At 44.5% G+C, this 72,089-nt stretch overlaps 1 protein-coding gene across 3 annotated transcripts; it reads left to right on the top strand.

Annotated features, from left to right (window-relative positions):
• Positions 1–10,592: 10,592 nt before the first annotated feature.
• On the top strand, positions 10,593–38,113 carry OSGIN1 (oxidative stress induced growth inhibitor 1). 3 transcript variants are annotated; one of them, XM_069740384.1, is made up of 6 exons: positions 10,593–10,863; positions 24,923–25,018; positions 27,758–27,894; positions 30,749–30,940; positions 31,156–31,247; positions 35,873–38,113. In XM_069740384.1, exons 1-6 carry the CDS (start codon positions 10,815–10,817, stop codon positions 36,858–36,860), a joined length of 1,554 nt encoding a protein of 517 aa, XP_069596485.1. In that variant the 5' UTR covers positions 10,593–10,814; the 3' UTR covers positions 36,861–38,113. The 3 variants fall into 3 exon arrangements, with proteins under 3 accessions (XP_069596485.1, XP_069596487.1, XP_069596486.1); XM_069740386.1 differs by having other exon boundaries at positions 10,714–10,863; positions 30,869–30,940; XM_069740385.1 differs by lacking the exon at positions 10,593–10,863 and adding an exon at positions 14,284–14,477.
• The last annotated feature ends 33,976 nt before the right edge of the window (positions 38,114–72,089 follow it).

The following is a 72,089-nucleotide window of genomic DNA, read 5'->3' on the forward strand; positions in this document are numbered from 1 at the left end:
TTGCACATTGATTTTTTTGCATCAAAATATGATTGGGTTGATTTTTATATGATGTTACTACTTCTTGGGGCTCATATCTGGGTTGCCCGCTTATTCCTGTGCTTTGGTGTATTCCCACTGTATTTTATATGTATATTTTACTTTTGTTCGGTTAATAAAGTTACTTTTGTTTTACTGACCTTGTGTGAAGGTAGATTTTTGGTGGTATACTTTTTTGCAATTAGTGCAGCCTGCTGCACATTTTTTTAAAATTTATCCTATTAGTGGCTTTCCCTCCGTATCCTGCTAGATTGTGGAAAAACACTATATAGGATTACATAGAGGAGCTTTTTTTGGTCTTGTGGTGCTAATCACGGCTGTCTGCACAGTCTGTGTGTGAGCGCAGCTCACTCTGTAGTCTGTTCTGCCCCCACAGCCGGTTGTAGTCAGCTCAGGGTGCGTCACTGCCTCATACCGTTCTATTGTCCGTTTTTTCAATTAGTGCAGCCTGCTGCACATTTTTTCAAATTTATCCTATTAGTGGCTTTCCCTCCGTATCCTGCTAGATTGTGGAAAAACGCTATATAGGATTACATAGAGGAGCTTGTTTTGGCCTTGCAGCGCTGTTCACGGCTGTCTGCACGGTCTCTGTGTGAGTGCAGATCACTCTGTAGTGTCTGTTCTGCGAAACAAACCAAAAGTTTATAAAGTTCACCAAACACTCCACTTTACAGTTGTGTAGGCCACATTAGCTCATATTAAAGTGTAGTCCACACTTTATAAAATTAGTGTTTCTTATACCTGTTAGCAGCTGTTCAGGAATAAGCACAATAAGCCCTTAGTACTTTTCTGCCTATCTTTATCAGTCTACCAAGATGAAGAAGGCAGGGAGTAAGGCACGTGGTCGTGGGCGTGGAGCAGGGAGAGGACATGGTGATTCTGTGCCTGCTGCGGGCACCGGTGACTCATCATCACCCAGTTTTAGCAGGGAACAGACCTTCATGCGCAGCTGAATAGGAGCTCGCCGTACCCCGCCGCTGCGGGACGAAAAATTGAAGCCGTTGTCGGATGGATGGCAGCTAACACCTCGACTTCAATTAGTGCCACATCCTCTCAGGAACAGAGCACTGAAGAGCAACCATCTGTCTCTTCACCACCTGCCAAATTGCCCAGGCAGTCAGAGAGCCCAGGACAGGAGCCATCTCTACTTCTGTTCTCTGAATCTCTTGGCTTGGAAATAGGGGGCCAGCCAAGCAGCATTCTAGAATGTGAAGAAGAGGCAGTATGCAGTGATTCCCAACAACTTTGTCTCTCTGAATCTGAACAGGTGGGTGGGACAGTGCCTCCGGTCAGCACACCTCAGTACGCATCTGATGATGAGACTCAGGTGCCACTTTCTGGTGCATTCTCTGCTGCCGAGACTACCCAGGAGAAGCAGTTGGTGGAAAAGGTTAGCATAGATGATGAGGTCCTTGACCCATCAAGGCATGAGGTACAGGAAGGTGGTGGGAGCAGCTCTGAGGAAGAGATTCCCCGAACGGTCCAAAGAGGGAGAGGGTGGGGGAAGACTGTGCTGCCTGTAGCCTCCACTTCGGCACCCATTAGGAGCATGCCTCTTCTGAAAGCCAAAATGGGCGCTCCCAAGACTTGCAGTGCCTGGTCCTTTTTTGACAGAGTTGCAGCTGACATTTACTTTGTCAAATGCGAGCTGTGTTATCAGAAAATCAAACGAGGGAAAAGTGTCAGCAACCTCAAAACCACAAATATGTGGAAACATGTGCGGACCAAGCACGCGGTGGAGTTACAAAAACAACTGAAGACCTAGGCCAACCTACAGCGGCACCTACCACCTCTTCAGTTTGTGTTGTAGCCTCTTCCTCCAGCTCACACACAGCTGGTTCGGCTTTCTCACAGGGTCACCATGGAAGAACCTCTGGCACCGTTGTCCAGAGACTCAGTGTAATTCCACCCACAGCACCACATTCCCAGTCATCTTCACACTCCCAGCCCACTCTACAGCCATCGGTAGCACAGGCATGGGAGAAAAGGCTGCCATTCTCGGCAAACCACCCACGAGCACAGACTCTGAATGCAGGCATTGCAAAACTACTGTCCCTTGAAATACTCTCATTCAGGCTGGTGGAGACTGACAGCTTCCGTAACTTGATGGCATTGGCAGTCCCACAATACAATGTTCCAACAGCTTTTATTTCAGCAGGCAAGCTGTCCCTGCCTTGCAAAAGCATGTGGAGGGAAACATTAAACATGCGCTACTAAACGCCTTCAGTAGCAAGGTCCACCTCACCACCGATGCGTGGACCAGTCACCATGGACAGGGACGATACCTTTCCCTCACCGCCCATTGGGTTAATGTTGTGGAGCCGGGTACAGATCGTGAGAGTAGCACTCTACGTGTTCTGCCAACTCCTAGGATTGCAGGAATCCAGTCTGTGCACATTGACTCCTGCTCATACTCCAGTTCCTCAGAATCATCGCTGCAGGAGCCATCACGGTCCACCTCCACATGGACCCGTGAATGCTTACCTGATCTGACCGATATGAGCACAGCCGTGGCCAAACGTCAACAGGCCGTATTGAAATTAATTTCTTTGGGGAATCGAAGCCACACAGCGCAGGAGCTCTGGAATGCCATCAAGCAGGAGAGCGACGTGTGGTTTGTGCCAGCGAATCTCCAGCCAGGCATGGTAGTGTGTGGCAATGGCCGAAATCTGGTGGCAGCTCTGGGCCTAGACAACCTCACTCACAACCCATATCTGGCACATGTGCTCAACTTGGTCGTGCAGAGTTTTTTGAGGGACTATCGGGATCTTGATGCACTGCTGCACAAGGTCCGCCTAGAGTGTGCTCACTTGCGGCGTTCCAGCATGGCAAGATCGGGCATTGCGGCTCTGCAGTGCCGATTCTGCCTTCTGGAACATCGCATCATAAGTGACCTACCCACCAGGTGGAATTCAACGTTACATATGTTGGAGCGGTTGTGTGAGCAGCAGCCAGCAGTAATGGAGTACCAGCTGCATCAGGCACAAAAAGTCGCACTGCGCGCCTTTCAGACTTCACAACCACTGAGTAGGCCACTATGAAGGACATCTGCCAGGTATTTCGTGCCTTCGATGATTCCACGTGGATGGCGAGTGCAGATGATGCCCTAATACTATCTTTAGTCTGTGTTCTGCGCATTGTTCGTGGAATAACAGAAGATACATAGGACAGAATAGCGTTAAATTAGATTCTACAACAAGCCAGGAAACTTAAAGCGTGCACTGGTTGGATGTGTCACACCCGAGAGTCTGGCTTTATGGGTGGGAGAAGGAGTTTTTATGAAACAGCAGGTCCTGAATAAGAACTGTAGAATTTAGGAGAAGTGGAAATGCATTAATAGGCTATCAACCTTGTCCCTAATAAATTCGGCCTTTGGTGTAATGTATTGGTGATATGGATATGTATGGGCTTTAATTGTGCTTGCACTGCTTTGCACTTCAGGTTACATACAAAATAGAAGTAGACTCTGTGCAGGACCCATCTGACAGGCTTGACTGTAAAACGAAAGTAGAAAGTTAACCACAACACTCAATAAGGACTTCCTGGAACCAAGTCATCATACCCACACAGATGCAGAGTCTCCATCTCCACTGGGATAAATGAATCATCAGTAGATTAGCAGGACAGCATCCAAACTTGACTACGTATGCTTAATAAAGACTGATATTGTCGAAACGTTGCACTATCTTTGGCAAAATAAAAAGATTTTAAGCTTCACTCAAGTTTGGAAGTTGTCCTTCTATTCTAGTGAAGCTTGACTGTAAAAGTCACCCTGATATTCATTCACACATCGAGTACTGTTCAGTGTCAGCAACTGCATATTTACGGTATATTGTGTTGTAACAAAAACTTAATAAAAATCTTATATGATAAATAAAATATTGAATATTTTTTGAGAAAGCCCCCTGGGGTATGTAAAATTATTCTACTTGGGCGCATTTTCTCACTAAGTTAGCATCAGCTGTCATATATAATATGCATTATGCTAGCGCCTAGTTTATACGTTTAGCTTTAAGTGTGATGTCTGCTGTGGTGCACTTTAACGTAAAATGTTATGGCATATTTTTCATCAACATTGTGGTGTTTGGCACAAGGTGTCTTTTCCTCTCTGAAGTTCGGGATGCTTAGGGCTCTAGGCATCCTGAATGGTGACAAGGGGAGTCAGATTTGGGCACTATGTCCATAGGAAGGGAAGGTATTATAGTAAAGGGCATTAACCATGTGGCAGCCCCGCAACCAAGGTATGAGTATACTGCATTATGGTGTTCATATACAGTACAGACCAAAAGTTTGGACACACCTTCTCATTTAAAGAATTTTCTGTATTTTCATGACTATGAAAATTGTAAATTCACACTGATGGCATCAAAACTATGAATTAACACATGTGGAACTATATACTTAACAAAAAAGTGTGAAACAACTGAAAATATGTCTTATATTCTAGGTTCTTCAAAGTAGCCACTTTTGCTTTGATGACTGCTTTGCACACTCTTGGCGTTCTCTTGATGAGCCTCAAGAGGTAGTCACCGGAAATGGTTTTCCAACAATTTTGAAGGCGTTCCCAGAGATGCTTAGCACTTGTTGGCCCTTTTGCCTTCACTCTGCGGTCCAGCTCACCCCAAACCATCATGTCACCCCATCACTCTCCTTCTGGGTCAGATAGCCCTTACACAGCTTGGAGGTGTGTTTGGGGTCATTGTCCTTTTGAAAAATAAATGATGGTCCAACTAAACACAAACCGGATGGAATAGCATGCTGCTGCAAGATGCTGTGGTAGCCATGCTGGTTCAGTATGCCTTCAATTTTAAATATATCCCCAACAGTGTCACCAGCAAAGCACCCCCCCACACCATCACACCTCCTCCTTCATGCTTCACGGTGGGAAACAGGCATGTAGAGTCAATCCGTTCACTTTTTCTGCGTCGCACAAAGACACTGTGGTTGGAACCAAAGATCTCAAATTTGGACTCATCAGACCAAAGCACAGATTTCCACTGGTCTATTGTCCATTCCTTGTGTTCTTTAGCCCAAAAAAGTCTCTTCTGCTTGTTGCCTGTCCTTAGCAGTGGTTTCCTAGCAGCTGTTTTACCATGAAGGCCTGCTGCACAAAGTCTTCTCTTAACAGTTGTTGTAGAGATGTGTCTGCTGCTAGAACTCTGTGTGGCAATGACCTGGTCTCTAATCTGAGCTGCTGTTAACCTGCGATTTCTGAGGCTGGTGACTCGGATAAACTTATCCTCAGAAGCAGAGGTGACATTTGGTCTTCCTTTCCTCATGTGAGCCAGGTTCTTTGTAGCGCTTGATGGTTTTTACAACTGCACTTGGGGACACTTTCAAAGTTTTTCCAATTTTTTGGACTGACTGACCTTCATTTCTTAAAGTAATGATGGCCACTCGATTTTCTTTACTTAGCTGCTTTTTTCTTGCCATAATACAAATTCTAACAGTCTATTCAGAAGGACTATCAGGTGTGTATCCACCAGACTTCTGCTCAACACAACTGATGGTCCCAACACCATTTATAAGGCAAGAAATCCCACTTATTGAACCTGACAGGGCACACCTGTGAAGTGAAAACCATTTCCGGTGACTACCTCTTGAAGCTCATCAAGAGAATGCCAAGAGTGTGCAAAGCAGTCATCAAAGCAAAAGGTGGCTACTTTGAAGAACCTAGAAAATAAGACATATTTTCAGTTGTTTCATACTTTTCTTGTTAAGTATATAATTCCACATGTGTTAATTCATAGTTTTGATGCCTTTAGTGTGAATTTACAATTTTTATAGTCATGAAAATACGGAAAAATCTTTAAATGAGAATGTGTGTCCAAACTTTTGGTCTGTACTGTATATATATATACACAAATGGCCAAAAGTGTTGGCACCCTTGAAATCTTTCCAGAAAATGAAGTATTTCTCCCAGAAAATTATTGCAATTACAAGTGATTTGCTATACACATGTTTATTTCCCTTATGTGTATTGGAACACAAAAAAAGAAGAAAAAAAGGCAAATTGGACATCATTTCACACAAAACCCCAAAATGGTCCAGACAAAATTGGTGGCACTTTTCTAAAATTGTGGGTAAACAACTTTGTTTCAAGCATGCGATGCTCGTTCAAACTTACCTGTCAGTGGACTTGAGAACCAAAATTCTTGAAAAGTATCAACAATCTCAAGGCTACAAGGCCATCTCCAGAGATCCTGATGTTCCTTTGTCCACGGTGCGCAACATAATCAAGAAGTTTACAACCCACAGTAGCTAATCTCCCTGCACCTGGACGGCAGAGAAACATTGATGAAAGGTTGCAAAGCAGGATAGTCCGGATGGTGGATAAGCAGCCCCAATCAAGTTCCCATGAAATTCAAGCTGACTTGCAAGCTCAGAGAGCATTAGTGTCAGCACGAACTATCCATTGACATTTGAATGCAACGCTATGGCAGGAGACCCAACTGGACCCCACAGCTGACACAGAGACATTATAAAGATAGACTGTAATTTGCCAAAATGTATGTGAGTAAGCAAAAATACTTCTGGGAAAGCATCTTGTGGTCAGATGAGACCAAGATGAAGCTTTTTGGTAAACCACATGATATTACTGTTTACTGAAAAAGGAATGTGGCCTACAAAGAGAAGAACACAGTAACTACAGTCAAATATGGTGGAAGTTCAAAAATATTTTGGAGTTGCTTTGCTGACCCTGGCACTGTGTGCCTTTACTTTGTTCAAGGCATCATGGTATCTGAAGACTAGTAAAGGATTTTGGGTTGCAAAGTAGTGCCTAGTGTCAGGAAGCTGAGTTTGCTTTCTAGGTCATAGGTGAGCTGGATAATGACCTAAAATATAGTTCAAGAAGCACCAGAAGTGGGTGGAAACAAAGCGCTTGAGAGTTCTGAAGTGGCCGGCAATGAGTCCGGATCTAAAACCCATTGAACACCTGTGGAGAGATCTTATAATTGCTGTTGGGAGAAGGCAGCCTTCAAATATAAGAGACCTGGAGGAGTCTGGAAAAGAAGAATGCTCCAAAATTCCTACTGAGAGATGTAAGAAGCTTGTTGATGGTTATAGGCAGCGAACTATTGCAGTTATTTATTCCAAAGGGTATGCAACCAAATTTAAAGGTGCCAACACTTTCAGCCTTGACTGCAATACATATTATTGGCAATAAACTACTTTATATGTGTCTGACAGAGAGGAATACTCTTTTGGCGTCTGCCAAGCCCATAAACCTACATGAAAGTATTATTTGGATACCTTTGCCACGTAGCAGCATAAATGTCACAAATATCTGATAAGTACAGGTTTCATCTGGTTCCACTGTCGCACACATTTATTACTCAAAGTGGTGCAAAAAAAGAGGATAATATAATAGTACAATTACAGAAAAATGTAGGATAATAGAGCAAATGTATAAAAGTCTACAGACGAACCTGCCCCTAGCAGCTCAGTAATGAAGGGGCAGGGGTCATGTAGGGCATTAAAATATTTTATGTAGTTTGAAAAAATAATTGGTTGAAGAAGCACTCCCATTCCCATTTTTTTTGGTCCAGATCACATTGTCTTCTATATATGTGCCAGAAACGGGCTTTACAATGTGAGCCTATGGAATGTTGGAACAAATCTCCATACACTTTCATTATAAAAGTGATTTCCAACACTAACATAGGCCCCAGTGTAAGTCGATATAGTCATCACTAGCTATTGAACTCGTTCTATGCCCGGGTGGCGAGCATTTATATTGGTATATGGTCTCCATCCTGGTATGTGTTGCTTCCATCTTGCACCCCCATCCTGTCATGTGCTGCTCCCATCCTGCGCCACCGTTCTGTAATTTGCTGCTCCCATCCATATGCCCCATACGCTGCTCCATAAAGGCTGATGGCCCTCATAAGATGCTCCATAGTATATGCCTCATATGCTGCTCCATTATGGTTGATGGCCCCCATAAGATGCTCCATAGTATATGCCCCGTACACTGCTCCATAAAGGCTGATGGCCCTCATAAGATGCTCCATAGTATATGCCTCATATGCTGCTCCATTATGGTTGATGGCCCCCATAAGATGCTCCATAGTATATGCCTCATTTGCTGCTGCATTATGGTTGATGGCCTCCATAAGATGCTCCATAGTATATGCCCCGTATGCTGCACCATTATGGGTGATGGCCCCCATAAGATGCTCCATAGTATATGCCCCGTATGCTGCTGCATTATGGTTGATGGCCCCCATAAGATACTCCATAGTATATGCCTCATATGCTGCTCCATTATGATTGATGGCCCCCATAAGATGCTACATAGTATATGCCCCGTATGCTGCTCCATTATGGTTGATGGCCCCCATAAGATGCTCCATAGTATATGCCCCGTATACTGCTCCATTATGGTTGATGGCCCCCATAAGATACTCCATAGTATATGCCTCATATGCTGCTCCATTATGATTGATGGCCCCCATAAGATGCTCCATAGTATATGCCCCGTATACTGCTTCATTATGGTTGATGGCCCCTATAAGATGCTCCATAGTATATGCCTCATATGCTGCTCCATTATGGTTGATGGCCCCCATAAGATGCTCCATAGTATATGCCCCGTACACTGCTCCATAAAGGTTTATGGCCCCAATAAGATGCTCCATAGTATATGCCCCGTACACTGCTCCATAAAGGTTTATGGCCCCCATAAGATGCTCCATAGTATATGCCCCATACACTGCTCCATAAATGTTGATGACCCCCATAAGATCCTTCATAGTATTATATGCCCCGTACACTGCTCCATAAAGGTTTATGGCCCCCATAAGATGCTCCATAGTATATGCCCCCGTACACTGCTCCATAAAGGTTTATGGCCCCTATAACATGCTCCATGATATTATATGACCCGTATGCTGCTGCGATATATATAAAAAAAATAACATACTCACCTATCGTCGCTGGGCGCCGAGTGCTGGGGGGCCTGAGCAGGCGGGGACACCGGTGCGCTGTGGGGGTCAGGTGCCGGAGTCGACGCTAGCTCAGGCCCCCGACACTTGCTATAGTCACCTGGCCCTGATCCAGCGCTGCGTGCCGCTTCTTCCGGGTCCTCTGCCTGTGACTGTTCAGTCAGAGGGCGGCGTGCATTAAGCGCGTCATCGCGCCCACTGAACTGAACGTCACAGACAGAGGACCCGGGAGACAGAGCCGCACGCAGCGCTGGATCAAGGCCAGGTGAATATATCATACTTACCCTCCTGGCACGTCCCTTCTTCTCCGTTGGAGATCGCGGTGTGCGTTCAGTGTTTACGCATACTGCGATCTCCTGGGCTGCGTCACTCTGTGGGGTCCAGATTGCGCCGGCGCTTGCGCAGTCTATAAAGGCTTCGGACAGAGTGACGCTCCCAGCGTTATATTATAGATGTGAGTGAGAAGAGGAGCGGAGCGGGGCTGGAAACTGGGGAAGATGGCGATCGGGGACTATATTAACATACTTACACTACATACACAAAAGGTTTAGCCAATAAAGGATATTAGACTGTAAGTGTTCAATCGTGGCTCAAGAGACTGGAATCGGGTAGGGAAACAATTTCTTGTAAAGTGCTCTTTCTCACCCAGAGCACTTCACACCTCATTTGCTTATAAATTAAAAATCTTTTTTTGGGGGGAAAGCAGCAACAGAGAGAAGATATAACGGTGCCGGTGGATTTAGCTTTGACAGAACTCCATACTCAAATGTGAAGGTTTGGGGAGGATAGGGATTGATTTTACTAACAGATTCTCTTCAATATATCTCCAAAATACTGTATGATGACAATAATTTCCAGTATATTGCTAGTTTTGAGGTCCAGGTTCTGTCTCACAGCAGACTTTCATAGCTCATCCCATTTATGTCTAATAGATGCAGTAAGTGTCTGCCATGAGAAAACCCATTTAACCAAGAAATGGCTGAACAGTATAGTAAAATATCTCCGAATACCCAAGGGGCTACTTGTTCCAGGGAGTGAAGACAGGGGCATATAAAGACAGGGGGGCTTACAGGCAGGGCCGTCTCTCCCACAGTTCCTGTCTTCTGTACTTATGATCTGTATATATATATATATATATATATATATATATTAATGTTTGCAAATAACATAACAAAAATGTATTTAAAAATGGACACAAGCACTGAGCTGAGATTCTGTCAATTGGTCAAAGACTAGTTTAACCCTACGCAGTCCACCTTTACAGTATACGATCTGCATCTAACAGTCCGCGCTCCATTTAGCGACACATTCGCAGCTGTATCTCGCGTCCTTCGACAGAGCTGCGTTTTTCCTTTTATTCTTTGGTTCCACATTTTTGTTCGCACGCTTCTGAAAATATAATGCATTTACCGGCAGTCCTATGTAAAAATAGGATGAGGATTACATAACAACTGTGTCGTATGACCGAGACGGCTCTGCTGCATCTGCTATTTGTGCAGAACTTCCTCCTACAGAACGACTTTGCACGACAAGCGAAAAGGAAAATAATGACGCGAACCCTACTGCGAGAAGCCTGCTCATTTCCAGAATGTTCTTTTCCTCATTGGGTCGGGCTTGTCAGCCCACATGGCCGCGTTATCTGCCAGCCACATCACTGTCATGTAGTTATGTCACTGAGGCTGAGCCCATTCATAAGCTCAGTAACATGAGCCATGCTGACTCATGCTTATCCCATGAAATGTGCAAGTCCTCCTCCAAGTCCTGCTCCACCTCCCACCACAGCTACCTGCTCCCTCTATATAGAGCAGGCAGAGCGCTCTGCTGCCCATGGATAGACCTGAGCACTGCCATAGGACTGACCACCTGACTACTGCAGGTAAGAAACTGATGGAACTGAGCACCATGTTCCTTATTTATGGACTTCTCACAGGGTTCTGCAATGGAACTGCATGGAAATACTGAAGAAATCAATGAGTGCTGGAAGTTCTATGGCAAAGTGTGGTCCTCAGGTGCTGAGGTTGGCTCTCCGCCTGCATTAATGTCCATACAGACCAGTTATCACTAAGACTACTGTTCCCAGCATGTTCTGGCCGCCAATGCATGGTAGGAGTTATAGTTGTCCAAAATGTGAAAAAACGCCACTGATAAGACACAGGCGTATATTTCTGCGATATTCGCGATACGGACAAGCTATTCAATTCATTGTGTGCCATAATTGTAGAAAATAATAATGCTGGATGACTGTAATTATGGAATCGCAAAACACGACGTCGCACCTGCAAATGCAGCATCATAGAGAACATGCGGAGATCGCACGATAGCAAAAACTGATCATTGTACGTTAAAATTGGCCTCTGCGACGATTGAAAGGTACTTTTGGTGCACACACTTGTATATCGTGTCAGGAAACTGTCCAGATTCTCCTGCTCTGTTCTTCGTCAACATTCTGCCAGCACTATAGGTGCAGGAATTCACTTTATCCTAATTGACAGCAAATTTTATGTCTGCTATTAACCTGAACAAGTTTGCCTCTCTGCTATATAATTTTGCAGTTTGACACATGAAAGCAAACTGTTCATAACCAGACTCTGCTTCTCTGCTGCTAGAGATGGATTACACTTGACAACAGGCAGACAGAAGGGAGACATCTTTAGTGATTTTTGGGGGGGTGAAAAAGTCATGCTGGATCACTAGTGGACTGGGACAGTAAAGGGCCCTTGTGCCAGCACAATATACGGACACTTTGCAGTCCCATAGCTCGTCATAATGCACAATTCCACCTACTTTGGAAGTGGAAAGGGCCCTCTGAACTCTTGGGCCACTGTGCTGCCGCGCAGGTTGTAACTATTGTATGTCAATCTCTGTGTTGGATAAGTGAAGTATTTTGTATTTGTCATTGCAATGAACATCAACTGAGCAGATTTTTACTGACATGACAGTGACATTTGAATGATATAATGGTGATTGCCATTTTCACTCTTAGATTTTTTAGCAATTCTGAAATCCTGAGTAATGTGAGAAATACAGGTTGCTATGGCCTGGCAGCCACTATAAAAGCTCTTGCAATGAAGCAGTGCACACCCAGCAACCAGATTGTCTTTGACCAGTTAACATTACCAGAAAAATGTAGCTTGCTAGCAGTCAAAAAAGAGACTTTTGGGTAAGACTTGCTGGCAAGAATAGCCACAGTAGAATGCAGGATTAGGAATGTGTGTGTATAATATCATCTCACTAGTCTGGAATGTTCACATTCTGTCTCAGCGCCATGAATGCTCTGGTGAGAGCACATTACAGTGATAATAGAAGACCATGAACCGCACTGTAAAGCTGCACATCATATCTATAGTCACTGAGTAAAAAACATTGTACCAAGTAGATGCGATAACACAATCGGACAGAACAGAAGCCCAGTCCTGTGGTGACATATCACACAGTTAATATATGACCAGCACCTCAGACAAGCTGTGCACTGAATAGAAAACTATAAGAAATATATATATATATATATATATATATATATATATATATATATATATTTATTTACTTATTTATAAAGTTCCTTAAAGGGAATATGTCAACAGCTTTTTGCTACCTCATTTGAAAGCAGTGTAATGTAGGCAAAGAGAAGCTGAATCCAAGGATGTATCACTTAGATTACTGGGTGCAGCCGTTCTGATACAATCAGAGCTTATAGATATAGACTGAAGCAGAGCTGTGAAAGTTAACCCTGCCCACACCAGGCTCTCTGAGTACAAAGTCCACAGACAGTGAGCTGCTTATCACAGAATGGGGGTGACGGACAAGTCCGCCAATGTTAATCTCTTAGTGATAAAACCTTCACTGTTAGTAAACAAAAGCACGCACTTTGACAAGCGACACATCCCTGAAATCTGTGTTTCAGCCTCTTTCTCTTGCTGTCTTCAGATTACATAAAAAAAAACCTTCTGACAGATTCTCCACGTTTTGGAGCAATGCTTATTTGATCTAGCATGTGTTTTGGGCTATAAATTATTTTTGCAATTGGTATTCATTAAAAATATTGCGCCATTTGGCTTTTACGTGATCTTTGTTTTGCTGCACATTTAATGTTGATGCGGTCTGTAGTCATGAATCAGCTGAGAGGAGCTCAGAAGAAGACACATAAGTTAAAGAGGCAAACGGCGTAAAAAATGTATAACATTTTTGGCTGACAACATAGCAAAATGCATGCATTTAAATAAAAAATGAATTAAAATTGTCCTGAACCCCTCTAGTCCCCTGTCATAAGGTCCGAAGTGCCCCATTCTGCTCTTGTTTTACTCTTGCTGATTCCGTGACTTTTTTTTTTTTTTTATCTGTCATGCGAATCCAAAGATAGAGCTTTTTATTTAGTGACCACCGACCCCCCTTGAGGCTGTAAAAATGTTATGAAATAAAAATATGGAACTGTATGAAAAAACAACAACAAAACAGAATACTCAGAAGATCTCAGTCACCATTGAGAATGAAGTGGATAAAAAGTTCTCCATTCTGTTTTCAGACCCCAACCATTCAATAAGATATCCTCTCTCCGCAGGATGCAACAGGTGGATAGGTGATAAAGGGCTTTTCTGGTGAAAATAACTTAACAGTACCCTCTTTCATATGTGTTAGTTGAAGAATGGTTAGATCTGTAATTATTATATCTAGCTCTGACGCTGAGTCACTTCTCAAGGCCAAGCCATGACACTTGATAGTCAAGGAGTCAGAAGTCAAAAGCCAGGAGGGTACATCATAACTTAAAAGAAGAAAAAAAGGCTTAGGCGGGTAATGTTCCGAGGTCAGAATACCAGGAGAATAGTGGATCAGAGCAGAAGGGGTTAAACAGACGGACAGTCAAAATGAGGTCCAGGTCAGGCAAAGAAAGATCTACAAACAGAATGCAATGCACAGGGAGACAGTAACTGAATGTACATCTGGTGGAGGTCTGGGAGTAACAGCTCAGTTAAATAGCCTGAAAATCACATGGGACAATGAACACCTGGAGACAGCCAGCACCTCTCAGTCTCAGATTGGATGGCACAGCTGTCAATCAACACACTAACAGCTCAGCATGCCCCTGCACCAAACTGAATAACTGAGCTGTCAAACTCCTGACAGCTTCAGCACGCTCCTATACTAAATTGGACGGCTGAGCTGTCAGTAACTGTTTCCAAGACACACTGACACTAGCTACTTTCAGAGGACCTCGCACCATGTCATAACAGCCTAGTTTTTGCTCTAATTTTATTCTTTCTGCTTTCCTGAGTATTCTAATACTCTGTGTGTTGTTCACAAGGTAATTATGAGAGCAGCCTAAAGACATGCCCCCGAAGATCCTGTGAGTAATGCTGCCTTGTAAAGACCCTAAAATAAGCACTAAATATCGAAATATCTTCGGATGGTCATTACCGTCAGAGTCCGTGTCCCGCACTTTTTTCTACATTGTTGTGCATTTTGCGGTGTTCTTTATTCATCATCACTGAAGCAAAGGTCAGTAGCTGACAGAACACAGTTCTACAAGCATTTCCAAAAAATTGTTTTGTATTCACCCTACACCGGTCTATCACTGGGTTTCTGCCACTGCCCTGGTCTCAGTTACATGAACGTCACTGCAGCCAATCGCTGAGCTCAGCAGCACTGCCCATTTAGTAGGCATGGTCTGCTCAGAGCAGCTGAACTCAGTGATTGGCTGCAGCAATGCTGACGTGACATCACCACTTTGGCCAAGTCACAGAGAACGGTGCAGCCGCACATTTTCTTTTTTTACAACAAACTGTACAATTTATTAATAAAAAAAAGGTTTCTGAAAGGGGACGACCCCTTTAATGCATTTATTCTACCGTATGCTATTTCTACAATGTGATTGTATTAAATTTCATTTATTTCAAGTAAAAATGCATATCACAGGTCTATTGGTCAGATGAAGCGCAAGTGACGGCGAAACGGCTGTTACCCCATCCGACACCAAATAACTGTCGCCCGTGATATGCACTTATTTTGTAAATAAAGGAAATTTATTTACGCAGTGGGGTGAATGCCATAAGTTCATCTCTCATTATTACATTTTTTTGTACATCATCTGTATCTGTTTTGTAACTGAGAATAATATAATGTAATACTCATAAATAATAATAGGCATTTATTTACCGACATGGCTGCTTAATAGTCTTGGTAGGTGTGACCTCCAGAGATTAGGCAGAGTCTTTGTGATACAATTCAATAAGCATTCTGCAGAGTCACTGTTGCTAAGATTGCTAAAGCCATTATATATATATATATATATATATATATATATATATATATATATATATATATATACAGTGGGGCAAAAAAGTATTTAGTCAGTCAGCAATAGTGCAAGTTCCACCACTTAAAAAGATGAGAGGCGTCTGTAAATTACATCATAGGTAGACCTCAACTATGGGAGACAAACTGAGAAAAAAAAATCCAGAAAATCACATTGTCTGTTTTTTTAACATTTTATTTGCATATTATGGTGGAAAATAAGTATTTGGTCAGAAACAAAATTTCATCTCAATACTTTGTAATATATCCTTTGTTGGCAATGACAGAGGTCAAACGTTTTCTGTAAGTCTTCACAAGGTTGCCACACACTGTTGTTGGTATGTTGGCCCATTCCTCCATGCAGATCTCCTCTAGAGCAGTGATGTTTTTGGCTTTTCGCTTGGCAACACGGACTTTCAACTCCCTCCAAAGGTTTTCTATAGGGTTGAGATCTGGAGACTGGCTAGGCCACTCCAGGACCTTGAAATGCTTCTTACGAAGCCACTCCTTCGTTGCCCTGGCAGTGTGCTTTGGATCATTGTCATGTTGAAAGACCCAGCCACGTTTCATCTTCAATGCCCTTGCTGATGGAAGGAGGTTTGCACTCAAAATCTCACGATACATGGCACCATTCATTCTTTCATGTACCCGGATCAGTCATCCTGGCCCCTTTGCAGAGAAACAGCCCCAAAGCATGATGTTTCCACCACCATGCTTTACAGTAGGTATTGTGTTTGATGGATGCAACTCAGTATTCTTTTTCCTCCAAACACGACAAGTTGTGTTTCTACCAAACAGTTCCAGTTTGGTTTCATCAGACCATAGGACATTCTCCCAAAACTCCTCTGGATCATCCAAATGCTCTCTAGCAAACTTCAGACGGGCCCGGACATGTACTGGCTTAAGCAGTGGGACACGTCTGTCACTGCAGGATCTGAGTCCATGGTGGCGTAGTGTGTTACTTATGGTAGGCCTTGTTACATTGCTCCCAGCTCTCTGCAGTTCATTCACTAGGTCCCCCCGCGTGGTTCTGGGATTTTTGCTCACCGTTCTTGTGATCATTCTGACCCCATGGGGTGGGATTTTGCGTGGAGCCCCAGATCGAGGGAGATTATCAGTGGTCTTGTATGTCTTCCATTTTCTAATTATTGCTCCCACTGTTGATTTCTTCACTTCAAGCTGGTTGGCTATTGCAGATTCAGTCTTCCCAGCCTGGTACAGGGCTACAATTTTGTTTCTGGTGTCCTTTGACAGCTCTTTGGTCTTCACCATAGTGGAGTTTGGAGTCAGACTGTTTGAGGGTGTGCACAGGTGTCTTTTTATACTGATAACAAGTTTAAACAGGTGCCATTACTACAGGTAATGAGTGGAGGAATGAGGAGACTCTTAAAGAAGAAGTTACAGGTCTGTGAGAGCCAGAAATCTTGATTGTTTGTTTCTGACCAAATACTTATTTTCCACCATAATATGCAAAAAAAATGCTAAAAAAACAGACAATGTGATTTTCTGGATTTTTTTTTTCTCCGTATGTCTCCCATAGTTGAGGTCTACCTATGATGTAAATTACAGACGCCTCTCATCTTTTTAAGTGGTGGAACTTGCACTATTGCTGACTGACTAAATACTTTTTTGCCCCACTGTATATATATATATATATATATATATATATATACATACAGTGGGGGAAATAAGTATTTGATTCCCTGTTGATTTTGTAAGTTTGACCGCTGACAAAGACATGAACAGTCTATCATTTTAAGGGTAGATTAATTTTAACATTGAGAGATAGAATATCAAAAATAGAATCCAGAAAACCACATTGTGTAAATTATATAAATGTATTTGCATTTTGCTGTGAGAAATAAGTATTTGATCCCTCTGGCAAACAAGACTTAATACTTGGTGGAAAACCCTTGTTGGCAAGCACAGCAGTCAGACTTTTTTGTAGTTGATGATGAGGTTTGCGCACATGTCAGGAGGAATTTTGGTCCTCTCCTCTTTGCAGATCATCTCTAAATCACTAAGATTTTGAGGCTGACACTTGGCAATTTGGAGCTTCAACTCCGTCCATAAGATGTCTATGGTATTAAGGTCTGGAGACTGGCTAGGCCACTCCATGACCTTAATGTGCTTCTTTTTGAGCCACTCCTTTGTTGCCTTGGCTGTATGTTTTGGGTCATTGTCTTGCTGGAAGACCCAGCCACGACCCATTTTTAATGTCCTTGCGGATGGAAGGAGGTTGTCACTCAGGATTTTATGATACATGGCTCCATCCATTCTTCCACTGATGCAGTGAAGAAGTCCTGTGCCCTTAGCACAGAAACACCCCCAAAACATAATGTTTCCACCTTCATGCTTGACAGTGGGGATGGTGTTCTTTGGATCATAGGCAGCATTTCTCTTCCTCCAATCACGGCGAGTTGAGTTAATGCCAAAGAGATCAATTTTTGTCTCATCTGATCACAGCACCTTCTCCCAATCTCTCACAGAATCATCCAGGTGTTCATTGGCAAACTTCAGATGGGCCTGCAAATGTGCCTTCTTGAGCAGGGGGACCTTGCAGGCACTGCAGGATTTTAAACCTTTACAGCATAATGTGTTGCCAATAGTTTTCTTGGTGACTGTGGTCCCAGCTGCCTTGAGATCATTAACAAGTTCCCCCAGGAAGTTTTAGGCTGATCTCTCACCTTCTTCATGATTAAGGATACCCCACGAGATGAGATTTTGCATGGTGCCCCAGATCAATGTTGACTGACAGTAATTTTGTATTTCTTACTATTTTCTTATTATTGCACCAACAGTTGTCTCCTTCTCACCCAGCATCTTACTTATGATTTTTTAGTCCATTTCAGCTTTGTGCAGGTCTATGATCTTGTCCCTGACATCCTTATACTTCTCTGGCAAAAATTAAGAGACCACTGCAAAATGTTTAGTTTGTCTGAGTTTTCTCTTTATAGGTATATTTTTGAGTAAAGTGTAAATTGTTCTTTTATTCTATAAACAACATGTCCCCGAAACTCCAAGCAATAAATTTTATATTTTTTTTCGGAAAGAAAAAGTGCTTTCAGACCTCAAATAATGCAAAGAAAACAAGTTCATAATTATTTAGAAACAGCAATACTAATGTTTTAACTCGGGAAGAGTTCAGAAATCAATAGTTTGTGGTATAACCATGATTTTTAATCACAGCTTTCATGCGTCTTGGCATGCTTTCCACCAGTCTTTCACACTGCTTCTGGCGCAAAAATTTGAGCACTTCTTCTTTGTTTGATGGCTTGTGACTAACCATCATCCTTTTGATTACATTCCAGAGGTTTTCAATGGGGTTCAGGTCTGGAGATTGAGCTGCCCATGACAGGGTTTCGATGTGGTGGTCTCTTAATTTTTGCCAGAGCTGTATATATACAGTGGGGCAAAAAAGTATTTAGTCAGTCAGCAATAGTGCAAGTTCCACCACTTAAAAAGATGAGAGGCGTCTGTAATTTACATCATAGGTAGACCTCAACTATGGGAGACAAACTGAGAAAAAAAAATCCAGAAAATCACATTGTCTGTTTTTTTAACAATTTATTTGCATATTATGGTGGAAAATAAGTATTTGGTCAGAAACAAACAATCAAGATTTCTGGCTCTCACAGACCTGTAACTTCTTCTTTAAGAGTCTCCTCTTTCCTCCACTCATTACCTGTAGTAATGGCACCTGTTTAAACTTGTTATCAGTATAAAAAGACACCTGTGCACACCCTCAAACAGTCTGACTCCAAACTCCACTATGGTGAAGACCAAAGAGCTGTCAAAGGACACCAGAAACAAAATTGTAGCCCTGCACCAGGCTGGGAAGGCTGAATCTGCAATAGCCAACCAGCTTGGAGTGAAGAAATCAACAGTGGGAGCAATAATTAGAAAATGGAAGACATACAAGACCACTGATAATCTCCCTCGATCTGGGGCTCCACGCAAAATCCCACCCCGTGGGGTCAGAATGATCACAAGAACGGTGAGCAAAAATCCCAGAACCATGCGGGGGGACCTAGTGAATGAACTGCAGAGAGCTGGGACCAATGTAACAAGGCCTACCATAAGTAACACACTACGCCACCATGGACTCAGATCCTGCAGTGCCAGACGTGTCCCACTGCTTAAGCCAGTACATGTCCGGGCCCGTCTGAAGTTTGCTAGAGAGCATTTGGATGATCCAGAGGAGTTTTGGGAGAATGTCCTATGGTCTGATGAAACCAAACTGGAACTGTTTGGTAGAAACACAACTTTGTTTGGAGGAAAAAGAATACTGAGTTGCATCCATCAAACACCATACCTACTGTAAAGCATGGTGGTGGAAACATCATGCTTTGGGGCTGTTTCTCTGCAAAGGGGCCAGGACGACTGATCCGGGTACATGAAAGAATGAATGGGGCCATGTATCGTGAGATTTTGAGTGCAAACCTCCTTCCATCAGCAAGGGCATTGAAGATGAAACGTGGCTGGGTCTTTCAACATGACAATGATCCAAAGCACATCGCCAGGGCAACGAAGGAGTGGCTTCGTAAGAAGCATTTCAAGGTCCTGGAGTGGCCTAGCCAGTCTCCAGATCTCAACCCTATAGAAAACCTTTGGAGGGAGTTGAAAGTCCGTGTTGCCAAGCGAAAAGCCAGAAACATCACTGCTCTAGAGGAGATCTGCATGGAGGAATGGGCCAACATACCAACAACAGTGTGTGGCAACCTTGTGAAGACTTACAGAAAACGTTTGAACTCTGTCATTGCCAACAAAGGATATATTACAAAGTATTGAGATGAAATTTTGTTTCTGACCAAATACTTATTTTCCACCATAATATGCAAATACATTGTTAAAAAAACAGACAATGTGATTTTCTGGATTTTTTTTTCTCAGTTTGTCTCCCATAGTTGAGGTCTACCTATGATGTAAATTACAGACGCCTCTCATCTTTTTAAGTGGTGGAACTTGCACTATTGCTGACTGACTAATTACTTTTTTGCCCCACTGTATATATAGCCAATGGAATGTGTATTAATGCACAGGCCCTGCACTTTGGCCAACCAAGAATGCAGAAGTATAAATTCTCATTTCCTTAAACATTTGTTGACAGAGCCTTACTCTCACGTATGAATATTTGCATCTCACATGTCACATGTAGGACCTCCACGTACGGCGGTGCCTGAGCGGGGCCTGCGCTCCTTTTCTCCACGTAGCCTTTATTTACAAACTCACGGTTGTATGAAGAACCACGTGCCAGAACGGTCACATGGTTAGGTGTGGTTACGCATTTCTGTATGCAGAGTAATGATTAATGAGGGCAGAACAGTTGAGCTGTAAGGATCCAGGAGGAGAGTGTAAGTGATATCGGGCTGATAATAACTATCTAAAAAGTCATGTAGCCTTTAGAACTTTATTGCCACCAACTAAAAGTACACCAGCAGTCTCATAACATTGATACTGCAATGATGAGCTCACCCTTCGGTCAGAGTCCTTATCACTCTTTGGTCAGAGTCCTAGTAAGGTTGCAGTCAGTTGGCCATACTACACGCGCAAGAATGGCATCACAATTCTTGGACTGGCCATCGGCTCTCCTAACCTGAACATGTATTTCTATGCAGCTGTCACGATCTGGTCAGAAGAGCCGACAGCCAGTCCAAGGATTGCAATGTGATCCTCGCACAAGTAATATGGTCAATTGACTACTTCCTTACATTGAGGTACAGGTGGGAGAGTTTTCACATCATGACTATGAAAAATTGTTATTCCGAACTCTAGGAAAGCTAGATAACAAATGAGCACAGCCAGCATTACATCCCATGCTGGTGAATAACTAGGCAGTTTTCTATTTAGGCCGCTCGGAAAAGGAAAATCCTCCTAAAAGGTGCATCTATGACCATAATGGTAACCAAGTTTAAGATATAATTAAGAAATAATGGAGTAAAATTCATTACGTGATGAAACTTACCATCAGGGTTCCTCTCAATATCCAATAAATTATCTAGTTAAAAACCCCTCATGGTGGGCGCACACAACGTCTTTTCCAGGCGAGTGAATCTGGCAAGTTTTTCAAAAGGAAGATCTGGCATTTTTTACCTGAACTATCTTAAAACCATTAGTTTGGTTGTTTGCTTTTTCAATGTTTTAACCGCCTGTTGTATTTTTAAGCAATTCTACAATGTTTTTTATGTGTTTACTGGTGTTTTCCAGAAGTATTTTTTAAGTCTTTTGAAGAAAAAACACTGGAAAAATGCTGAAAAATATATCTGAGCGTCTTCTGAGCATCGTTTCACCCCTCTCCTTGCCTTATATTCTAAAGTCCTGAAAAATCCTGAAAAACGATATGCTCACATCTTTTAATCTCTTGGTGTCTTTCGAAACCTGAGGTTAAAAAATGCAAAAAAAAGTCTGAACATATGAACAGCAAGTCATTTTTACATAGAAATGTACATGCTCATTATTTTGAGCTTTTAGTTAGAGCTTTTTCAGGTGGGTTTCAGAGCAGATTTACCACAGACTCCGACGTTACGTGGGTGAAGACTGCAAGGAGGTTAATGGTAAAATCTGTGGAAAATCGGCAATATTAAATTACAAAATCGGTAACATTTTTTACCATCAGATTTTGGGAGCATCTAGTAAGGTTTCATCTACACAAAACTCGGAAAGCTCGTTCAGACATTCCAGGATGCCTCGGTAAAGGCTTAGCACTATAGTAGAGGGTGTGAGTTTGGTTACATGAAATAATCGCCTCGGGCATTCTGCGCAGGGACTTTATGGAAAGATAATTTGTACACGTTTATCAGATGCAAAAGGAATGTTCTTCATTATATAACCAGCCTTATGATCAAGTAGCAACATCTTTCTAATACCTGAGATCACCTTAGAAATATTCTTTCATGTGCCAAGTAACATCCAAAGTTGACTCTGCTGCCATGAATTGTGTAATCATTCCGTAAGACAGGCAAAGTTCACTCCATATATCGAACATTACAGTGTACTCCCTTTTTTTTGTTAAATATTAATAAATAGCAAGTTACAGAGACGGAGGAGATGTGTTAACGACACAAAGATAATTTTATCTTTCTTGCATAATGCCATAAATACTATATCTAACTGTCGAGTAAATGTCTAACTGAACGCTCTTTATAATACACCAGTGATAGTACATGCAAACGTTACGTAAAACGCGAGGATACTGTACATAGTTTTCTGCCCAGAAAGCTAATTCTTAGAATTTGCCAGTTTCGCCCGTGAAGAGAGCCCTCTTATCACCCAAGAGACAGACCACAGAATTGCTGTTCTCAGATCAGTCACTTTAAGAGCTCACATGGTTAAACTTTGCCTCTCGTTATCTACTTTTACATTGCGAAAATTGTTTTCAAGGAATTATGGTAATCTACGCGCAAGAACAGGAGGCGAATAACCATAAAAAAAATTGTCAAATATATGTAATGTTATTAATATGTAAAGAATAAAATATGTATTCATTAATATCATGGGGGTCAATGCACAAAAGGAAGCATCAGAACACGGGTTATCATACATAATTGTGTGATGTTCTCTGAAAATATGAGTCTGTGTCAAGCAGATATGGCAAAAAAGTGTATAGTATTAAAAGGAATATCAATAGATAGATCAAATAAATAGGTTATTAAATAGATAAATGAGTCTAGTTACACTGCACATATTAAACAGCAAATATACCATCGAAAAGAGAAAAACTCAGAAATTAGCACCCCAAGACTCCAACACGCGTTTCACCCTTAGCTTTCTCAAAGGGTCGGGGAATTATGACATAAGAGCTTCACAAATGGAATAATATATTTGACTAGAGAAATGTGGCTGGTGGTATAGCACGGCAGACTGTAGGAAGGCTGCCATGTCATAGTCTCATGTTCACTATTTTATATGCTGCTAAAGCTGATTCGAATGTGACAGACCTATTACCTTCTTACAACTACATTTTCAGCATTTTGCAAGGATAACCTTGAGATATTGTACTTGGCAGATTTTCAGAGCAGATAGCATAAAGTGCATCCATCATGTCCAGCTGTCACTTTACACCAGTGGCTGCTGTCCTTCAGGCTACACATAGGATCATTCTGAGATGTTACATCTTCCCAGGAGTAAGGATTGATCTACTCATCTGCTCTGCCCTTGAGTCACCTGCTCCTTTAGTGAGACCACTCCTGGGGTCCCGACTGATCCTATAAGTGATGACACCCCATGACGGTTGGTCTCAGTAGTCAGCTGATGTATATACAAGAATAAGGGGCAAATCTATTGGCCAAGAGCGTATTGTGCCAATCTGCAGGAAAGACTCTTGTGTACCCCACATTCAACTTCACAATTGAGGGTCACGTTTACTAAAGTGGAAGCAACAAGTCTACTGGGCCCTGGCCGAAATTTACTGGTGCTGAGTCTTTCCCTGGCCATATCGTAAGTCATACATAAAGCTCAGGTTCTTTAAGGCACATCTGTATGACACATCCTAGTGCTGTCCATTTTTTCTCTCAAACAACACAGCCGACCCATAGAGTTTTATTGATCCATTTACACCTCCATTTTAAAAACTGATCGTGTCTTTAGCCTGTGAGGCTCAGAGCAGGCCCTATGCTCTTCAGTTTTCATACATTAAAATCTGTTGCGATACATATAAAATGGATGACGCACCAAACACAGTTTCATTCATTTATAACTGATGCATTGCTAAGAGTCAACAGCTGCAAAGCGTTTTGACAGTTCACCTGCCTCGGTGAAAAAAAACGGATGAGAAAAAATGGAAGCAGTTAGGATGACAACTGAGAAAAGTATTGGTTTGTTTTTGCGGTTGGTAAACTTATCATAACTAATCTTTGGTGTAGGGAAGTGGCACTGTGGCATACCGATGGGCAGGGCTGTTTAAGTGGCATTGACAGATGAAATCTCATTTCTATGCTGCTGGTATCAACTTTCTTCACTTTGCCAATCCTACACTCAGAAGCTGGCAGCTTTCTTAGATAACTAAATATAAATGCACTATCGTGAAATATCTGTAGGCATTGGCAGTGCTTCTTTGTCTATTCTTAAGGAGAACCTGACGTCTGGCACATGCTGCCCTATCCATGGTCAGCATACATCTTGCACTGGTTGTATTATCACAGGAGGGTCCCCGGCGGCTTCTCCCCTCCCGCTGCCCTGGATTCACAGGTCTCTGCCTAGGTGTTAGTATAAGCAGAGACCTGTCAATTCACTGTAGCGGGTGGGGAGAAGCCGCTGGGGACCTGCTTGTCCAACGAGACCCCAGCACTGTTTGGTCCCTGGGGGCTTTTATAGTACGTTTTTAAACAAAAATGGAATATTTCAGCCAATCAATGAAAATATACATTTGAGGTAATAAAACGAAAAACATAATGGTGCTGACTAGTATCTGCCATGTCACTTGGCAGAAAATTTTTCCACTGCAGCTTTCAAATTTGCTTCAGAAAAATCTTCGCCTATAAGACCGACAATAGGAGATGGTTTATGGGCAGTTTTATGCACATTTTTACCCAGCACACCTGGGTATAATTATAATTGTATTATATGTCTCCTTTTATATATACTGCATATATGTTATAAAATAATGCAAAATTAACTTCTCTACGAGTAACAGGAATTTCCTCTCGTTACAGAACCTTTGATTGGATTCCAACAAGTGACCAACATGTCTGCAAAATTAGCAGAGCTCCACACAAATGCGGTATCCCCACTCCCAGTGCTTGTAATAGGTACGTTTCTGAATCATCATACAGCGGGCATCTCACTTCTCGCCGACCCCCATAATGTCATTGGATATGTGGCAGTGTGTGTGCCACAGACCGATCCAATATACCAGTGACCTCCGTTTTAGCCTTGTTAGTATAATCATTGGTTCATAGGTACCGAGGACAAGTTACAGCTTGTATTTAATTACATACCCAGGCTGTACGGATGCCAGCTGATGTCACTACAAACCACCTGAGAAAGCTGCCCAGCAGGTTCTCCACAGGGGAGCAAAACTCTATTGTTATGGGTTTAAACGTATCTCCTTGACCATCAAAGTAGGAAAATCATCAAACAAATGTGTGGCATGTTCCCACAGACAAGAAAAATGTTTCCATAACTGAAGACAATAACGCAACACAGAGACTCATGATTCTGATAATTATTCTGCAGGGTGGGATAAATGCCCTTGAATTGTAATATGGTCTGAGGAGAATAAACCAGATCAGAAACGAAACAATGAAATTAATATCTTTTAGTTAAATAGATTTGTTCTTACTTACAATCCCCAGTGCAGGGCTCAGCCTAGTCTTGAGTGTATTGGTGTTCTAATTTCAGCAGACAAAAACACGAAAATTGGACATCAAAACATCAAAAGGTGTTGGATTGGCAGTTCTCCATTGTCAGTCTTGACCCTATAACACCGATGGTGGATAAACCTTGGAGATTCCAATGCTTGGATCAATGACTGTCTCTCACAGATTAGAAAAGTGCTAGTTAGTTCCAGGGTGGACTTTCAAGAAGTCCATTCAGCCAATGACAGGAAGGGTCACACTGTCATAATGATGAAGACAGTTATGTAGTCAGACCATTACACCATCAGCTTCTTATTCAGCTCCACAACTGTCGAACATCAAAATAAAAAAATCAATAAAACATAGTAGTCTTAAAGCATTATCTTTAAACTATATTAGGAACAACCTCAGTTGGATGCGTTCTCAGACCCAAGCTTCTTGGTGCAGTAATGCAACTTATCTTTGTCCTCTGCTTTTGATATTATGTTTTCCCAGCACACCAAACATTTTATACAAAAAATGGTCACTCACCTACCTTGACGCCAGGGCTAGTCTTTGCTGCGCTCTTTGTTGGGGTTTCACAAGTTACCCAGCAAACTCCAGTGACACCATCACCCAAGACCTTTTAAGGCCAACTTAAACTCACTTTGAGTATTCAAAGGGTTGTCCAGTATTTTTTTTTTAGATAGAATATAAATATCATATTGTGAGGGTCCGACACCCAGCACTAGTGATGAGCGAGGATACTCGTTGCTCGAGATTTCCCGAGCACGATCGGGGGGGTCTCCAAGTATTTGTAAGTGCTCGGAGATTTAGTTTTTGTTGACGCAGCTCATGATTTACAGCTGCTAGCCAGCATAAGTACATGTGGGGGTTGCCTGGTTGCTAGGGAATCCACACATGTAATCAAGCTGGCTAACAGATGTAAATCATTCAGCTGCGGCGATGAAACTAAATCTCCGAACACTAAAAAATACTCGGAGGACACCCGAGAGTGCTCAGGAAATCTCGAGTAACGAATATACTTGCTCATCACTACTCAGCACCACTGTTGACAAGCGGTGGCTAAATGGTTCAGTTGTAGATCTGTACAGCTCAGCTCTGTCATGTGAATAGTGGCCATGGCCAGGTGCTGCATGTCTGCCCCTATTCAAATGCTCTGCGACAGTTCACATCAAGCTACCGCTGGCACTAGAACAGTGATGGCTGACGCACCCCCATCGATCTGATATTGATGATCTATCCTAAGGATAGGCTATCAATATACTGTAAAGTACTGAACAACCTCTTCAAGTAAGCCTTGTGATTACCTTCTGCCTTGGTTTTTGTCCCACTAGTTTACTCAGCTGATATCATCTGGTATCATTCATCTCATCATCTCATTGCTAGAATCTACATTTGCTTCCTTGGTTAGATCCAACGTACTACAACAGTGTGTGTCTTCTCCATCGTTTGCTTCAAACATCTACATTTGCTTCATGCATCACATCTGCAACTAACCCTTTACTGAAAGCATCTGACACTTTGAATGGAGCTGCGCTCCTCAACTCCATTCTCAGTGCTTACAACCAGCCGTTGCAGCACACAAACAGCTGATCAGTGGAGGCGTCCTGTGTCAGACCCTCATCGGTCTTCTACTTATGACCTGTCCTGCAAACAGCTCATGAATTCTGTATTCCTGGACAACCTCTTTACAAGGGTTCTCTGGGAATAGAGAATTAACAAAGGAAATGTCATTATAACTAGACTCCTAAAACCTTTTCATTAGCAACTCACAATCGTTTTGTCTAGGCCGGGGGTAATCGCTATAGAATTAACATTGTCACTGTGCTATTACACTGACACAAGCCGGACAGGAGTCTGACTACTAATTTTACTTCAAATACTGTAACAGCATATTCAGAGCTTTATCTGACAAATGTAGATAATTATTATTATTATTATTATTATTATTATTATTATTATTATTAAATTCCAGGGCACTGCACTTGCAAAAAATAGGTTTACAATAAACTGAGAAAAATACATAACAAGTTAAAAAAGTTCAACTAAACATGGATAAGTGACAGACAGGTGTGATGTCAGAGAGGACCCTGCCCACGAGGGGTTACATTTTGTAAAAATTCTGTAATCAAGTGGTGCATATGTGTGATACTTTATAACATTACAACTCTGTATGTCTTATTCCAGGTAACGGCCCATCAGGCATCTGCCTCTCCTACCTGTTGTCTGGATATACCCCATATCTGAAAGAAGGTGCTATACATCCAAACCCCTTATTGCAAAGGAAGCTGGAAGACCTTCCGAATGTTCCGATCACTCAGCAGGTCGGTATAGACTAAAAAATCTTCTGTTTCAACTGTGAGGCCACGTTCACACGTTCGGTATTTGGTCAGTTTTTTACTTCAGTATATGTTAGCCAAAACCAAAAGAGGAAAAGTAAAATCGAAACACGTCACCTCTTCTGCATTTATCACCCACTCCTGGTTTTGGCTTACAAATACTGAGGTAAAAATCGCAAGGAAGACTTAATATATGCACGTGGTCTTAGAATGTGAAAATTTTATATTTTGTCACATTCTTTAAAAAGTCTAAGTGAATTTGTCACTAGGTTTTTGCTATCCTAACTGAGAGCAGCATCATGTAGGGACAGAGACCCTGATTCCAGTGATGTGTCACTTACTGAGCTGCTTGCTGCAGTTTTGATAAAATCCAAGTTTTCTCTTCTGCAGATCTAGCAGCTCTCTCAATACTGAGCTCTGTATAACCCCGCCCACACTTCTGATTGGCAGTTTTCTGTGTACACTGCATGTAGGGAGAAAGCTGCCAATCAGTGATCGGGGTGGGGTTATAGAAAGCACATAAATATGGAGGACGGTTTACTAGTCCTCCAGTGAAAGTGATAATCTCCTGCTAATATGTGATGTGGCACGGGGCGGTAACCGTGGGCAAAGTACTATTGCTTCATGCCCTGGCACGCTACATGAAAATGGGGGTTCCGGCTGGATGTGTGCACTTTAGTTATAGGGACGCTACACCCTTGCAGACCTCATGATGCCGGTGACTGGCCAGGATCAGATGCTGTAAAGTTCAATGAGGGCGACCACCACTCAAAAAATGAATTGTCTTTTACTGAACAATGACGTCAGGAGAAGTAGGTACAGGGATAGCGGGTTCTTTTAGAACATGTGACATTTTCATACACAGTCCGTCCCTTCCTGAGCTTGCTCCACTCCTTGTCTGTTAATCTCTCTAACTTCCACCACCACCCAGCACAAAACTTCAGGAACTTCAACAGCATCACTAACCAGTAAGTGAGAGTCCTATTTTTCAACCCTGCAGTTCCTCGCCTTTTTCCCTTTAGGGGAGTTACTTGTGCCACTGTGGCTGTTACTTAACTTCTCTGCTTGCTAACGCCTTGGAGCTACCACACAGGGCAGTCACTCTTCAACCCTCTTTCCTTCTTATCGCTGCTCTATCACTTGACTGCTAGGTAACTCTGACTAGCTAGGCTTCCTGCCCCAGACCTCAACTCCAGAGTATTACTCACTCATTCTAATGCTTTTCCTTGTTTTTCTCTGGATCACGCTATCCATTATCTCGGTCTCCACACTCTCTCGTGACACTCAATCCATGGTGGTCTACCGAGTACTCTGCTCTAGCTGCAAGCTAGGCCCTATCTCCTCATTGTGCCTATACTAAGCTCCTCCCCCTGGGCTAGTCACAGCTATTAACCCTGTTAGCTACCTAATGCTGGGAAGAACCCAATCTATCACTAATAACACCACATTGAAACATCAAAAGTACATTATAACAATGCACCTTTCTTCAAGAGGGAACGTGGGCAACACCTACAACCGCTTACAGATAAAACAATTATGGTATACAATGTGCGACAAGCTACCCAGTAAGTGATGCATCGCTGGAATCAGATTCTCAGTCTCTACATAATGCTGCCCAAAGATTAGGTGACAGATTCCCTTTGAGTTTACTATCTATTGGTTCTGAACAATCTGTACTACACTTCAGAGCTGCATTTACAATTCCGATTGCTTTAGAGCTGAAATCTGTAAAACCTGACACATCCTTGGCTCCAGGTGCAGGGCCAATTGTCATTTGAAATTCCTTGCATGCAGCTTCTCCGCTAAGGCCACTTTTACAAGGCGGAATTTAGGTCTGTATTTTGCATCAGTATTTGCAAGTCAAAACCAAAAATGTAACATAAACGTCTCTGGGTTACAGATACTACTGTAAACTACTGTCCAAAATGACAGTGAAAAGTACCGGAAGGAACATGTGTAATAATAATGGTTAACAAGGACACAACCAAATGGAAAGGGCATTGTTACAGATGTCATGTCACCATGGATAAAGCAGCTGCGTGGGCACTGTACTATGAACACACTGTGGCACTATGGTACTGGCATGGATCGGGCGCTTTAATGTAGTGTTTTAGTGTCCTCTCTATATAAACAGCATTAGAATACGTGCACATGACGACTTTTTTAGATGAAAATGCTTCGTTTATAATTTAACTAAGAGTCTTTTTTATTGTTGTTTTTAGTCTTTTCCTGAGCCCTTGTCAATGTTTTTGACATCCAGTGGGTTTTCTCCCTGTGTTTTGCAGTGTCTTGTTTACTGACTTTTTTCAACTCTTCAAGATGCCACTAGCAATTTTTTTTTAAAGCAAAAGTGCTGGCAAACAGCTCCAAAAGATGCGTGGGACATCTTGAGGGTGTATTTTGAGCCTTCCCGTTGACTCGTTGGGTAAAATATAGAGCGTCAGCCGAACGGAAAACACCTGAAGAATAGTCCGATCATTTCTTTTAAACGCTTGTAATCTTTGAAGCAGTTGAAAGATAAAAAAAACGGAAGCAAGTCATATTTATATAGAAATGTGCTTTATAAGTGAGTTTCAGAGTGGACCAGTCTGTAAAACACATCTTGTGGGCTGATACACTTAGTGAGCTACCCTAATAGTATAGGCAATGTGGCCATTGACTTGATAATTGTGTGTCCACAATCCTTGGTTCCTCTGATCAACAGAGATCTCCCCACTGGTCAATATTTAGCTTTAAAAAGTCAAAACTAAATTATAATAATATAATAATGCTTTGTACATCTTGTGTTCTGGACACCACTATGCTTAATTGTTTTTTTTTTTAAATTTTACCTTTTAAGGATCTGGAGTATTTGTCTGAGGGACTGGAAGGTCGCTCGAACAGTCCGGCCGCTCTCTTGTTTGATACCCTGCTCAGACCAGACACTGACTTTCTTGGAAATGTGAATTCTGTGTTGCAGTGGACTCTAGAACCTGAAAATGCAATCCCTCACCTGGTGCTTGGGCGAGGTCCACCCGGAGGAGCATGGAATGTAGGTATTCCTAGTGGAAAGCTAACGATGTTTAGAATGAGAGATTAGACATAAGAACTAATCTGGACTTATAGATGTCATACTACGTCTATCTGGAGTAATCTTACATGCATTGAATAATAGCAATGTTCTACACTACATGGTCACTAGGTGACCCCATTTGGAGCAATGTATTTCAGATAGAGCTATAACTGACATTACTTTTACTGTTTCAGGCCATTGAGGGATCAATGATAACTCTTAGCCGTGGAGACTGGATGGGGCTGCCTGATTTATCTTTCAAAGACTGGATGAGGATGAAAAAAAGGTAAGATATCAGCGATTTGTTGTCAAACTTCTCCTAATAGTATAAGTATGAGGTAACGAGAACGTGCACTACATACACTCACCAGCAGATGTATGAATCTTTCATGTATGCTCTTTGGTCCAATTATGAGAACTTTCACTAAAGATGGTGGTTCACCATCGACTTTTCACCCATCCGAAGTGCCAGTGATAACTTGTCAGAACAACCAAAGCTGGAGGGCACTATTGCTAGGGATCTCCCATCACATGCTAGATAAATATGGCACAAACAAGCAGAAGATAGGTAGCATGCATAAAGTAGCATGATAACTTGTCACCCACGGGGACCAGCACCCCTACAGACTCTGTAGTTAAGGAGCCATGGACTTACATTTGCATCACTCCTGCTCTCACTGACAAAGGGACTGCTGGAAATAGCCGAATACTGTGAGCTCTCCAGAGTCAGGTTCTTGGGATCTGTAGACTTTGTGATTTACTGGAGTAAATGCTCTGACAAAATTCAGAAAAAGAGGTTTTCTTGTAGAAGAACTTTTCTAATAACATAAGTGGGGCTGAGCTGTAATACTACCACACATCCCATGATAGTCACTGACGCTATTTAGTTTTTTGACATTTCGCAAACTCGTAAAGAACATTTAAATATGTATTTTAAATATCATTGTCCAAAGCAAAGCAGCCCCATGTGCTGAAGGGTTAATAAAGCCTGTCAAAGACAAAAGATAATGGTATCAGTATTGATCAGTGGTTGCTCTGTATAGATTTGCTATATCTGGCCACATCCATACCTCAAAGAAGTGGTCTTATATTGATAACTCCCTAGGGCCTACAAGGCTTATTCACACGTCTGTTTTTGGTCAGTACTTTATATCAGTGTTTGTCAAAACCAGGAACTTACAATGAAAAACTAAAAGATTGACACCTGTTCTGTGTCATGGTTTTGTCATCAAAATACTGATGAAAAATACTGATGTGTGAATAAAGCCTAATGGAGAAAATTGCAACTGGCCTTTTTTTCCTCTGCTAAAGTTTCCCACTCTTTAATACGTGTAAATAAGTGGGTTTGAAAAATGGACTGATTTAGTCCTCAGGCTTAACACATGATAGGGCACATTGATGTAATTGAAGAAGATTCCTGAATCAGGATTCTCTTCTATCAGCCAGAAGAGAGCCAGTGACAAAGAACGGCTGCGGCTCTACCATTAGACAACTCAGAATCTTCAGCATGTAGCTTCATGTTGAACTACAACTGTCCCTTCCTTCTGGTTCACAACATCTACTGTGAGGAAACATGGCGTTCTCCATTCCTATTATGCAATTGGCTGAAAATCATCATGTCCAGTGTAGTGCAGCAGTAGTACTCTGTGCAGTGATAAGGCAGTGACAGAGTTAAGTTCAAAGCAAAATGTCTCTTTAATGTTCAGCTAAAAAAAAACACAGCACGCGATATCCTCCGGATCTCAGCCAGGATATAGGACAGTCCACCTCCGGTTCTCAGCCAGGAACAAGACAGTCCACCTACGGTTTGCAGCCGGGCACGTATCCTCTGGATTATAGTCCCTAAACACACCAGCCCAGCTCTGACGTTGCCGTGGCGACTACACCGCTGTGTTAATGTCTCTTTACTAACAGCTTTACACAGTACACGATAGCCTCCGGATTGCAGCCTGGATCCATATCCTCCAGTTTCCAGTCACTAAACACGCCAGTCCACCTCCTGAGACCTTTTGCCGTGGGCGACTGTACCGCTGTGTACGCTGTAGGGTACAAGGCATTTGAGCTGCCTTTGCTGCTTGGCTCCGCTGGCTTGTGCTGCCTCACACACGTGGAGTGCTGCAAAGCCTTCTGCTCTCTACTGCCCCAAACTGACTGACTGACACTGAGTCTGAACCTGACCCACCCAAACTCTGTACTGCAAGGTTTTTAACTTGAATCTGTGGCCTTCAGCCACATGAAAAGTCTGGCCCGGAGTGAAACTGACTGCATGACTACCATCCTGCAGTCTGTTTCAAAACACAAAAGGTTTTCCCTAAATCTGCCTTGGACAACAAGCATGTCCAACACCTATACTCACCTTAGTCTGCATTGCAACCACAGCTATGCCTGTGACTGCAATGCACTCTCATGACCTCAATACACTTCCGTACACATCCTGGGGGAGCATACAGTGACCCTCACATGTAACACCAGTCACTGCCTCACACCAGACATCACTCAGATGTGTATAGCCAGCTGAAGGATACATGTTGTATCACCGATCTGCTCACATAGTCGGACTTGCACATTACATTGCTTCGAGCACGGAGCGGTGAACATAAGTCGTGTACATAGCGTCCTGTTCTACAATTCAGCAGATACAATCTGAAGCCAGTAATTGCTGTAACATTAGCACACCGCCTGCAGACATTGGAATCAGCCCTGTTTATCTCACTTATTCATATCATACATGTGAATAGCACAACGTCAAGCACAGCCACCTATACAATTACACCAATGGTAATACTGCCTAATATTATGCATGCTGCTAACTTAATTTGGTTTTAGGCCATTAATGGTTCATGCACTCTAATTAGGATACTTTTTAATGGTAGTAAATCGACAATTTTCCAAAGCACAAAAAATTGCTTGTCCATATCCCTCTCCTCCTTCTGACTAGTGAATAATTATAATGGACATTTCAAAATAATGGGTTTTGCTTAGGCACAATTAAACTCTTGACGTCCAAGACACATTCTTAACATTTCTGCTTAAAATTAACAAAAAGCCTACAAAACAGGTTTAAGAAACTGGATCTACCAGAGTTTCAACCAATACATAGAATCTTTTTACAGTGACAGTTTTTTCCCAGAAACTGACATTTTTCCTATGGGCTATATGTGTATTAAACAAAGCAAAATTTCCAGGGCACATGTACTTGTTCTTGACATAGGTATGGGTCCCAGTTTTAGGACTGGTACATATCCAATATTTATAGTACTCAAACATCTAGAAAGAAAAAGCTGACAGTGCTGTAGAGATATAAAAAAGAGTGTTTTATTTAATTGCACAATGGTCTGGCTCCTATGTCAGATACAATAAAAATGGAATATATTCCAAACCTCATTAATGACTTAAAAATACAGAATTATCCCCAAATATGATCAATGCAAAAATGTCAAAATGCATATAATAAAATATACAATCAACATTTACAACATATGTGTATGTAGGCCATGAATGTACATGTCTGAGTTAGCAATACTACACAAGTAAATGTGCTAAAAATTTCTAAAAGTCAGTAAAGTTTAAGTGACATTTCTTCATTAATTTTGGATATTTTTGGTCGAGATTATTCTACCTACTTCCAGAACACTCATAGTCCAGGCTTTCTGTGTCCTACTCTGCAGTGATATTCTAAAATGGCACAGCAAGGCAGAGCAGCTCCATGCTGTATGGAACTGTGTCAACAAGGAGCCTACTGTCAGACACAGCCAGACTCCACATATGTAAGAAAGAGAGGGCTTATAACCCTCTCTGCTTTTTCTGTTGGTGTAAACACAGCATGAAAGAAATGCCTTGTATACTGTATTAGGAGGCGCTTCCTCCTCCAAACCCAACAATCATGTGATCATTGTGTGTAGGGAGGGAGCAGGAGCTGTAGCATTTTAAGTGACCCGGTCAGTTCTGCTCTGCAGCCAGGAGTCTTCATTTCCACTGTAACTGGGGCTAATAGTCCATCCCCAGTTACAGGGGAAATAAAGATTTAGCAAATGTATTTATATGCCCCTCGAAGGTCTTTTATGAACTTATGGAAGACCCGATAAATGAAAATAAATGAAAAATAAATATGTAAAAAGTAGGTAAAAAAATAATAAAAAAGTCACTGTTACCCCAAATTGTTTTTACCCCACCTCCACATCATATCTGATAAGAAGATGAATTGTAAAATAAACTGTGTCCCTTTGTGGTTAAAAAAAATGTGTGCAACGGACACATTTTCTTTATTTTCACGCTGATATCAGCAAAAAAGACAGTATGAAAATAATATGAAAATTGGGCTCAGTGTATTGCAAAAAAACTTGCAAAAGTTATTTGAATTTCCAAAAAAGAAACTTTACAGCTCTTGTAAAAAAAAAAAAAAAAGTGCCAGATTAGGAACGAGGGTAAATGGCCTGGTCCTATACTGGTTAAACAATATATGGTATATATGATTGGCAATGGCCAAATGAAAGCTGGAATAAAGAACTTTTGTGACTTTCTAGGGTGCTTTTACTGTACTTGCTTATCTTTATGTTGGTGCAAGTTTCACTATGATTTTCAGTGTGTAGTAACATCGAGGGCGCTTTTATACATATTAAATTATTAGGGCCCTTTTATGTGTGTTGATAATCGACCAAATGGGCTTTCGTAAGACTGCAGTGGGAAGACCTGAATATGTCATTGATCTTCAGTTACTAAGGTTACAGATATATTCTGTAAAGATTAATCTTGTGTAGCCTTCGTTATGCTGAGTCTGTATGGTAATATCCTCTGACTTATAGTGGGATTTTATTCTCTCCAACTATATAAATCACTCAATATGTATATCAGTTATGTTAATGTTGGCCTATAATGGATTATTAATACGTGTTTTACTATTCTTATTTTTAGGAACCTCAGAAATGATAGGTCAACGGCAGGGGACATCCTGAATTACTACCAATACTACGTAAAGAATAAAAGACTGGAGAAAAATTTCTTATCTGGTGCAGTTGTCACCTCTGTCATAAAAATAAGCAAAGACGTGGAAAACACTGCTGGGAATGAAACCATTTGGAATAGTGCAGAGTTTGACCAAGAGCCAAGCCAAGGAAAGAGTGTTTTCCAAGTTAGTGGATTTATCAAAAATGACATTGGTCCCAAGCAGAACTTCTGTTTATACGCTGATAATGTAATTCTGGCAACAGGGACATTTGACAGCCCCTCATGGTTAGGTATCAAAGGAGAAGACCTCCCATTTGTCTCACATCAGATATCTGCTCTTGAGGAGGCAGTAAAATCAAAGAAAGTCCACCAGGGTTCTGACCCGGTGCTTATCATAGGCGCGGGACTGACGGCTGCAGATGCCATTTTGCTTGCTCATCACTACAACATCCCAGTAATACATGCTTTCAGAAGACGAGTTAATGATCCAGCACTTATCTTCAACCAGTTACCACATGTCATGTACCCAGAGTACCATAAGGTACACCAAATGATGAAAGAACAATCAGTCTTTCAAGGAGGACCCTACAAGGGCTACATGAGTCTTCCAGAGCACCATGCTGTGTGTTTCAATGATGAGAAGAAATGTACCTTCAGAGATAAGCACGGTCAGCATAAGGCATTTAACGTTTCAATGGTTCTGATTCTCATTGGTTCTAATCCAAACTTGTCTTTTCTACCCAAAAATGGTACAGATTTAGCTTTGGATCCTGAGCAACGAGTCAACTCTAAAAGGAATCCTCTTGACATTGACCTATTCACATATGAATGTATTCAGGAGAAGGGACTATATGCGGTGGGACCCCTGGCTGGTGATTATTTTGTACGCTTTGTTCAAGGTGGTGCATTAGCTGTTGCCAGCGCTCTCCAGAAATCTCAGAAGAGGCCCCCCTAATGAAGTACAATAACACATTACAGGATACTTTAAGGAAATGCTGCTCAGGTCAACAATTTCAGGGTCAGCAGAGATTTTACATGAAAAAAAAGCAGAATGTCTTAGTATTTAGAACATTCTGGCTCAGAAGAAAATACTGTATTCCGAGGGATTCACTCTTGTTACTGTTACACAAGGCTAGATTTTGCTATTGAGAGCTTCTTTGATATTGAAGGGATTATATAGTTCAGTCATGTATGCATTAATAACTTATTGCCAAAGTTCTCAGTCAAAATATATTATGGTAGGTCATTTAGCATATCTAAAGCACTTAAACCATAAACACTTATCATAAAAGAAAAAACTTACACAGTAAAAAAAAACTAAAATAATCGTGGGTAATCACCTTGGGGCCAATTCAGTGGACAACCATTCCAAAGCTTCCTTGTCGGACTACATATTCTCTAGTAAGAAGGATATCATTGAGGTTTTTAGGTGGGAGATCGAATAACAGACTTCTAAATCTCAGCTTTTGTTTACACTTGGTAAATGACGGTGAATGGTGATGGTGAAACAGATCTCACAAGATTGCACTTGCTATTATTTAGTTATCTACATCATTGCACTAGGGCCAAGAGTATGAAACATTACCTTTGACTTTTCTAGCATTTTTCAGAATGACCTCAATCACATACGAATGAGCCAAAGAAATTAAGTAACGCCGTTGATCGTTAAAAAAAAAAGAAGTAATTTCCTATTGCAAGCGGTTCCAATTTTCTGAAAGTGTGTCCATAGGAAATGTTCCTCTGCGGGGATGGCTGGTTTAATTGTAATTGAATTATAATTTTTATTCAAGACCCCCATCTATGAACCAGATAGAATTGCTTCATTACATGGACCTTAAATATCATTGCAACCCTGTAATACTTTGTCTTCCCAGTGGTGGCACTTTAGGAACATTAATCCCTAAACCCAGAGATAACAACTGTTGCGGAAGAGGGTCCTAGTTTAGGGAAAAATGTGATCTCCCGTTGTCAAAAGATGCTTTAAACTAAAAAAAAAAAAAAGTGTCCAAAGTTGATGTGAAATAAACTGCACTGAATTAAACTCTAAACTAATTGTATACTCACTGTATATTCTACATTCTGTAATATATTGTCATTTGTAACTGTATACTATTCTTTTTTGATGTTTGTATTTTTGTAACTACTGTTAAAAGTTTTTATATTTTAATCTATTTTATTATTTGTACAATAAAAGACATTTATATTAAACCGGCAGAAATGTCTTCATGTTCTGTATCTAAATGAACCTTTGTGCATATGGAAATAAATATTGTAGAATCAAATAATTAAATTGTTTTAAGCATATCTAAAAGCAAAATTTAATTCTGGTGGAAAATTGGTTCTGGTAGGATGGCAAACGTTAATATTTTGGCAGGCATCAATTCACAGATCATCTAAAATGTATACATTAATTGAAAACATACCTTTTTTTCGGACTACAAGACATACTTTTTCTCAAAAAATTTGAGGCAAAATGGTGGTGCGTCTTATAATCCAAATCTAGCTTACCGAGGAAAGAGACAGCTGCGGTGGAGCAGGGTCTCGGGAGGCAGGGTTGCTGCGGCAGGAAGCTGGTGGCCACGGCAGGAGTGAGGCGATGCTGCGTGCTCTGGGCTTTGAGAAAATGTCGAGAGTCTCTGCATTTCCCATACTTTTCACTGTGGTGGACTTTGGCAAAACGGCTGCCGCAGGCAGCGCATGTGCAGATTGAAATCTCAGCTCCTGAGATTTCAATCTGCACATACGCCGCCTGTGGTGGCTATTCTCCCAAAGTCCACCATAGTGAAAAGGATGATTAGTTTGGGGACTCCTGATATTTTCTCAAAGTCTGGAGCACGCTGCAGCGTCACACTGCAGAACACCCCCTGCAGCATCACACTGCCAAACACTCACTCCTCCCAGCCCGGGGCCGCAGCATTGCCCCATTCCTGCCGCCAGCTTCCTGCAGTAGTGACCTTGCATCCTAGGATTCAGCTGCACCTCTGCTGCCCTCCCCAATAAGCTACAGTAAAATCAGACTATAAGACAAATTATCATTTCATAAAAAAAAATGTTTTCTTATTTTTCTCCTCAAAATTTGGGGTGCGTCTTATAGTTAGCAAAAAACAGTACTTACTTCACAGCTTTATTTTGATACCTCACTCTTAAATAGATGGATGGATGAAATTTGAAATTCTCAAATATACTCAAGTTTAAGCCGACCCGAGTATAAGCCGAGACCCCTAATTTTGCCACAAAAAACTGGGAAAACTTATTGACTCGAGTATAAGCCTAGGGTGGAAAATGCAGCAGCTGCTGTTAAAATTCAAAAATAACAATAGATACCAATAAAAGTAAAACTGATTGAGACATCAGTAGGTTAAGTGTTTTTAAATATCCATATTGAATCAGGAGCCCCATATAATGCTCCATACAGTTCATGATGGGCCCCATAAGATGCTCCATATTAAAATATGCCAGATATAATGCTGCATATAGGTTAATAATGCCCCCATAAGATGCTCCGTAGAATATTATGTCCATATAATGCTGTACAAATGTTGATGGCCCCATAAGATGCTCCATAGAATATTATGCCCCATATAATGCTGTACAAAGGTTGATGGCCCCATAAGATGCTCCATAGAATAATATGCCCCATATGCAGCTGCTGCAATAAAAAAAAATGACATACTCACCTCTCGTCGCTGGGGGTCTGGTGCTGGTGACCTGAGCAGGCAGGGACACGGGTACACTATAGGGGCCAGGTGCAGGAGTCGCCGCTGGCTTAGGCCCCCGGCACTTGCGATATTCACCTGTCCCCGTTCCACCGCCTTGCGCCGCTGTGCCTTCCGGGTCTCTGCTGTTCAGGCAGAGTGAGCGCACTAACCACGTCACAGCCAGAGATTGCAGAAGATACAGCCCGGCGGTGGAGCGGGGCAGGTGAATATCGCTTGGTTCACCCTTCCCTCATCATACTCACCCCCTCCTGATGCGGTCTCTGCTTCTCTGAAGGTCTCTGGCGCCGGCAGCTTGTTCCTGTGTTCGGCGGTCACATGGTACCGCTCATTAAATAATGAATATGTGCTCCACGCCATATTCATTACTTTAATGAGCTATACCACGTCACCATTGAACATAGGAAGAGCTGCGGGCGCCGGAGACTGCGCTGAGAGCAGGTGAGTATGAAGTGACAGCCGCCACTCCTGCCGCTCCCCTTCCCTGCCGACACCCTGGGACAATGACTTGATTATAAGCAGAGAGGGGCACTTTTAGCCTAAAAAAAGGGCTGAAAATCTCAGCTTATACTCCAGTATATATGGTATTTATTTTTATTTTACTAACTTATACAACACAACTAATTCCACAGTCCTTTACTGTCATCAGCATCACTCTCCCAATTGGGGCTCACAATCTAAATTCTCTATCAGTATGTCTATGATGTGTGCAAGGAAACCGGAAACAAATGCAAACATGAGGAGAACAAACAAACTCATTGCAGATGTTGTCTTTGGTGTGACTTGAAGGCAGGACTGCAGCACTGGAAAGAAACAGTGCGATTCACTTAAAAAGTATTAAAGTAAAACTACTAGAACAAAACTGTTAATGAGCCTCCAAAGCTACATAGCCTTTGAAAGAAAATACATTTTATTTGCCACATTTTGAGCTCAAAACATTTCTCAAACAAGCAAAATGTAACAGTCCACAAGAACAAATAAGAAAAAAAACAGTGCACTGAACACATGGATACCTTTAGCTTCTAAGTATGCTTAACTATTTTAAGTATTTTAAAGGCTATGCAAACATTTCCCAATGTCAAAGGTGCCCATAGCATGTAAAAAGTAACCATCTAATATTAATTTATTCAGAGTTCATAATACTGTATATATAATTTTTCTTTTTTTGGTTGCTGCTCACAGAGGTAGACAAAGGAACATTTCTCGTTACTCTTCTGTTGGTTTATTAAAATCTACAGCATAAACCAGTGCAAAGTTCATCAAAATAAGTACAGATTTTCTGGCATAACTTATAGCACAGTCCACGTGGTGGCCGGCATCCGTCGGCGCAGGAACAACATCAGAGGTCAGCTCCATTTAGCATAAACAAAGTTCTGGAGTTCTTGTCACCAGGAACACCGAAAACTGAATCATTCAGAAGGCTGAATATTTATTTTCTAAACCTCAGACTGGAACTGAGATATGGTAAATAACCTCCCACCCACTCTTCACTATTCACACAAACAAATAGCCTTTAAAATGTCAAATTAACCCCTCTCATCACTTAGTGTGGTGGAGCATTTTCCCTAGGTTTAGATCACTGAAGCTAAAATCCTCAGTTAAACATATCTCCCATCCAGTACTTTACCAGTGAAAGTGTTGGAACTGTTACGTACATGCTGCTAGGTTCAGATAGGAGCTGGACTGGTCTCATGAATTCTTTGGAACACTGCGGGAACCGTTACTCAGGGCAACCATGCACTGCAGCTTCTTCAGGCACAAGATGGATCCACTAACTCACACAGACACAAATGATAGAGTCTTCATGAATAGAGATGAGCAAATATTTCAATGTTCGTTTTGGATTAAGATCACCAAATTTGCAATATTCACCGATTAATTAGTCGAATATTCGCCGAATATAAACGGTCGGCATTCATGTAAATGGGAGGCAAAAACAAACGCATGCACAACACCTTATAATGGCCCCAAATGCTGCCTAAACACATCAAATGAGGGACAATCACCAGGAAAGTGGCCTCAATTCACCCACAGTACAAATTGTAGCATGGCACTGCCAGGCATGAGATATCGGGGTCTGGAACAGCATTTACAGCTTTCAACGGAACATCACAGTAAGACAAGGTGGGTGAGGGATCTGTGTAGGCCTTCTTTGCTGGGAGCACTGATACCTGCTTTCTCAAAGTTCCAGACTGTCGTCACACAGGCGGGTGCCAAGGGAGGGTTGATTACTGCGATCGAGGGGGCTGGTAATAACAGACAAACTGTTATCGAAGGTGCAAGATCTGAGGAACAAATGGAGGAGGAAGAGGTGGTGGGCTAGCAACTCTCAGATGAAGAGGATAATCCTCCCCTCTCTGTTGTTCATGGTGGGCGGGAGTGGATGGAGGAAACGAGCCTCATTGTTAGCCAGCATGGGCTTGGACCTTATGGTCATTGTTTCAACGCAAGCAGGAAACAATTATGGGAGCTGTATTGTATTCAGCAGCTGGCCTGCGCCAGGGAACAAAACGAACTGCAACACTTCTTCCCTGGTGCCGGTAGTTGTCATGCTGATGACAACTCCCATTTTTGTCTCCTGATCTCATCAGGAACTGTACCACTTGTTCCCAGGCGCCGGTATCACGCTGATGACAAGCGGATGACATCCGTGTGTTAGCAGTGTTCACATGTTCAGCACGCATTTTGTCTGTGTTGCGCAAAAAACCTGACATGTCTGAGTTTTTCCTCACGATCCCTGCGAAAAACCTGACAAATGCACATCATCATTGAATACAATACGTGTGCATGTGTTCGTATTTGTGGTCCTTAAAACAGACAGCATATGGACATCCAAAACGGACGTGTGAAGACGACCTGATGGGAGGAGTCCTCGGTTTGATTAACTATCGAGACCGATGCCACCTCTAATTTCACAGTATGATGAAATAAAAACTGGCGAAAAAGAAATGCTTTTTCTACATCCAAAAAGTCAGCAGCTACAGGTTTCAATATTTGTATGGAGTATACGGATGACAAATTAGTTTGTGGCACGCACACTTTCTCTGACAAACACTGAGTTACTTTTATCTGCTTTAAGAAACATATTTTTTATCGCTTGTTGCGTGATTCTGCTTGAAAAATAAAAAAATGAAAAAAATGTGTAATTAAAATGCAGCAGCTGAAAGCTGCACTAAATCATTGTGCAATAGTGGATAATTACACTACTACTGGTAGCTGTACTCTGTATCTGTCCTTATCAGTTGGATCTCTACATAACTCTCAGACTAAGGTCATGTGAACCTTTTCTGGCTGATGCAATCTCGAACATTATGTAACATAGCAGCAGGTATTTTTTAGTGATTTTTCCAAATCAAATTGCAAATTGTTTGAAAATGCCGAGTCCAATGAATTTCCCAAAAATTGAGTGCAACCTCAGTTTGTATCAGATCGATTAGCTCATTTTCAATACTAAAATTCAAACTTATCTTTTAAATTTTGTCTGTAGGGTTCAACAATATGTTTTTCTCTGACAGATCACTTGAATATTCTTTCTCTAAGACACTGGAAGATCTAGGAAGTATGACTGAAGGCTGAGGCCTAACCAGAGTACCATGGATGCCGGAGTAAAATTTAGATCTGCCCCACCACCTCCCCGCACTAGCATGTTGGTCAAATGCATGCAGTGTTCTATATCCTATAAAACAAATATGTTTGTACTCCCATTTTTAAAAAAAAGATACAGATAAAATATATAAATGTCACAAAAAATACAGTAATAAAATCAATTACTAAGTAAGTGAAAGGACTGTAAACCATCATGTTATGTCAGAATGTACCCACAATCCTGTTACTGAACAAAATCGACCATCACCAGCCCATATATTACCTCCACATAGTAACCAAATATTACCACCATACTAATAGTTATCAAAAACCACAGTATTGACAGTAACTATACCAGTAATGGCAGTTATATAGGGTATTCTCTTGATATCAGTCCCACCTTGATAAAAAAATTCCAGAGATTGTATTTTTACTGTCGCCAAAATTATATACTCCCTCAATATGACTCTCTCCAAAATTGAACTTTATGTGTTTACTCCCTCTACTAACCTACCTATACCCAATATTGCAACTGCCTTGGATGGTTCAACCATAACTCTGGAGAAGCACGCTTGCTGACTTGGGGTCACATTTGATGCACTGAATGCAGCAACCAAGGTTGTATTTCTGTCCAACCATTACAACAATGCCTCTACTCTGTGCAGGTCATTACACTGGTTGCCCATCCACTACAGAGTCCAATATAAACTTATCTCTATCACCCACAAAGCTCTCCAGAGTTCTGACCCACCCTACATCTCCTCCCTTTCCTCTGTCTACCATCTTACAAGTGCTCTCCATTCTGCAAACGATTTATATTTACACCTCTTTAAATTTGTCACTTTGTTTCATTGTAGCCATTTGGTAAATTCAAAAAAGTTCATTTTTTTCTCATAAATGTACACTCTGCATCCCATTTTGACTGAAAAAACAGAAATGTAGTAATTTTTGCAAATTTAAAAAAGAAAAACTGAACTATCACATGGTCATAAGTATTCAGACCCTTTGCTCAGTATTGAGTAGAAGCACCTTTTGAGCTAGTACAGCCATGAGTATTCTTAGGAATGGAGCAACAAGTTTTTCACACCTGGATTTGTGGATCCTCTGCCATTCTTCCTTGCAGATCCTCTCTAAGTCCGTCAGGTTGGATGGTGAATGTTGGTGGACAGCCGTTTTCAGGTCTCTCGAAAGAAGCTCAATTGGGTTTAGTGTTATGAACTGGTGGTTTAGGAGCAACATGGGACGAGCTCTGAAGGAGGTGGTACCTGTACTGACTGCAGTCCCTAAGCTCAACACCACACTAGAAGTAGCTGTGGGATGCTCCTGTCACTCCCTAGGCACCTCGTCACAGCCTGAGAACTAACTACCCCTAAAGATAGAAACAGGAAAACTATCTTGCCTCAGAGAAAATCCCCAAAGGATAGATAACCCCCCACAAGTAATGACTGTGAGCAGGGCTGCCACTAGAAATTTCGGGGCCCCATACTGGCAAAATTTTCAGGGCCCCCTTGAAACTCCGCCCAGGCTCCACCCCAGCCCCGCCTCCAGGTTCCACCCCACGAACTGTCCACAGTCCCACTGCTCTCTCTTGGAAAAGCTCCACTTCTCACCTATCACACATTAACAGTTCCCATCACCAGATCACACATATAGCCGGCAGCTTTTGTTTTGGCCAAAAGATTTTTTAAGCCGCCACCACAACAAGGTAGACACTTTTGGCCGGGCCCTACTCTACTGTAACCTACTAAATATTTTTTAAAATATGCAATACAATTTAGGTATATTTTTATTTATTTTTCAATTTTTAAAATGACCTATAATACTACATACAAGGAACAAATACCACAGCACTATGACCAGATGACATATTACCACCACAGTGATCGAATAATATAAAATACAAGGAACAAATACCGCTACACCATGACCAGACCGCATATTACCACCAATGACTGAATACTACAATACTGATCAGCAATAAAAAAAACCCCACAATACTATCACCATCAGTGCCATTATGCCCAGGAGATCTGTAATTAGTAAGCAGTGTCTGTGTACAGGTAATACAGTGATCACCGTTGACATTACACACAGGAGCTCTGTATATAATATATAGGTAATACAGTGATCACTGGTGACATTGTACACAGGACCTCTGTATATAGTATACAGTGTATAGTGTCAGTGTATAGGTAACACTGACTCACCAGTGACGTCTCTAGGTGAAGTCCTTCATCTTTCATCCAGCACAGACCGCCATCACTTCATCCAGCCAGGACTCGTCTCTGCAGGAAATAAAACAGTTATCTCGAGTTCCGCTTGTAGAACACATTACTTAATTTTCCCAACTTCTACATTACACCACATGAAGAAGGCAACATAGTATCACTCTACACAGTAACAGGACCGCCCCCCCATTTAAAACAGTATACTCAAAAAATAAAATAAATACATCACTGCAATAATAATATCCCTTAATTAGCCCCTATGGTAATATTCGCCATCCTAGCCCCCGTGTGTCTCATTCCAGGCTCCAGCCATATGTTCTCCCATCCTGCCCTCATGAGTATCCATTCTGCCCCATATGATCTCCCCATCCTGCCCCATCTGTCTCCATCGTATCCATTCTGCCCCATCTGTCTCCAATCTTGCCCCATCTGTCTCCATTCTGCCCCATCTGTCTCCATTCTGCCCCATCTGTTTCCAATCCTGCCCCATTTGTGTCCAGCACTCTGCCCCATCTGTGTCCAGCACTCTGCGTCCAGCACTCTGCCCCATCTCTGTCCAGCACTCTGCCCCATCTCTGTCCAGCACTCTGCCCCATCTCTGTCCAGCACTCTGCCCCATCTCTGTCCAGCACTCTGCCCCATCTCTGTCCAGCACTCTGCCCCATCTCTGTCCAGCACTCTGCCCCATCTCTGTCCAGCACTCTGCCCCCCATGTGTCCAGCTTTCTGCCCCCCCCTGTGTCCAGCTTTCTGCCCCCCCTGTGTCCAGCTTTCTGCCCCCCCTGTGTCCAGCTTTCTGCCCCCCCCTGTGTCCAGCATTACTGTCCCCTCTGTGTCCAGCTTTACTGCCCCCTCTGTGTCCAGCTTTACTGCCCCCTCTGTGTCCAGCCTTCTGCCCCCCCTGTGTCCAGCTTTACTGCCCCCCTGTGTCCAGCGGCCTTCTGCCCCCGTGTCCAGCTTTACTGCCCCCTCTGTGTCCAGCTTTACTGCCCCCTCTGTGTCCAGCCTTCTGCCCCCCTTGTGTCCAGCTTTACTGCCCCCCTGTGTCCAGCCTTCTGCTCCCTCTGTGTCCAGCCTTCTGCCCCCCCTGTGTCCAGCCTTCTGCCCCCCCTGTGTCCAGCCTTCTGCCCCCCGTGTCCAGCTTTACTGCCCCCCCTGTGTCCAGCGGCCTTCTGCCCCCCTGTGTCCAGCTTTACTGCCCCCTCTGTGTCCAGCTTTACTGCCCCCTCTGGGTCCAGCCTTCTGCCCCCCCTGTGTCCAGCTTTACTGCCCCCCTGTGTCCAGCCTTCTGGCCCCCCTGTGTCCAGCTTTACTGCCCCCCTGTGTCCAGCGGCCTTCTGCCCCCCTGTGTCCAGCTTTACTGCCCCCTGTGTCCAGCTTTACTGCCCCCTCTGTGTCCAGCCTTCTGCCCCCCCTGTGTCCAGCTTTACTGCCCCCCCTGTGTCCAGCTTTACTGCCCCCCCTGTGTCCAGCTTTACTGCCCCCTCTTTGTCCAGCCTTCTGCCCCCCCTGTGTCCAGCTTTACTGCCCCCCTGTGTCCAGCGGCCTTCTGCCCCCCCTGTTTCCAGCTTTACTGCCCCCCTGTGTCCAGCGGCCTTCTGCCCCCCTGTGTCCAGCTTTACTGCCCCCCTGTGTCCAGCGGCCTTCTGCCCCCTCTGTGTCCAGCGGCCTTCTGCCCCCTCTGTGTCCAGCGGCCTTCTGCCCCCTCTGTGTCCAGCGGCCTTCTGCCCCCTCTGTGTCCAGCTTTACTGCCCCCTCTGTGTCCAGCCTTCTGCCCCCCCTGTGTCCAGCTTTACTGCCCCCTCTGTGTCCAGCGGCCTTCTGCCCCCTCTGTGTCCAGCGGCCTTCTGCCCCCTCTGTGTCCAGCGGCCTTCTGCCCCCTCTGTGTCCCGCGGCCTTCTGCCCCCTCTGTGTCCAGCCTTCTGCCCAAACCATCCTCCCGATCGCCGCTCTCAATAGAAAAAAAAAAAAAGTTCTGCTTACCTGCCGCGCTCCTGATCTCTCCACGCAGCTGCACTGTGCACTCGCCGGCGACTGACAATGACGTCAGACGCCGGCGACCTGCACGCTGCGGCTGGCGGCTGTTAACTATTGACGTGCGGGCGCGGGCCCGCATGTCAATAGCGTACAGCTGTAGCGCCGGCCGCCGCTAAGGGCCCGCTTCAGCCTGCGGCTGCCGGTAGGGGCCCGGTGAGCAGGTAAGAGGGGGCCCGCATCTCTGCTCACCGGGCCCCATACGCCAGTCACGGCTGTAATGCCCTGATGGCGGCCCTGACTGTGAGTGGAGAGGGAAAAGACATACACAGAATGAAACCAGGATGTAGCACAGGAGGCCAGTTTAGCTAGATAGATAAGACAGGATAGAATACTGTGCGGTCAGTATTAAAAACTACAAAAATCCACACAGAGTTTACAAAAATCTCCACACCTGACTAAAGGTGTGGAGGGTAAATCTGCTTCCCAGAGCTTCCAGCTTAACTGAATTAATCCATACTGACAAGCTGGACAAAACATAGAATGCACAGAACGAATAAGTCCACAACATGTGGACAGAAAAGAGCAAAGCAAGGACTTATCTTTGCTGAACTGGTCAGGATATCAGGGAAATCCAAGAGAGATGTGAATCCAACCAGGAACCATTGACAAGTGGCACTGGCTGAAGGGAAGAGCCAGGCATAAATAGCCGAGCAGAAAGACAATCAGTGGAAGCAGCTGCAGACTGCTAAATCCAAGGAGCAGCCATACCACTTAAAACCACCGGAGGGAGCCCAAGAGCGGAATTCACAACAGTACCCCCCCCTTGAGGAGGGGTCACCGAACCCTCACCAGAGCCCCCAGGCCGATCAAGACGAGCCAAGTGAAAAGCACGAACCAAATCGGCGGCATGGACTTCGGAGGCAACAACCCAAGAATTATCCTCCTGGCCATAACCCTTCCACTTGACAAGAAACTGAAGCCTCCGCCTCGAAAAACGAGAATCCAGAATTTTCTCAACCTCATATTCCAACTCTCCCTCAACCAACACCGGGGCAGGAGGATCAATCGAGGGAACAACGGGCACCACATATCTCCGCAACAAAGATCTATGGAAAACATTATGAATGGCAAAAGAGGCTGGAAGAGCCAAACGAAAAGACACCGGATTGATAATTTCAGAAATCTTATAAGGACCAATAAACCGAGGCTTAAACTTAGGGGAAGAAACCTTCATAGGAACATGACGAAAAGACAACCAAACCAAATCCCCCACACGAAGCCGGGGACCAACACACCGACGGCGGTTAGCAAAACGTTGAGCCTTTTCCTGAGACAACGTCAAATTGTCCACCACATGAGTCCAAATCTGCTGCAGCCTGTCCACCACAGTAAAAACACAGCCTATTCTGACGTCTGAATTCCTGCCGTTCTGTTCTAGTCAAAATCCTATCACATTGCACAGGCTCAGGACTCTGCTCAGAGGACACTGCCATATGGTGCACAGCTTTGCGCTCGCGCAGACGCCGATCAATCTGAATGGCTAGAGACATAGATTCGCTCAAACCAGCAGGCGTAGGGAAGCCCACCATAACATCTTTAAGGGCTTCAGAAAGACTTTTTCTGAAAATAGCATCCAGAGCATCCTCATTCCATTTAGTGAGCACAGACCATTTCCTAAATTTCTGGCAGTATAATTCTGCCGCTTCCTGACCTTGACACAGGGCCAACAGGGTTTTTTCTGCATGATCCACAGAATTAGGTTCGTCATACAATAATCCGAGCGCTTGAAAAAATGCGTCTACATTCAGCAATGCTGGATCCCCTGATTCAAGGGAGAATGCCCAGTCCTGAGGGTCACCACGCAGCAAGGATATGATGATTTTAACTTGCTGAATGGGATCACCAGAAGAACGGGGTTTCAAAGCAAAAAACAATTTGCAGTTATTTTTAAAGTTCAAAAACTTGGATCTGTCCCCAAAAAACAAATCAGGAGTAGGAATTTTAGGCTCCAAAGCCGGAGTCTGGACAACATAATCTTGGATACTCTGTACTCTTGCAGCAAGTTGATCCACACGAGAAAACAAACCCTGAACATCCATGCCAGAACATAAATCCTGAACCACCCAGAGATCAAGAGGAAAAAAAAGACAAAACAGAGCACAGAAAAAAAAATGGCTCAGAATTTTTTTTCCTTCTTTTGAGATACATTTAATTCATTTTTGGCCTCTTGTACTGTTATGAACTGGTGGTTTAGGAGCAACATGGGACGAGCTCTGAAGGAGGTGGTACCTGTAGTGACCGCAGTCCCTAAGCTCAACACCCCACTAGAAGTAGCCGTGGGATGCTCCTGTCACTCTCTAGGCACCTCGTCACAGCCTGAGAACTAACTGCCCCCAAAGATAGAAACAGGAAAACTATCTTGCCTCAGAGAAAATCCCCAAAGGATAGATAGCCCCCCACAAGTAATGACTGTGAGTGGAGAGGGAAAAGACATACACAGAATGAAACCAGGATGTAGCACAGAAGGCCAGTCTAGCTAGATAGATAGGACAGGATAGAATACTGTGCAGTCAGTATTAAAAACTACAAAAATCCACACAGAGTTTACAAAAATCTCCACACCTGACTAAAGGTGTGGAGGGTAAATCTGCTTCCCAGAGCTTCCAGCTTAACTGAATTAATCCATACTGACAAGCTGGACAAAACATAGAATGCACAGAACGAATAAGTCCACAACATGTGGATAGAAAAGAGCAAAGCAAGGACTTATCTTTGCTGAACTGGTCAGGATATCAGGGAAATCCAAGAGAGATGTGAATCCAACCAGGAACCATTGACAAGTGGCACTGGCTGAAGGGAAGAGCCAGGCATAAATAGCCGAGCAGAAAGACAATCAGTGGAAGCAGCTGCAGACTGCTAAATCCAAGGAGCAGCCATACCACTTAAAACCACCGGAGGGAGCCCAAGAGCAGAACTCACAAAAGTGCCACTTACAACCACCGGAGGGAGCCCAAGAGCGGAATTCACAACAGTTTAGGTCAGAGCTCTGGCTGGGCAGTCAAGAATGGTCACAGACTTGTTCTGAAGCCACTCCTTTGTTATTTTAGCTGTTTGCTCAGGGTCATTGTCTTGTTGGAAGGTGAACCTTTGGTCAAGTCTGAGGTCCAGAGCACTCTGGACGAGGTTTTCATCCAGGATATCTCTGTACTTTGCCGCATTCATGTTTCCTTCAATGACAACCAGTCAGCCTGATTCTGCAGCTGAAAAACACCCCCATAGCATGATGCTGCCACCACCATGTTTCACTTTTGGGATTGTATTGGGCAGGTGGTGCTGCACCAAGGCTCTTCTCACACGATTGCTCAGTTTGGCTGGATGGCCAGGTCTAAGAAGACTTCTGGTGGTCTCAAACTTCTTCCATTTAAGGATTATGGATACCACTGTGCTCTTAGGAGCCTTGAATACTGCAGAAATTGTTTTGTAACCTTAGTCAGATCTGTGCCTTGTCACATTTCTGTCTCTGAGCTCCTTGGCCTGTTCCTTTTACCTCATGATTCTCATTTGGTCCGACATGCACTGTGAGCTGTGAGGTCTTAAATAGGCAGGTGTGTGCCTTTCCAAATCAAGTCCTATCAGTTTAGTTAAACACAGCTGGACTCCAATAATAGAGTAGTACCTGACCCTGGTATTGTCGAAGCTTCTTGGGAAAGAGGGAGATACCCCCTACTGACACTCTTACCATCCCTTACCTTTTTTCCCCCAGCGCGACCACCCGAACCCCTTCTCCCAATTAAGACAGAGACAAGAGTTTCTTTGGAATTATGTAGGCCACAGCAGCCTGTTTATTAAACAAAAACAACGGTTAACAATTAATGTAAAAGCATACATTTCAAAACTAGGGGAAGTCCTTGGAGCCCAAAAGAATCTGGTGATTTTAACCATACCGCGAACATAACTCAAACCATATTTTACTCCCAGCCGTTGTAAGCCTGGCTCGGGAGCACCAAAAACCCCGCAAGAGGGTTCACTGTTCACGGTAAAAACATGAGATCCGACCACCCCTGCCGGAACTCCCCACCACCAATCACCAGATCCAAAACATAATAAACTTCAGAACAGAGGAGCCATATACCTATGGACCCCCCAAACCAATTTCCACCAACTCCAAGGACTCCCCCCAACCGCCCAGGCCGCAATGACCCAAAAAGAACCATGTGCATACTAAAACCACCCGCTCACCGCGAGTAATTTACACCCACAGAACCACAAACCAAAAAAGGGCGGGAGGGAGGGATGCTTTCAGTGCTGGTGAGCGGGAACTGACCGGCCCCCGCCCCCTGACACTTCCCTAACCCTCTCTCCAACTATCTCCCCCGCCCCCTATACGGTTAACCCTTTCAGCCCCACCCCCTCCTCTCCAACCCATTGTCATGCTGGCCTTCGCTTAGCCGTGGGGGGGAGGGGGCGGCTCGCTCCGGCCTGTCCTTGACCCTGGTATTGTCGAAGCTTCTTGGGAAAGAGGGAGATACCCCCTACTGACACTCTTACCATCCCTTACCTTTTTTCCCCCAGCGCGACCACCCGAACCCCTTCTCCCAATTAAGACAGAGACAAGAGTTTCTTTGGAATTATGTAGGCCACAGCAGCCTGTTTATTAAACAAAAACAACGGTTAACAATTAATGTAAAAGCATACATTTCAAAACTAGGGGAAGTCCTTGGAGCCCAAAAGAATCTGGTGATTTTAACCATACCGCGAACATAACTCAAACCATATTTTACTCCCAGCCGTTGTAAGCCTGGCTCGGGAGCACCAAAAACCCCGCAAGAGGGTTCACTGTTCGCGGTAAAAACATGAGATCCGACCACCCCTGCCGGAACTCCCCACCACCAATCACCAGATCCAAAACATAATAAACTTCAGAACAGAGGAGCCATATACCTATGGACCCCCCAAACCAATTTCCACCAACTCCAAGGACTCCCCCCAACCGCCACAACGAGAGGCCTTTGAAAACCTTAAAGGCCCGAGACCCCACCCGACCGAAAAGCTATGGCCTTCTCAATGCCCTCCTGTAACCCGAGAGCCCAAAAATCCATTCCTACAGCATTCAAATGCACGCCGTCCGCCAACCAATACTCCCCATTTCCAGATTCCAATTCAAAATGTCTGACCGCCGCACCCCCATTCCTAACCACAAAGGCAGACACCGCCCTGTTCACCTTTATGCGGGCCTTATCAATTTTTTGCAAAGATCGCATGTGCTTCCACCGTTTCCGCGGCACGATTTCGGACCAGACGACAGTCAATCCCGGGTACAAAACCCACAAACGTAAACAGTCCTGTTTGATGTCTCTAACCAACTCCCGAAAAGGTCTGACCCCAAGATCGTTACCCCCCACGTGCAAAACCAGAACGTCGGGAGCTCTGTCCAGTCTCACACTGTTCTGGATTTCCCGCAACACGCGATTCCAGGCCATACCCCGAAAACCGAGCCACCGGATGACTGCAACGCTTCGATCAAATCCGAGTTGCCTGCCCTCCGTCCGAACATCGGCTCGCAGAGCTCCCCAGTGCACGTACGAGTGTCCAAGAATCCACACCAATAAACCTTGGTGACCTGGAAAACAAACACAAACTTAACAACTGTCCTCTACTGCAGCAAAACGCTCCATAAAGCCTATAAAACCCCATCGACCACCCCCTGTGGCCGCACATAACTTCTAAAGCGGTTGGAGCGCCACCTACCGATCCTACGAATGGCGGAATCCTCCAATCCCCCAATTGCCGCTTCAGTTGCGGCACCTATCCGGAAGGAGTGAGGGGCGAAACAAGCCCCATCCAACCCCACCGAGGAAATCGCCTTTTTGAAAACCGCCGTGAACTGGTATCGAGACAAGCAGGAACCATCCTGGTGACATAACAATGCCCCATCCCGCTTAGGCTGCAGGCCCCAAAAGTTGCTAAGGCAAGAGACTGGACACATAACGGACCCCGCAACTGAGCCCACCACAATTCTGCTGCCCCGCCCCTCTTGATCCGACTTTGACCTTCGCAACCATAACTCCACCTGGCCCCCAGCCAACAATACGTCCCTGGCCAATAAACCCCCCGGCCCTTTTTTGTTTGATGCCACCAACTCTCCTACTCTAAAGGCCCCAAAAAAGGCCAATGATAAGGCCAGCCGAAATAAACAAAGCTCAAAAAACGAAGAACACAGTGATGACAATGCTTCGCCCAATTTTTCCAAAACGTTAAAAGACACCGGCCTCCTAGAATCTGTTCCTCTGGGCCGCCGCCTAAAACCTCTTACGGCCCTCTGCACCAAAAAGGACTTGGTGATATCGTCCTGACCCCGCAATTTGCAACCAAAGGCCAGGGCCGCCATGACTCTTGACACTTTTGCGGGAGACCAACCCGCTGATGCCCCCCGGCTCAACCATGACAACAGGATCCCGATCTGATCCTGGTAGCTCCACCCACCAGATTCCGCTGCTAGCAAAAACTCCCACTCCCGCCAAGTTGCCTGATAAGCCTCCCAGGTTCTGGGAGCCAACGACGCCTTAATCAATGCCTGAGCGTCCCGGACACCGCTAGCCAAAGTTCTGGAGGGCACTCCAAACCGACCATCTCCGCCTCCGGGGCCAATGACCGAAAACGATCGAACTGCAAACGAGAAAGAGAGTCAGCGATGGAGTTATGAACTCCCGGCACATGCGACGCTGTGACATGCGCGTTCAAATTCAAACAAAACAGCACCAAACGCCGTAACACGCAAACCACCGGCGGCGAAGATGCAGACAAACTATTAATCGCGCAAACCACCCCCATGTTATCGCAACGAAAACGAACACGCCTGTTCCGAAAATTATCTTGCCACAAGTGCACCGCTACCAAAATAGGGAAAATCTCCAGGAGAGCAATGTTACGAACTAAACCAGTAGAAATCCAACTCGCAGGCCACTTTTCCGCGCACCATTGCCCTTGGAAATATGCTCCAAAACCCGAACCTCCGGCTGCGTCAGTGAATAATTCCAACGACTCGTTGTCGTTTATTTATTCTTTACTGTTAGGGCAGTGAGAATCTGGAATTGCTTGCCTGAGGAGGTGGTGATGGCGAACTCAGTCGAGGGGTTCAAGAGAGGCCTGGATGTCTTCCTGGAGCAGAACAATATTGTATCATACAATTATTAGGTTCTGTAGAAGGACGTAGATCTGGGTATTTATTATGATGGAATATAGGCTGAACTGGATGGACAAATGTCTTTTTTCGGCCTTACTAACTATGTTACTATGTTACTATGTTACTATGTTGTCAATCACGCCCGCCATAAACAACGACCTACCATTATATGACTTCAGGAACTCACTCCACACTGCCAAATCCTCCTTGTGCTCAGCTAATAACCGCACAAAATGGTGAGGAGCCTTAACTCCCGCCGTAGCGCTAGCCAACCTCCTAGAAAAAACTCGCCCCATTGGCATGACTCGACAAGCGAAATTAAGCTTACCGAGCAGAGATTGCAGGTCTCGCAAAGGCACCTTACGCAGGCGACCAGTTCGCACAACGTCTTCCCGTAGGCCCGTCAATTTGTCCTCAGGCAAACGAAACTCCCACCGCACGGTATCGATGACTATGCCTAAGAAACACAAGCACGTACTCGGGCCTTCCGTCTTACCCGGTGCCAGCGGGACCCCGAACCGCGAAGCCACCCATTCAATCGCATTCAAAATCCTTGCACAGCAATCGGACCCCGCCGGGCCGATGCACAAAAAATCGTCTAGGTAGTGTAGGACCGCATCGCAACCAGACACGTCCCGTACCACCCATTCCAAAAAGGAACTAAACGCCTCGAACAGAGCACAAGACAGCGAACAACCCATGGGCAAACATCTGTCAACAAAAAAATTTTTCTCCCAAAAACATCCAAGAAGTCTAACGCTAGACGGATGAACCGGCAACAATCGAAAAGCGGCTTCTATGTCCGTCTTTGCCAACAGGGCACCTTTTCCGCATCTCTGCACCCAAGCTACCGCTTCATCAAACGATGCGTAAACCACCGAGCACAAATCAGGATCAATGCCGTCGTTCACCGACCTACCCTTAGGATACGACAGGTGCTGGATAAGGCGAAATTTTCCCGCTTCCTTCTTAGGGACCACCCCCAGAGGGGAAACAACTAAGTCCTCAAACGGAGCATGGTCAAAAGGGCCAGCCATGCGGCCCAAAGCCACCTCCTTACGTAACTTCTCTGAAACCACCTCAGAGTGTAACAAGGCTGAATGCAGATTTTTCCTAACAACGGGAACCACAAAAGGAGGTGCTGGAATAACAAAACCTTCCGTAAAACCGGACAGTAACAGTGCCGCCTTTTCCTTATCCGGGTACCTACTTAGATAAGGGACCATCCTTTCCACCATCACCGGAGTCTCCCCCATGGGAATTACCTGGACCTGCTTTTGCCTTGCCCTTCTTAAAGCATTTTGCGGCTCCGTGGGAGGAACCACTGCAGTGGGAGCACAAATGTTTAAATCTACAATTGCTTCCAAATTTGCACTGTCCCTCATTAAATTGCCAGCAGACACCCAACTTCTGTCCTCCTGCCTGACCGGCGTTGCCTGAGGAGCTCCCTGCACCGGACTGAGATCCATGGCCGGACCCACCGGCCCCCCCTTGAAAGGGATGGCCGAACTTGTACTGCGCCATCACGCGCAACCAGAGACCAATATCCTTCTGGTCCCACCTAATAGCCGGCCGCACAGCTTTTCTCTGCCTAAACTGCTCATCGTATCTCAGCCACGCCTGACCGCCATACACCCTATGAGCCTCACTGATGGAATCCATGTAGCAAAACAGCCCCGAGCAATTCTCCGGAGCCTTCTCGCCAATAACACTGGCCAAAATGGCAAAAGCTTGAAGCCAATTAGCAAAAGTCTGGGGAATCAAACGCCAACGCCGCTTTTCTTCCTCCTCCTTTTTTAAATCCTCCTTCTTCCCCTTGTCAATGTTAAATTTCTCCAAGGGGAGCAGTGAAAAAATTTCCACGTACTCATCCTTACTAATCTTTTCCCTGACCTCTTTCTTAAGATGCGCCCCCAACGGGCCCTCAAAACACACGTATACCTCGCCGTGCGCCCTATCATCTAAGTGGACCCTACACTCCTTCTCCTTCTCAGTCTGCACAGAAACCGAAACTGGCTCCGCAACCTCGGCCTGCGCTGCTGCCGCACTAACCGGACTCCGTGTTACACCAGACCAAGCACCCAAAAAACCCTGCGGAGCCACATCACGATCCAATCTAGCTAGCAGGTTCTGCACATAAACCAAAAGCTCCCGCACCCCTGCCGCTTCACCGCCGCCTGCTACCCCTGCCGCAGCTACGCCGCTAAGCGCTCCCTGACCACCACTAAACGCAGGCGCACTAGCATCATAAGAACAAGCACGAGACACAGACGCATACTCACCGGGCTGCAAGGGATCTGTGGTCCCTCCAGCCGGAGTGCTGGTATCCGGACGTCCACGAACGGCCCAATCCGCCACCGACCCGTCCAACGATGTGCCTTGGAGGTGTCCGTCAGACCCGCTGCTCCCGGACGCAGCTGGCCCGTGAGATACTGGATTCGGACTCCCCGCGATGGGGGGAGACGCTGCCTGGACCGGCGAGGGCACATCTTGCTGACCGGCGCCAGCCACAGTCCAGGCCGCCGTAAGAGACTGTCCGCTCCAAGGCCCTGGAGCAGGGGGACCCCCCGCCACTGTAGTAGGGGCCGACCCAGTGCCGTCCTGCCTCGGGCCGCCCGCCCCGCTTCCATCCACCGCTCCTCTGGGCCCCGCTCTCACCGCCGAGGCAGACCGTGCGGCGGAACCGGCACCGCCGCGGCCTCCCGCTGCTCTAGGCCCCAAGCGCTGCCCGGCGCGTCTTGGCTCCGCCCCCACCGCACCACGAGGTGAGGGCCTAGCAACCGCCGCTGCGCCCCCCCTGGCAGTCGGATTCCTCCCAGGCCGGGGCCTACTCACCGCTGCTCTTACCGGCGCCCGGCCTGGAGGGTCCCGGGAGGGGCTCCTACGCCTGCGGGGGGCGCTAGGCCCAGGATCCGGCGATAGGCGCTCGGGGGGCCGTGTCCGCCGAGCCCGCCGATCAAGATGGGGGACCGCCGGCGGGGATCCGCTGCCGCCGGCGCCGCCGTCCAGCAGGTGGGCCACCTGCGCCTCCAGCCATCCGGGAGGCCGAGAGGCTGCAGCCGCCCTCAGGCTCTGCAGCACAGCGTCCACACCTGACATGCTGCTGCTTTCAGTGCTGGTGAGCGGGAACTGACCGGCCCCCGCCCCCTGACACTTCCCTAACCCTCTCTCCAACTACCTCCCCCGCCCCCTATACAGTTAACCCTTTCAGCCCCACCCCCTCCTCTCCAACCCATTGTCATGCTGGCCTTCGCTTAGCCGTGGGGGGGAGGGGGCGGCTCGCTCCGGCCTGTCCTATCTCAAGGAGGTTCACAAGGAAATGGACAGCATGTGACTTAAATATGTGTGTCTGATCAAAGGGTCTGAATGCTTATGACCATGTGACATTTCAGTTTTTCTTTTTTATTAAATTTGCAAAGATTTCTACATTTCTGTTTTTTTTTTTCAGTCAAGATGGGGTGCAGAGTGTACAGTAGTGTGAAAAAATGAACTTTTTTGAATTTAATAAATGGCTGCAGTGAAACAAAGAGTGAATACTTTCCGCACCCACTGTAAAGGTACCGTCACACTAGACGATATCGCTAGCGATCCGTGACGTTGCAGCGTCCTGGCTAGCGATATCGTCCAGTGTGACAGGCAGCAGCGATCAGGCCCCTGCTGTGCTGTCGCTGGTCGGGGAAGAAAGTCCAGAACTTTGTTTCGTCGCTGGACTCCCCGCAGACATCGCTGAATCGGTGTGTGTGACACCGATTCAGCGATGTCTTCGCTGGTAACCAGGGTAAACATTGGGTTACTAAGCGCAGGGCCGTGCTTAGTAACCCGATGTTTACCCTGGTTACCATCGTTAAAGTAAAAAAAACAAACGCTACATACTTACCTACCGCTGTCTGTCCCCGGCGCTGTGCTTCTCTGCTCTGGCTGTGAGCACAGCGGCCACAAAGCAGAGCGGTGACGTCACCGCTCTGCTTTCCGGCTGCCCGGCGCTCACAGCCAGACCAGAGAAGCAGAGCGCCGAGGACAGACAGCGGTAGGTAAGTATGTAGTGTTTGTTTTTTTTACTTTTACGCTGGTAACCAGGGTAAACATCGGGTTACTAAGCGCGGCCCTGCGCTTAGTAACCCGATGTTTACCCTGGTTACCGGCATCGTTGGTCGCTGGAGAGCGGTCTGTGTGACAGCTCTCCAGCGACCAAACAGCGACGCTGCAGCGATCCGGATCGTTGTCGGTATCGCTGCAGCGTCGCTTAGTGTGACGGTACCTTAAGACACACACCCTCTGTAATCTGAACTTCGTTTTTCTGCCTCCAGGACTTTTTGCATGCTGTGCCAGTTTTCTGTAATGAGTTACCTCAGATGATCCCACAAATGTCTAGCCCCCACATTTTTAACATACTGGCCTTGACAAGCCTGTCACCTCACTTCACTAACCTAACTGTTTCCTGTTACCTCTTTCTAAATTTTCCTCAGAATCGTCTTGTCCCGCCTATTCATCTGTCTCCACATCCTCCATGAATCCAATAGCACTTGGTAACTGTACTATACAGATGCTGGCTGGTGACTGGATCATGCAGCTAATTTGAAACATCTTATTTATTATAATGAGGGCTAGACCATACATGACAAGGACTTGTCACCTCTTGTGTCCTGCCTAAATCCTTATAGATCGTAATCAGGGCTTTCAGTCCTTGCGTAACTATTTAATTATGTGTTACCCTGCAATGTCTTTATTGCTTGTACATGTCCCGCTTAATTGTAAAATGCTGCAGAATATGTTGACACTATATAAATGTATTATGTATTATTATTATTATTATACACAAAAGTTTTGGATAAATTCATCATAGAAAACTTTATGATCTCATTTGTAATTTTCATTGTTGAAACCACAAGTGTAATTTTGATAAAGTGCTTTTTAAATAAGTTTGGGGATAAAACGTTGCTTAAAGTATAAGCTGTCCGTAATATTTAACTATTTTTAATTTATTGATCTTATTTGCAAGATTGTGTGTGCACCACAATTAATGAACCAAATAGGATACACCCAGGGGCGGATTATCAGAGGGTCAATATGGGCGGTAGCCCAGGGCCCAGTGGTCTGGGGGGGCCCTGGGCTACCGCACTGTTGACCCTCTGATCATCTGTTATTCGAATGCCGCTGCCGGCGGCCGCCGCCGGCATTTATGTGCCCGCCCCCGGCCCCCTGCCGTAGCCGGTGGGCAGAGAGAGGGGGCCCGCATGGGGCCCCTTCTCATCTGCTCACCGGGCCCCTTCCGGCGCTGCCTGCGGCGGTTTCCTATTGACGTGCGGGCAAGCGCCCGCACGTCAATAGTTAACACCAGCCGCCAGCCAATTGGAGGCTGGCGGCTGATGTCGGCCGCAGGCGCACACGTCGCCGGCGTCTGACGTCATTGTCAGTCGCCGGCGAGTGTGCTCTGTTGGAGGGAGCTCACCGCGGCGCTGGAGCGAGGACAGGTGAGGAGACTTTGTTTTTTTTTTTTTTTTTTTTTTTACAACGGTGGACTGGACACACTGAGGGCAATGCTGGAGGACACTGGGGCAGATGGCTGGAGGACACTGGGGCAGATGGCTGGAAGACACTGGGGCAGATGGCTGGAGGACACTGGGGCAGATGGCAGGAGGACACTGGGGCAGATGGCTGGAGGACACTGGGGCAGATGGCTGGAGGACAGTCACTGGGGCAATGCTGGAGGACAGTCACTGGGGCAATGCTGGAGGACACTGGGGCAGATGGCTGGAAGACACTGGGGCAGATTGTTGGAGGACACTGGGACAATGCTGGAAGACACTGGGGCAATGCTGGAGGACACGGGCAGATGGCTGGATGACACTGGGGCAATGCTGGATGACACTGGGGCAGATTGCTGGATGACACTGGGACAGATTGCTGGATGACACTGGGGCAGATTGCTGGATGACACTGGGGCAGATTGCTGGAGGACACTGGGGCAATGCTGGAGGACACTGGGGCAATGCTGGAGGACATTGGGGCAGATTGCTGGAGCTGGAGGACACTGGGGCAATGCTGGAGACACTGGGGGAAATGCTGGACTTACTGGGGCAGATTTCTGGACACACTGGTGGTAATATTCTGGACACACTGTCTGGGGGCAATGCTGGACGCACTGGGGCAGATTGCTGGACACACTGTCTGGGGGCAATGCTGGACACACTGGGGGCAATATGCTGGAGACACTGGGGCAGATTGCTGGACACTGGGGCAATATGCTGGACATACTGGGGCAGATTGCTGGACACAATGGGGGCAGGACTGGAGGCATGGGCAGAATGTAGACACGGGGCATGATTGGAGACACGGGGCAGAATTAAAGACATGGGGCAGGATTGGATCATGTGGCAGGATGGATACGATGGAGACATATGGGGCAGGATGTGGAGATCATATGGGGTAGAATGGATACTCATGAGGGCAGGATGCGAGAACATATGGCTGGAGCCAGGAATGAGACACACGGGGCCAGGATGTGGAATATTATTACCATAGGGGCTAATTTAGGGATATTATTACTGCAGTGATGTATTTATTTTATTTTTTGAGTATACTGTTTTAAATGGGGGGCGGTCCTGTTACTGTGCAGAGTGACACTATATCACCTTTTTTTCTTCATGTGGTGTAATGTAGAAGTTGTGAAAATTAAGTAATGTGTTCTGCAAGCGGAGCTCGAGATAACTGTGTTATTTCCTGCAGAAACGAGTCCTGGCTGGGAGAAATGATGGCGGTCTGTGCTGGCTGAAAGATGAAGGACTTCACCTAGAGACGTCACTGGTGAGTCAGTGTTACCTATACACTGACACTATACAATGTATACTATATTGAGCTCCTGTGTATAATACCACCAGTGATCTCTGTATTACCTCTACACAGACACTGCATACTAAGTACAGATCTCCTGTGAATACTGGCACTTATGGTGATAGTATTGTGTTGTTGTTTTTTACTGATCAGTATTGTAGTATTCAGTCACTATGTGGTGGTAATATGTGGTCTGGAAATGGTGTTGTGGTATTTGTCCCTTGTATGTGATATTATTCGATCACTGTGGTTGTAATTTGTGGTCTGGTCATGGCGCGGTGGTATTTGATCCTTGTATGTAATATAATTCGATCACTGTGGTTGTAATTTGTGGTCTGGTCACGGTGCGGTGGTATTTGTTCCTTGTATGTGATATTATTGGTCAAAATATACCTAAATTGTATTGCAGATTCTAACAAATATTTAATAGGTTACAGTAGAGTAGGGCCCGGCCATTTTTCTGGAATAATCTGGTTCGGGAATATCATGACCCCCGTCACATGACCCCCGTCACATGACCCCCGTCACATGACCCCCGTCACATGACCCCCGTCACATGACCGGGGGGGCCCACAGTGTCTGAACAGCCCGGGGCCCTGGCTACCCTTAATCCACCCCTGGATACACCCTTTTCTTATTTTGTAACTCGCTGCTTTTATGTTAGTATCAGTATGCTTTGGAACAATTTCTTTTTTGGTGGGTGTATATTTACCCACCAGAATATTTTTAATTACATGATGCAGAAGATGGGAATTCCCAAATTGTGACATTGCCAGTCATGGGCTTACAGTGCGTTATTGTGTCTATACAGTTGATCTTTTCACTTATCATTAGTATAAGGTAAAGAAAAACAAATGTAGAATAATTGAATTAGGCCTCAATGTCTGGTACAGTTTCCCAATCACCCCTTTAAATAATGAGGAGGTCATCTATGTAACGACCATACCAGACAATATGATTCAAAAGATCATACTCAGAATTGAAAAGATATTTACAGTGGTATGTAGTGTTCTGAAATTATTCTTCTTGGTCAAAACCTGGTATTTTAACAGGGGTGTAGTGATTGTTTTATATCCACTGTACGCTTTCACCTGGCAATATAGATGTTGGTGATCGATGGAGAGGATTTGCCTCCCAACGATGAGCTCAATTTTTATAGCTAGAATTCAGAATCAAATAAAATAATAATTTAACAAAAAATGTAAGCAATGAAAGTGGATGTAAACCCACGCTGCTGAGGATCAAATATACAATAGGAAACGAGAAGCTTCATGGATGAGGTTTTATTTGTCAACGAATTTTGAGGTGATCATACCCCTTCAACAGAACAAACCACAATGATAGGGTACAACTTGAAAAAACAAAAACATGGGCATAAATAAACAATACATTCAAAAACAAGGCAAACAATAATGGTTCTCCATGATTATATTACCAGTATAACTTTTTATCCTGCTGGCATAATACATGACAACAACTTTGCACAAACTTGGAAATGAAATAGAAAAATAAATTTGAAATAGGTAAATGATATATGTGAAAAGTAAGAATTATTGTTTAGAAATAAAACATAGCAGAAGCACGAATGAAATAAAAAAAAAAAATGATTTAACAAAAAATGTGTCAGAAGTAGTGTTGAGCGATACCGTCCGATATTTGAAAGTATCGGTATCGGATAGTATCGGCCGATACCCGAAAAGTATCGGATTTCGCCGATACCGATATCCGATACCAATACAAGTCAATGGGACACCAAGTATCGGAAGGTATCCTGATGGTTCCCAGGGTCTGAAGGAGAGGAAACTCTCCTTCAGGCCCTGGGATCCATATTAATGTGTAAAATAAAGAATTAAAATAAAAAATATTGATATATTCACCTCTCCGGCGGCCCCTGGACATCACCGCGGGTAACCGGCAGGCTTCTTTGTTTAAAATGAGCGCGTTTTGGACCTGAGAATGACGTCGCGGCTTCTGATTGGTCGCGTGCCGCTCATGTGACCGCCACGCGACCAATTAGAAGCCGCGACGTCATTCGCAGGTCCTAAATTCCTAGAATGAGGAGTTTAGTGCCTGAGAATGACGTCGCGGCTTGTGATTGGTCGCGTGGCGGTCACATGAGCGGCACGCGACCAATCAGAAGCCGCGACGTCATTCGCAGGTCCTAAATTCCTAGAATGAGGAGTTTAGTGCCTGAGAATGACGTCGCGGCTTGTGATTGGTCGCGTGGCGGTCACATGAGCGGCACGCGACCAATCAGAAGCCGCAACATCATTCTCAGGGCCTAAACGCGCTCATTTTAAACAAAGAATCCTGCCGGTTACCAGCGGTGATGTCCAGGGGCCGCCGGAGAGGTGAATATATCAATATTTTTTATTTTAATTCTTTATTTTACACATCACTATGGATCCGATACCGATTCCCGATACCACAAAAGTATCGGAACTCGGTATCGGAATTCCGATACCGCAAGTATCGGCCGATACCCGATACTTGCGGTATCGGAATGCTCAACACTAGGGTTGAGCGAAACGGGTCGAACATTTTCAAAAGTCGCCGACTTTTGGCTAAGTCGGGGTTTCATGAAACCCGATCCGACCCCTGTGCGGGGTCGGCCATGCGGTACGCGACTTTCGCGCCAAAGTCGCGTTTCAATGACGCGAAAAGCGCCATTTCTCAGCCAATGAAGGTAAACGCAGAGTGTGGGCAGCGTGATGACATAGGTCCTGGTCCCCACCATCTTAGAGAAGGGCATTGCAGTGATTGGCTTGCTGTCTGCGACGTCACAGGGGCTATAAAGAGGCGTTCCCGCCGACCGCCATCTTACTGCTGCTGATCTGAGCTTAGGGAGAGGTTGCTGCCGCTTTGTCAGAAGCAGGGATAGCGTTAGGCAGGGTCCATTAACCACAAAACCGCTTGTGCTGCAGCGATTTGCACTGTCCAACACCACCCTCGGTGTGCAGGGACAGTGGAAGTTTTTTTTTTTTTTTTTTTCCCCTCAGCGCTGTAGCTCATTGGGCTGCCCTAGAAGGCTCCCTGATAGCTGCATTGCTGTGTGTACGCCGCTGTGCAAACCAACTGCTTTTTTCAAAGCACAAATCCTCTTGTTCCTTCCTTTCTGCACAGCTATCTTTTTTGTTTGTCCACACTTTTTATTTCATTTGTGCATCAGTCCACTCCTTATTGCTGCCTGCCATACCTGGCTGAGATTACTGCAGGCAGGGAGATAGTAGCTGCCTGCCATACCTGGCTGAGATTACTGCAGGCAGGGAGATAGTAATTGTAGGACATTCCCTGTTTTTTTTTTTTTTTTTTTTTTGGTGGGAGATTAAGATTGGCAATTTGGCATTTCTGCTAGAGTGCCATCCCTGTGTGTGCCATCTCTCTCACATAGTGGGCCATAGAAAGCCTTTTCATTTTTCTGTATTTTTTTTTGTGGGGTGTATAAATTCTCCCTGATAAAAATACAGTGGGAGATTAATATTGGCCTTTGGGCTTGTGTGCCAGTCCTGAGTGTGCCATCTCTCTCACAAATAGTGGGCCATAGAAAGCCTATTTTATTTTTTTTGGGGTTTTATAAATTCTCCCTGAAAAAAAGGGAGATTAATATTGGCCTCTGGGCTTGTGTGCCAGTCCTGAGCGTGCCATCTGTGCCAGCCCTGAGCGTGCCATCTCTCTCACAAATAGTGGGCCATAGAAAGCCTATTTATTTTTTTTTTTGGTTTTATAAATTCTCCCTGAAAAAAAGGGAGATTAATATTGGCCTCTGGGCTTGTGTGCCAGTCCTGAGCGTGCCATCTGTGCCAGCCCTGAGCGTGCCATCTCTCTCACAAATAGTGGGCCATAGAAAGCCTATTTAATTTTTTTTTTTGTTTTATAAATTTTCCCTGAAAAAAGGGAGATTAATATTGGCCTCTGGGCTTGTGTGCCAGTTGTGAGCGTGCCATCTGTGCCAGTCCTGAGCGTGCCATCTCTCTCACAAATAGTGGGCCATAGAAAGCCTATTTAAATTTTTTTTTGGTTTTATAAATTCTCCCAGAAAAAAAGGGAGATTAATATTGGCCTCTGGGCTTCTGTGCCAGTCCTGAGCGTGCCATCTGTGCCAGTCCTGAGCGTCCCATCTCTCTCACAAATAGTGGGCCATAGAAAGCCTATTTTATTTTTTTGGGGGGTTTTATAATTTCTCCCTGAAAAAAAGGGAGATTAATATTGGCCTCTGGGCTTGTGTGCCAGTCCTGAGCGTGCCATCTGTGCCAGCCCTGAGCGTGCCATCTCTCTCACAAATAGTGGGCCATAGAAAGCCTATTTATTTTTTTTTTTTGTTTTATAAATTTTCCCTGAAAAAAGGGAGATTAATATTGGCCTCTGGGCTTGTGTGCCAGTTGTGAGCGTGCCATCTGTGCCAGTCCTGAGCGTGCCATCTCTCTCACAAATAGTGGGCCATAGAAAGCCTATTTAAATATTTTTTTGGTTTTATAAATTCTCCCAGAAAAAAAGGGAGATTAATATTGGCCTCTGGGCTTCTGTGCCAGTCCTGAGCGTGCCATCTGTGCCAGTCCTGAGCGTCCCATCTCTCTCACAAATAGTGGGCCATAGAAAGCCTATTTTATTTTTTTTTTGGGTTTTAGAAATTCTCCCTGGAAAAAAAAAGGGAGATTAATATTGCCCTTTGGGCTTGTGTGCCAGTACTAAGCGTTCCATCTCTCTCTCTCTCTCTCTCAGTCAGTGGGCCATAGAACGCCTATTTTTGGTTTTATTTGTTTTATAAATTCTCCCTGAAAAAATCATTTTATTTTATTTGGTTTCTAAATTCTTCCTGATAAAATCTTTTTTTTTTTATTATTTTTTTTTCTAAAGTCTCCCTGAAAAAAAAAAAAAAAAAACAGTGGGAGATTAATATTGGCCTTTCTGCTTGTGTGCCAGTCTTGACTCCTGGGTGTGCCATCTCTCTCTCTCTCTCTCTCTCTCTCTCCAATTGTGGTCCATAGAAAGCCTATATTTTTTTTCCTTGATTTGGGTTCTAAAATCTACCAGAGAAAATAACTACATCAATCATTGGTAGAAATATATTGGCCTCTGGGTTTGTGTGCCACTCCTGACTCCTGTGTGCGTCATCTCTCAGTCAGTGGGCCATAGAACGCCTATTTTTGTTTTTATTTGTTTTATAAATTCTCCCTGAAAAAATCATTTTATTTTATTTGGTTTCTAAATTCTTCCTGATAAAATCATATTTTTTTTATTATTTTTTTTTCTAAAGTCTCCCTGAAAAAAAAAAAAAAAAACAGTGGGAGATTAATATTGGCCTTTCTGCTTGTGTGCCAGTCTTGACTCCTGGGTGCGTCATCTCTCAGTCAGTGGGCCATAGAACGCCTATTTTTGGTTTTATTTGTTTTCTAAATTCTCCCTGAAAAAATCATTTTATTTTATTTGGTTTCTAAATTCTTCCTGATAAAATCACATTTTTTTTATTATTTTTTTTTCTAAAGTCTCCCTGAAAAAAAAAAAAAAAAACAGTGGGAGATTAATATTGGCCTTTCTGCTTGTGTGCCAGTCTTGACTCCTGGGTGCGTCATCTCTCAGTCAGTGGGCCATAGAACGCCTATTTTTGGTTTTATTTGTTTTCTAAATTCTCCCTGAAAAAATCATTTTATTTTATTTGGTTTCTAAATTCTTCCTGATAAAATCACATTTTTTTTATTATTTTTTTTTCTAAAGTCTCCCTGAAAAAAAAAAAAAAAAACAGTGGGAGATTAATATTGGCCTTTCTGCTTGTGTGCCAGTCTTGACTCCTGGGTGCGTCATCTCTCAGTCAGTGGGCCATAGAACGCCTATTTTTGGTTTTATTTGTTTTATAAATTCTCCCTGAAAAAATCATTTTATTTTATTTGGTTTCTAAATTCTTCCTGATAAAATCATATTTTTTTTATTATTTTTTTTTCTAAAGTCTCCCTGAAAAAAAAAAAAAAAAACAACCAAAAAAAACAGTGGGAGATTAATATTGGCCTTTCTGCTTGTGTGCCAGTCTTGACTCCTGGGTGTGCCATCTCTCTCTCTCTCTCTCTCTCTCTCTCTCTCTCTCCAATTGTGGTCCATAGAAAGCCTATATTTTTTTTCCTTGATTTGGGTTCTAAAATCTACCAGAGAAAATAACTACATCAATCATTGGTAGAAAAATATTGGCCTCTGGGTTTGTGTGCCACTCCTGACTCCTGTGTGCGTCATCTCTCAGTCAGTGGGCCATAGAACGCCTATTTTTGTTTTTATTTGATTTATAAATTCTCCCTGAAAAAATCATTTTATTTTATTTGGTTTCTAAATTCTTCCTGATAAAATCATATTTTTTTTATTTTTTTTTTTTCTAAAGTCTCCCTGAAAAAAAAAAAAAAAAAAAAAAACAGTGGGAGATTAATATTGGCCTTTCTGCTTGTGTGCCAGTCTTGACTCCTGGGTGTGCCATCTCTCTCTCTCTCTCTCTCTCTCTCCAATTGTGGTCCATAGAAAGCCTACATTTTTTTTCCTTGATTTGGGTTCCAAAATCTACCAGAGAAAATAACTCCATCAATCATTGGTAGAAAAATATTGGCCTCTGGGCTTGTGTGCCACTCCTGATTCCTGTGTGCGTCATCTCTCACTCAGTGGCCCATAGAAAGCATATAGTTTGTTACATTAGTTTTCTAAATTCTCCCTGCAAAAATCTTTTTTTTTTTTTTTGGGGGGTTTCTAAAGTGTTCCTGAAAAAAATAAAAAAAAAATAATAGTGTGACATTAATATTAACATTTGTGCTTCAGTGACAGTCCTGCGTGTGGGGCATCTCTCTAATTTGCAGCCACCAAAAAAAGAGTGTGTAACATTGGGCCTGATTTTCGCTGTGGTCTCACCAACCTGTAAAGGGGTAGCTAAATCATACTGAAGTTATAGCTCACCGTGTAAGTTGTGTGACTGCAACAAATAACGTTAGTTTGGTTACGTTTTTAAAACAATGAGGAAGTCTAGTGGAAGAGGTCGTGGCCGGGGGCGTTCATTGTCAGCTGGTAATGAGGGTAGTGGTAGTGGTGGAGCATCAGGTGGTCGTGGGGGAAAAAATATTGCACCTAAGTCTGGAGCTGTGGAGCCAGGTTCGTCGTCCGGCTACACAAGGCCTCGAACGCTCCCTTTTCTGGGATTAGGAAAACCGCTTTTAAAGCCGGAGCAGCAAGAGCAAGTTTTGGCTTATCTTGCTGACTCAGCCTCTAGCTCTTTTGCCTCATCTCGTGAAACTGGTAAAAGTAAAAGCAGCGCGTCGTTAGTGGATGTTCACGGTCAGGGACAAGTCACTTCCTTGTCCTCTTCAGCAAAAACAACAACAGAGAAGAATGCAGCAGGCGACACAACGGGTTACTCCATGGAGCTCTTTACACATACCGTCCCTGGCTTAGAAAGTGAAGCAGTTAACAGTCCATGCCCATTACAAATTGAATCTGACATGGAGTGCACTGACGCACAGCCACAGCCAGACTACTATGCTGGTCCTTTGACTCAGACCACAACATTGCCCTCGCAGGGTGCTGATCAAGAATCAGACCCTGATGAGACTATGTTGCCCCATCACGAACGCTATACCACCGAACGACACGGTGACACAGACGAAGTTGCGCAGGAGGTACAAGAAGAGTTATTAGATGACCCAGTTCTTGACCCCGATTGGCAGCCATTGGGGGAACAGGGTGCAGGCGGCAGCAGTTCTGAAGCAGAGGAGGAGGAGGGGCCGCAGCAGGCATCAACATCGCCACAGGTTCCATCTGCCGGGCCCGTATCTTGCCCAAAACGCGTGGCAAAGCCAAAACCTGGTGGAGGACAGCGTGGCCATCCGGTTAAAGCTCAGTCTGCAATGCCTGAAAAGGTATCCGATGCTAGAAAGAGTGCAGTCTGGCATTTTTTTAAACAACATCCAATTGATCAGCGCAAAGTCATCTGTCAAAAATGTTCTACTTCCTTAAGCAGAGGTCAGAATCTGAAAAGTCTCAATACTAGTTGCATGCATAGACATTTAACCACCATGCATTTGAAAGCTTGGACTAACTACCAAACGTCCCTTAAGGTTGTTGCACCCTCGGCCAATGAAGCTAGTCATCAACGCAACATCCCTTCCGGCAGTGTAGGACCACCATTTAGCGCACCACCTGCTGTATCTGTGCAGGTATCTTTGCCAGGCCAAAGCAGTCAGGGTCAGGGAATCACCAGTTTCGTAGTAGGAAACACTGCATCTAGGGCACCGGCGGCAACAATACCATCTCCCACCGTCTCTCAGTCTGCCATGTCCACCGGCACCCCCGCTAGTTCCACGATCTCCAGCTCTCCAGTCCAGCTCACCCTACATGAGACTATGGTTAGAAAAAGGAAATACTTAGCCTCGCATCCGCGTACACAGGGTTTGAACGCCCACATAGCTAGACTGATCTCGTTAGAGATGATGCCCTACCGGTTAGTTGAAAGCGAAGCTTTCAAAGACCTGATGGACTACGCTGTACCACGCTACGAGCTACCCAGTCGACACTTTTTTTCCAGAAAAGCCATCCCAGCCCTCCACCAGCATGTTAAAGAGCGCATCGTCCATGCACTCAGGCAATCTGTGAGCACAAAGGTGCACCTGACAACAGATGCATGGACCAGTAGGCATGGCCAGGGACGTTACGTGTCCATCACGGCACACTGGGTAAATGTGGTGGATTCAGGGTCCACAGGGGACAGCAAGTTTGGGACAGTTCTGCCTAGCCCACGGTCTAGTAAACAGTTGTCTGTAGCCGTTCGCACCCCCTCCTCCTCCTCCTCCTCGTCCTCCTGCAGAAGCAAGAGCTCGTCCACAGACCGCAGTCGCACAAACACTCCATCCGCACCTGCCACTGTTGCACACCAGGTCTCCCATTATGGGGCAGCTACTGGCATACGTCAGCAGGCTGTATTGGCTATGAAGTGTTTGGGCGACAATAGACACACCGCGGAAGTTCTGTCCGAGTTCTTGCAGCAAGAAACGCAGTCGTGGCTGGGCACTGTAGATCTTGAGGCAGGCAAGGTAGTGAGTGATAACGGAAGGAATTTCATGGCTGCCATCTCCCTTTCCCAACTGAAACACATTCCTTGCCTGGCTCACACCTTAAACCTGGTGGTGCAGTGCTTCCTGAAAAGTTATCCGGGGTTATCCGACCTGCTCCTCAAAGTGCGTGGACTTTGCGCACATATCCGCCGTTCGCCTGTACACTCCAGCCGTATGCAGACCTATCAGCGTTCTTTGAACCTTCCCCAGCATCGCCTAATCATAGACGTTGCAACAAGGTGGAACTCAACACTGCACATGCTTCAGAGACTGTGCGAACAGAGGCGGGCTGTTATGTTTTTGTGGGAGGATACACATACACGGGCAGGCAGTAGGATGGCAGACATGGAGTTGTCAGGTGTGCAGTGGTCGAAGATTCAAGACATGTGTCAAGTCCTTCAGTGTTTTGAGGAATGCACACGGCTGGTTAGTGCAGACAACGCCATAATAAGCATGAGCATCCCCCTAATGCGTCTGCTGATGCAAAGTTTGACGCACATAAAGGATCAGGCGTCTGCACCAGAGGAAGAGGAAAGCCTTGATGACAGTCAGCGATTGTCTGGTCAGGGCAGTGTACATGACGAGGTACCGGGCGAAGAGGAGGTGGAGGATGAGGAGGATGATGGGGATGAGTATATTTTTAATGAGGAAGCTTTCCCGGGGGCACGGGAAATTGGTGGCGTGGCAAGGCCGGGTTCTGGTTTTTTGAGGGACACAAGTGACGTAGATTTGCCTGCAACTGCCCCTCAACCAAGCACAACCGCAGATTTGACAACGGGAACTTTGGCCCACATGGCGGATTATGCCTTGCGTATCCTCAAAAGGGACACACGCATTACAAAAATGATGAACGATGACGATTACTGGTTGGCCTGCCTCCTTGATCCTCGCTATAAAGGCAAATTGCAAAATATTATGCCACATGAGAACTTGGAACTAATATTAGCAACAAAACAATCAACTCTTGTTGACCGTTTGCTTCTGGCATTCCCTGCACACAGCGCCCGTGATCGTTCTCACACGAGCTCCAGGGGCCAGCAGACCAGAGGTGTTAGAGGGGCAGAAATCAGAAGTGGCGTTGGCCAGAGGGGTTTTCTGACCAGGTTGTGGAGTGATTTTTCTATGACCGCAGACAGGACAGGTACTGCAGCATCAATTCAAAGTGACAGGAGACAACATTTGTCCAGTATGGTTACAAACTATTTTTCATCCCTTATCGACGTTCTCCCTCAACCGTCATTCCCATTTGATTACTGGGCATCCAAATTAGACACCTGGCCAGAATTGGCAGAATATGCATTGCAGGAGCTTGCTTGCCCGGCAGCTAGTGTCCTATCAGAAAGAGTATTCAGTGCTGCAGGTTCAATACTAACAGAAAAAAGGACTCGTCTGGCTACCCAAAATGTAGATGATCTAACCTTCATTAAAATGAACCACAACTGGATTTCAAAATCTTTTGCCCCACCCTGCCCGGCTGACACCTAGCTTTCCTATGAAAAGGTCTTGCCTGTGGACTATTCTGAATGACTTTTCCAATCTCGTAATTTTCTTCACCTGATTGTCCAGCATACGACATGTTTCCACCTCACGAAATGGC

The sequence above is a fragment of the Ranitomeya imitator genome, chromosome 9 (assembly GCF_032444005.1).
Source record: "Ranitomeya imitator isolate aRanImi1 chromosome 9, aRanImi1.pri, whole genome shotgun sequence".
Lineage (NCBI taxonomy): Eukaryota > Metazoa > Chordata > Amphibia > Anura > Dendrobatidae > Ranitomeya > Ranitomeya imitator.

Excerpts from the sequence above, each read along its gene's own strand:
- OSGIN1 (XM_069740384.1), top strand. The coding sequence starts at position 10,815 with ATGGATAGACCTGAGCACTGCCATAGGACTGACCACCTGACTACTGCA. Across the intron at positions 10,864-24,922 it reads TGACCACCTGACTACTGCAG|AACCTTTGATTGGATTCCAA; the intron begins GTAAGAAACTGA and ends CTCTCGTTACAG. Across the intron at positions 27,895-30,748 it reads ATGTTCCGATCACTCAGCAG|GATCTGGAGTATTTGTCTGA; the intron begins GTCGGTATAGAC and ends TTACCTTTTAAG.